Here is a 72,089-nt window from a genome sequence, read left to right on the forward strand (position 1 = left end):
TGTAGTGGGGAGAGAACAAGCAACAGCTCTGCCCACACCAACCTCTGCACCTTGTCTGTGTTGCCCTGATAGCCCAAAGGGGTCTGCACTCTGTATTCCAGTTCTGAATGGAAAAGTGGTAATTCAAAAACAAAAATGAAAATAATTTTGCAACAGCAAGTAATTTCAAAGTGAAAATCAAAGCATTTCATTTTTTTCCAAATTTTTTGACGTTTTGATTTAAGCAATTTAGTAAAATGAGTTCAGTGGCTCAGTGTCACAGTGCTTTTTGATTAAATCTTCTTTTTTTTTTAACCTACTTTGAGTGAAAATGTTACTTCAGATGAAACTGCTAGACTGTGCTGGTAGGTGAAATAACACAGTTGTTACAAGGTACAAAGCAATAAACAAAGATGTTTTAAAATGAGGCACTTAAGACCCTCAGTTTACATTAAAGCATAATTTTATTCATTGTTAATACCGCTTTATGATTAGTCATATTTTCCATCATCGCCATCATTACTTTACCTACTGTGTGGTCACAGTTACGTAAAATTTAATTCATTTTAAGTACTATTTTACACATAGGTTTTGTCCCCTTGCCAAAATCTGAGAGCAGATTAACTTTTCCCTGCTTACAGCAAATACCTACGAGGCTGCTGTGAGCGCCCCTGACACTTTTCATTCTTTAGCTTACATGGAAGTCTGTGTAAGCTAATTATGATGGGGGCCATGTTTCCCTTTTCCTGAGGTAAGGTTAATAGAGAAAGAAGTTTATGCTAGTAAATAATATGATCAGCGTGTGGCAGAAGCCAGGCTCTGGGCAGTTGGCTGCTGTGGCACTGATGCTTTCTTAACGCTGCTGGTGTACAGACCCACAGCAGGTAGCAGTGCAGGTACAGTTTGTTTTAAGGCAGGAGAGTAGCTAGTTTCAGTTATAAGAGCTGGCTTCTTTATCTATGTCTTCTACCACCTAACGCAAATAGTATCTTCTTCATTGCTGTGCTAGTGAGCCACAGTTGTTAAAAAAATATTGGAAAAAAGCCTCATTTGGAGATGTGTTACAATTATTATGTGGTACCAGTGGATCAAACAATTTTTTGTATGAGCTCTCTGGTTTTCAATTATGAGTCAATAGTTTGCAAAATATTTCTGTGTGCACTAAGGCAGGTCACAAGCAGAGTGAGGGAACTCCTGATGTCAAATGAAGGACCAAGTCTGGTTATTTTGAAGAGTCTGGAAGCACAATAACTCTGCAAAGCAGTTTCAAAAACTCCTCTAACATTTCTGGGGAAAATGTGCTCATCTTTTCAGATGCAATTCTCCCTGTCACCTTGAGGGCTCTTTGTCAGTAACGATTCTGCTATATGTAGACTGAGCATCAGACAAGTATCTCACCACATATCTGCAGCTCAAAACTCTGCATCCTGCAGGAAATGGCACAGCTGCCCCATTCAAGGGCTGATAGAGTGGCAGCTCTAATACCTTCATAAGCTTGTTGAACTTGAGAAGTGGGCCCATGGGAACCTCATGAAGTTCAACAAGGCCAAGTGCAAGGTCCTGCACATGGGTCAGGGCAACCTCCAGTATCAGTTCAGGCTGGAGGATGAAGGGATTGAGAGCAGCCCTGCGGAGAAGGACTTGGGGGTACTGGTGGATGAAAAGCTGGACGTGACCAGCGCTCACAGCCCAGAAGGCCAACTGTATCCCAGGCTGCATCAAAAGCAGCATGGCCAGCAGGGTGAGGGAGGTGATTCTGCCCCTCTGTTTAGCTCTCGTGAGACCCCACCTGGAGTACTGTGTCCAGCGCTGAAGTCCTCAGCACACGAACTTGTTGGAGCATGTCTGGAGAGACACAAAAATGAACAGAGGGCTGGAACACTTCTCCTATAGTTGGAGTTGTTCAGCCTGGAGAAGGCTCCAGGAAGACTTTTTTGTGGCTTTTCGATACTTAAAGGGTGCCTACAGGAAAGATGGGGTCAAATTTGTTAGTACGGCCTGTCGTAATAGGACAAGGATTAATGGTTTTAAACCAAAAGAGTGTATATCCTAGATACAGGATAGACTAGATACAAGAAATTTTTCATGATGAGGGTGCGGAAACACTGGAACAGGTTGCCCAGAGAGGTGGTAGATGCCCCATCCCCAGAAACTTTCAAGGTCAGGTTGGAGATGTCCCTGATCACTGTAGGGGGGTTGGAATAGATGACCCTTAAAGGTCCATTCCAACCCAAACTATTCTATGATTCTATGAACTGTGTTAGGAGGGAATAAATGTTAGAATCTGCACAAGTTATTCCCTTGGAACAAGAGGATTTTTCAAAATCAGTATATGATATAACAGGAACTCCTGCCTTTCTCCCTTATGTTCACTTTACAGTATCTCTGTAGGTATGACTTACAGTAGCTCTGACTACTTCCCTTACACGTGGCGTGCCAGCATGTTAGGAGCAGGACAGAATTATATATTGCTGTCAAGTGTTGGTACATCTAAGAAGATCAGCATGAAACCCCACCATTTGTTGATGAACAGAGGGCAGAGCCCCGAATCTCCATTATAGCAATGCAGAATGAAAGACAGCAGCATAAACAAAACCTAAGGACATCAATATCCATTCCTTCATGACAGTATTTTCCAGTAGATTTCTAAAATAAGTAGACTGGACACCAGGGTCACTGCCAAAGGTAGTTTCTTTAACTGGATAGGAACTGGTGTGGTTTTGCATCATTTTGCCAAAAAGGAAGCTGAAGTCTCACCGTTCAAGATGATGTTATTTCACATGGCTGTGTAATCAATACCTGAATTTTGATTATGCAGTAGTGGACCCAAATCATAAGTCACAGCTTCTCCATGCACATCTACAAAGGAAGTGCTAAAAATAAGTAGGATACACACTGCTACGGCAAGTGAGGGAGTCTTTAAACCATGCTGCATCTAAATCTTCCAAAGTAAAGGCCTACAAAATCTCAAAGCCTGTCATGTTCAGGGGATCTTATTACCTCTGTCAACTAAATAAAATCTTAATTTCCAGTTCATATCTGAATTCGCAGGTTTAAAACTAGTAACCACTCATTTCAGAACATAGTATATACAGGTGCTCAGATTGCAAACTCCTGCATTGCACTTGGTGAACAGCCCATGGCCAACAGACAACTTGAATGGGAATATAACACAAAACCACTTGTTGATAGCTGAGGAAAAATGATCAGGTTGAAGTGCTATCAGTAGTCCATAATCTTGAGTAATTTATGGTTCTGTTCTCTGTTGTGTGGGAAATAAAATTCTGGACTCAAGTCACAAAGCCCAGATTTGTTTTACAAGCAGTGAACTTAAATTACTACTAACTTCAATCTCACGTCCTGTTGTCCCATGCCATTCTGACACAGTGGATCCCGTGGACCACACGACTCTGGGAAACTGTGCATTGCACCAGCAATATTTAGTCTTGAACACAAACACAGAATAACAAATGGGTCTTGTTTCTTGTCTATGAGAAAAGGAGATTTTAGATGCAGTAAGACATACAACTCTCCAGCTGACATGTTCTTTGGTGCACAGCTGCTTTTGGCATTTTAGAGAACAGAGGATAAGTGGTATTATATACACCCAAAAAGTATTGTGAAAAGCATGGGAATGCATGTAGGTATTATAAATATTTTAGATCTGTCTCCTCAATTATGCATTTACTGCATATTCTTACTACGAGCTTACTAAAGCCGTGGCTCAACTGTCTTCCCAAGCTTCCCCTCCTCTTCTCCAGCACCCAACCACTACTGCCTTGCCTTCAACTACACTGTGCTCTGTAAATTGAATACATTTGTCCTAGCCTGTAACCACGCGACAGGGCAATCAAAGAAACTCGAAACAGGGTAGTGTGGGTTACCAAAAGGTCCCCAAAGGACATGGGAGCAGCATTGAGCTATGAGGGAAAAAGCAGCATAGGAAACAGGAGAGGCCTTCTATGCCTTTCAGTAGGTGATAGGATGTGCACATACATTATTCCAGTGGAACTACTGACCCCTAATACTTAGGCACAATAACCATGAGAAGCACTTCTTGCCACAGGTAAGAGAGCAGACACTATGGCTTTTATTCCCTACTGTATAGCACCCCTAAAATATAAAGGTAGGCATCTGGTAAGCTCTTCATCTGAGTAAAACTGTATGTACAAGAATTGCACCTTGTTATACATTAGTTTCCTTCCTTCACTAAACAGGCTGAGGCTCTACCCCCTTCTTAATAATTTAACACAGCTACTAAATGAACATCCAACAAGTCAGACATATTTTCTGTGACCAAGCAATACACAAAGTGAGGGGAAAAAAAAGGGAGAAGACTTCACTGAGAAATGAGTTCTCTTGAGATGTGTCACATCTGCAACAAGTCTCCCAAGTAGCAAGTAAAATTTCTGCTTACATTTATACTTGAAAGGAAACACAATCCCCAGTTATGGTCCTGGCTAAGGTAGGTACCTTGAAGTAAGGTAGGGTCTGATGGTAAGGTTGGCAGGACTCAAATGATCCCCAAGACAGAAATAAGAAATGTTTGGTGACACTGAAGAGTCCTTAGTTGGAAAAGTAGCAGTATGCTTCAGCAGAAAGTTTGGGCCTAATTCTGCCATTGTGGCATACCAAGCTCCATCTACAGTTAAGCAAAGAATTCTAAATTAAAGCATTTGGTCCTGAAATACTGTAGTGCTCCTTAAGGTTTTGTGCATCTGAAATAGCAACAGCCTTCAGTTAAGAAGCTATGCAGGTATCGCCTGGTGTCATCTCAGACACATCATTTAGGTTACTCAAGAAATACTTGCTCCAGAGAGATTCTGGTAAGCAAGTAACTCCATTTCTCTAAAATAATTATTCAGAGCTTGCAAAAACTGTACCTCAGCAATTGTTTATACCAGTTCATTTTGTTGTGTAAAGCATTGAGAGCATACTGCCTTTAAAGAACATTTTACAAGTTTTAAGTGAGCTCATGACAAGTTGCTGCTGGTCATAAAACGGCAAAATATCTCTTCTGTCATTCAGCAACACTTGTTTCTCATTCTAAGACTCTGAGATGCAGTGTAAGCTTTACTCAAGTGTTGGCCACAGTTTTTCCCCCATCACATCAATTTAAGATTTAGCTTTCAGCTGTGTAACTATCAGCTCCCTAATGTCTGGATCTTCAGGGAGGGAAAGAAGACCAAAAAACCCAAAACAAAACACAAGGGAAAAAAAAAAAAAGAGAATGAAGGCAAGAGAACTTGCAAGCCTTTAAAACAGATGCTTGGTTGCATCAGTGATCTTAAAAAGAACTATTAAGATTTTGCAAGTATCTTTCAATTTGCAGACTGCCACTGTATCTAAGCACTCAACTTACTACACGTGAAAACTCACACTAGCATAAAAGAGGACTCAGGAGTGTTTATTTCCATTTCTGGGTATTTAAGGCATCAAATAAAATTTCATGTAATTCATATTTTTAGGATGCTAAATGAAACTTGATGGGAAGAATTTAAGATTCAGTCGTTGACCCTGAACATTTATTTGGGTACAGAGATCCATGTCCTTGGAAGATTAGGATCTTTATACTAACAGCGAGTCAAAAAAGTATTTGAGAAGATGAAAAAGTAATAAAATGTTATTGCCACTGTTCCCAACCTTCCCCCACTCAGAAAAAAAATTTAAAGCTTGCTTTTCATGATGAACTTTTAACACAGAGTCTTAAGGATAAACATTAATTATGGAGTGAAAGATGTACTTACTGTTTTTAACTTTGTTTTTTTAAGATATGTCAAAAAGCGAGCTATCATGGCCCCCAGCTCTCCTCCCCCTAAAAAAGCTAGGGTCACTGGGGGGGCAGGGGGGGAGAAAAAGGAGAGTCATTGAGTGAATCAAATTTAAGATTTCTTGCCTTATTGACTTATAGCTTTGTGTTTAACTCAGGAAAAATTAATCTCTTTCAAAATGCACTTAATTATAATCAAATACCCATATCAATGTCTGTCACCACATCAGCACATCTGGCAGCAATGAAGACAAATTAACAATAAGAGTCAGAAAATATGGCAATATGATCAACTAAAGCACGCAAAATCCATTCTCTACACTTAGACCACCAGTGACTAAGGATGGATTAACTTCCTGTCTCTAATACTGGCGCCTAAATTAAAGGGAAATTGCATTGCAATCTGGGTACCAGGTTTCTGGCTACAAACAACAAAAAGCCCTTAGCTCAGCTACACCAGGCAGAGAAACCTTTGCTCTAGCATTAGCCATAATGTCTGTGATGGCCTATTCTAAACAGCTGCTTTTAATTTAGTTTAAAAGAAGTGATTTGGCAACCATGTAAGTTTGCACCTTCAAAGTAGGCAGATTTAAAAAGCCAATGTCCTGTTAATTAACGATTTTGGAGTCTCGCTGTTTTAATGCAGTGAAGATGACAGGATTCACAGCTTTTTAAAATAGTAGGCATCTGTACACAGAGAAACAAAAGAGAGTGTTTTCACTTAGCTACCATTTTATAGTAAGCAATCCTCTTCGTCTGACTTTGTATAGTTAAAGGCATTGGGTTCATTACTGCAAATTTAATCCAGCATGAATTTACAATTGCTCAACTTGACTGAGCAATTGAATAAAGCGCAGATCTCATCCATAACCAGAAAAGGGCTGAGTAAGGAACAGAAACACAAGTTAAACCAAAGAAAACATTATTGAGTACTTGGATTACCTTCTCATGTTAGGTGTAGAAGCCGTTGCAGAAGCAAAAAGGGGAGAAAGGGTATGGGAAAGCAAAGACTCAGGCATGCACTGTGTATCTGGCAAACACTTAATGCTAAGCCACTTAGAAAAGAGTGATGCTACCAGGCAGGTACCTAGTGCCTTTTCTCTTCTTTTACTAAATAGCTTGATATGGATTTATGCATCTACTGTGCATATCCTCCACCAGATGCATGCACACTATTTGCACACAGGCATGGGCAGACTGTTGGTATTACAGCCTCATGTTCAGGAAAACTGAGATCATGTGCACACACATCTGATAGTGGGAATTCACAAAGTGGAAGATTTGCATACTTATTTTGGCACAGCTTCATGCCACCTTACCCATAGCTGTGGCAGGACCACACCCACTCTTAGAAGCTAAATATATTTAACACAGTAAATCTAAAGATACAGGTTTTAGTCAAATAATGGTGCAAACATGACACGGAAGGCACCTACATATGCAATACGATCTACAAACATAATTCACACTTTTCATTCTTCATACACTAATGTTGGTCAGAGACCAGATGGCAGCATATTTTATTAAAAGTAATGTGCAAATAAGATGCATGATACCTGCAAACAGCATGGAGTTTCCATTTGTAAAAAGGTACAAGTAACAGTACAAAATTAGAATGCTTACTACTCATTTCAATAAAATGAAGTCTGACATAGAAATACATATGCTGTATTATTTACACCGTTAATTTACAAAGATATTATTTGCATAAAAGAAAGCTATAAAATAATTAGAAATATAGTATTTTTTATAAGGAATGTTTTCCCTGTATAAAAATGTAGAGCATTTTGGCAATTATGCTTTATCTGAATAAAAATGCATTTGTTTGTTCTGAATTCATAGCATCACGTGGTTTCTTTCTTCCCTTCCTTTCCTTCTTCCCTTTTTAAATAAAATTCCACACTGAGGTAGTAGTATGTCAAAGTATTTCTTTGGTTCCAGAAATCAATGGCAGGTCCAAAAGGAGCTATGTATCCAAATCACAGGATTGGAAAGTAGAAGTCCTAAAGTTTTCAAAGGACTGTTTGTAAGTATAAATGCTATTTTCTCCTCTAGGAACTGTCCTTTCCTTTCCATCTTCGTCTCCCTCTGCATCGAAGTCCAGTGAGGCATGAGGATTATTACGGGAGGTTTTTAGCTGACAATTTGCTGGCTGTCTACAACTTGAAAGAGAGTCCAGCTGAGGCCTCCATAAAGACTTTCCAAATGTCCCTGAAAGACAGTAAGTGAGTAAGTACAGAAACACCAATGCTAACAGCTTTGTGTGTCACTAAGCGCTGCATGTTAGAATGCAAGCCAAGGATCAGCACAGGTAAAAGTTCACAAAAGTGAGATTTTACTTAACTTATTTTACCGCTTAAAAGAAAACATCAATGTGATCACAAGCATAAGGCAAGGTTCTGCCACCTGAGACATTAAAAACATTTCCCAAGTAAATGTATAGCCACCCACAACTTCATTACTTTTGTTTTCATGCCTACTTCCATGCCCATTTTTCTTTGGGGAAGGTGGCAAGGGGGGAGGTGTGCACACAGACCAAACTGCAAACATATCACAAGACACTTTCTAATGCAAAGTCACAACAGTCTCCCTGGTTTGTTCTTCAGTGAACAAATGGCACATGAATAAGTAAAAAACCAAACCCAACATGTATAATAGGGTTATACAACATCCTCCCACTGTTCAATCTGAATGCTAAACCAATCTTTTTCTGGCTAGCATCTCCCATTAATAATAAAGGTCCCACCAGCCAAATTCTCCATTCACACCTGTTCATCTCTGCCCCGAACTGGCTACAACAGGTGTAGGCCAAAGAGAATTTGGCATTTCAGTTGAACCTTCATTAATAATTATCTGGATTCACTAGCCACAAAATAATTACTGTGCCTACCACTCTTCATCATTGGGAAGGTGTTAGCATCAAAACCTCTGCAAGAAGGGCCTTCTCTTTTTTCACTGAAGAGATACAGCCACCACAAGTCATAGTGTCTGTGACACTCAAAAGATTTATTTTCAGAGGACAGTGTGCCACAGGCTGATTTTGAGGAACTCAGTTTTTATCAATAAGTTAACGCTGCAATCATTAATAAATTCTGCAGCCAAAAAGCCATACTTCTAGCTTTGCTTAGTGGCTTGAAGCAAAGGTTTCAATTAAAACTGCAATCTGAGAAGTTACTAAAAATGGATTTGGACAATGTCCATATTTGCATCAATGATTTGCAAAGCAATTTTGCTCCTAACACAACATGAGAGGATGGTCCTCACAGTACCAAAGCTACAAATTAATCCTGTCTTTAAAAAAAAATAAATCCAAGCTGTGAACTTTCTGGCTCATGCATCAACAGTGATGTTAATGCCAGCTGTCTTCATTGTGACTGTAGAGGCAAAAGGAGGGCTGGATCTGATGACAATGATGCTGAAGAAGCAAATCCACAACTAAAGACAAGAAATCTATTAAGACTTCTTCCACAGTCACCATCTCACAGGTCTAACATAGGCGCTTTGAGTGAAGAGTAGTAATGATTATGAAGCATCCAACACACAGTGATGCAACTTGGGTGGGGTAGTAGCTCAAAGAACTGACAAAAGAAGTAGCTCTGCATAGATTTTTAGGGCAGAAACGGGAATACGAGCCCTCGAGGTTGTATTAACTCCTGGGCACTCACATACAGTAGAACTACTTTCTACAGGAGACATGTGGTAAAGCACTATCTGAACAGTCCCACCACAGCAATAGTGGCAGGCAGCCAGGAGGCCATGTGTAGTCCCAGGGCCTCTGCCAGATGTCATGGCATCTGCAATGTTTTATAGTCCAAACATCTGGCTTTAGAAGGGGGAAAACTTCAGAGCTTGTACCTCCCTCCCCACCCCCTGAGAACAAAGAGCCCAGTGATGCACATTCCCCAAGTCCCCTCGCAGAGCCAGCAGAGCCAGGCCTTGGATCAACCATGCTGACACACCAGCCAGGAGACAATCCATGGTACCAGGGCTACACTTGGCGTTCAGATATCAGTGGGATGAAAGCAGTATGTGGGATTATATGTGTTTTAAACCAACCAACCAAATCAACACCCAAAATTTAGGGAGCTTAAAAGGTAAAGCAATGCTTTTCCCCCCTTCCCCCACCTCTCCCTGCAACTTGGATTAAAATTGTAAACCCTGAACTAAGCTTCAGCAACTCTTGTCATACACACCATAAGAAAAGAAGACAAAGGAGGGGTAGAGAGGGCATTTTTTCCACAGTGCTTTCCTTTGAAGGGTAAATAGTTCTGGCTCACCCTGTTACACAATATTTCCTCATACACTGGAGTTCAAGTCTCCCCACCTGCCCTGAGCCTTCCTGGGACCTTGCACACCTTTAGCATGTCAGGCAAAACTTCTGGTATGTCTGAAATTTGTTAAGGTGTATTTAAGTAAGTACCCTAACATTTATGGAAATCTTCTAGTTATATTAAGATAAAAGATAAGAATCACACCATTGCTGAAATTTTTATGTAAGTTTAAGCTATTAAAATCTCCTGGTAAAGTAAATACGCTCATTACACAGTTTTACTGTAATCACTTTTCTGTTCCTGAATGTCAAATATTTGGGACATTGTATCTAATACTACTTAGAAGTCAGGTTTCCCGAGAAGCAGAAGAGGGCTCACAGTTACACCTGGAGGTGAACCACCTCTCTTGACTACCATGTTTGACCTGAGGACTCCTTTGATGTATGTCAATTCTGCTTCTCACCAAGCCCCAAGTTGCTCCCTTTGCAACACAGGATAGGGCCCATCTTCTGGCTAACTCCCAGTAGGATCCAGAGGGCACCCTGAGTGCTGGAGCATCCAACTGTCCTCATGCACTGCAGTGGAGAGAGAGCAACCCTACGTGTACAGTTCAGTTGTGTGAGCCTTAAAAATAGATACTGCAGTATTGCAAGTTACTCAGGGAGGAAGAGGGATAAAGAAAACAAAGAGACAGGAACACATGCAAAACATCAAGGACAACTCTGCCTTTCCTCAGCTACTTCCTGTCTCTCCTCCTTTCTAAAGTATTTATATTGCACATGCTGTATTATCTTACTAAATTCACGGACACTCAGAAAAAGAAACCCACACAAAATTGCACAATTAGTTTTTTCACTGTATGACTATCTAAACACTATTACAGAATTACCTGTTGCAGGAGTGGGAAAGAAAAAGCTATGAAATCAGTTTTGCTTAGTGTCGGAAGCAGGAAACAAGACAGCAAGGATACCAGCAGTTGAATAAAAACCAATAGCTAGAACGTACCCATGAAAGTGCTGTTACTGATAATAGATGAGGGTTCCAAACTTCTGTTTAAATCAAATGTGTCTGAGTTCAGACTTTTGCTTTTTAGTCCAGTTCCTTCATTTTGAGTATAAATGGAGTTAATCAATTTGCTACTTGTAGCCTGCATTCCAATAATGCCAACACACGGGTCAAAGGGATCTTCCAGTGGAGGTGAGTATTGATAGCATTCCTTTTTCTTTAAATATCCCGTCTCATAAGGATCCAGGAATGCTGTTCTTTGGTCAGGGCTGCAACCTAAAGAGAATGAAAAATTGTTTTAATATAGATTCATCATAGCACAAGATCAAATTAGGACTAAAACTTTTTTTCCCCTCCAACTTACTTGCATTGTAGGCTTCAAAGGCCTCAGAGCCATATGTGTTTCCTTTTAAATACGAAGTCCCTGAAGTCCCCAGATAGTGGCATAGGAATGGATCTGCAACACCCTCCAAGTCTGTTTCACTTCCATTATCTAGATGGCAAATGCCTTAAAAATAAAATTGACATGTCAGCATATGGTCTTTTCTTAAGCTCCAGCTTACAGTTTCTTGAGTAAGTTTTGTTCTTTTAAGAACCCTGTCTGTTCAACTAAATTTTGTAGTGCATGTAGAGCTTAAGTTTAACCTAACCTTTTGATAAGAATTCTAATTCTAACAAGTGTTCAATTCATTAGCTTGACAGAGAATGTGTCACACTTTGCCTCATTATACAGTCCCTGGATAAAACAACAAACCCAATCACAGGGATCAGAACCAGGGACCTCCTTCCTCCAACACACTGAAAGCAGGCTCATGCTCTGTCACACAGCCACCCTGTGGAGCACAGAGTGCTAACAAGAAAGTCCTGGGTGGAAGAATCTCAGGGAGTCCGTGGCTGCTTGAACAGCTACACTGACTTTCAGCTCAATGGTTCCTGAAAACTGTGGACATGGTCTGTTGTTCTTGCCCCACAAAGAGGCTGCTGCTCTCACTACCCTACAACTGCAGAACTATCTCACCACTGCTCCATTCCCACCTGCCCCAACTCCTGACTGTATCTTGACTCCAACCCCTTCACAGCAAGGTGGCTTTTCCTCCCTAACCCAGGTATATTCTGGATTCTCAGGGGCCAGATGTATACACATGATGTACTGCAGCTTTTAACTTGCAGTCACCTTAAACCCTTTATTAACTCTGACCTCGATGACTTTTCTAACAGGAAACTTTAATTAGTTATATTATACTAAAGTTACACAGGTATTACCACCCATGCCTACACTGCATTAAAAACATCCTTCAAGCTGTAACAGAGGAAGACATGCTGTTGTAATTCCTTTTGCACACTCTTGTTTGAGAAATGTGATCATCAGTTTAAATGTACCCTTGAGACTAGAGAAAATCTTAATGATTTAAGCAAAGCCATAACGTCATTTGGATGAACTGAACAAAGTTTCTGTTATTATCTTGTTCAAGCAATAGATTTCATATCCTCTCTTAAACTTCAGTGAAGATGTTTCTTTAGTGCTATTTCTATTAGCTAGAAAGACAATAGCCAAACTGCAGCTACTCAACCAACATGGAAAATCTGCTTAACATTTTACACCAACCGTTACTGTCCCTCTGCTGCAAGAAATAGCCTCCCACAGAAGCTGTGAGGAACTGATGATGACTGCCATTTTCAGATAAACCATATCCATCCTGCCTTTCAGCCAGTGTCCCTTGGGATGACAGGTAACTTGGAATGTCAGCAGGCAAATTTGTTTCATCTGTGGGGAAGCAAAACACACAAAAGCCATCAGCATACTTCAGAGTTTGTAGAAGCATTTTTAAACTTGTCAGCAAAGTGCTGAAGTTAACAAGTAGTTCACTCTTCTGACTCTGAGTCAAAGCACACAAATGTTCCTACACTAAAGTCACTGCAAAGCAACCACAAACATTTTTTTTCCTTTCCAAGGCAAACCTTCAGTTTACACACCTGTATTTGTGATGCTGCAATCTTCATTTCTCCTCCTGGTGTGGTAGATGATGACCACCCACACCAAGGAAGTGCCCACCACACAGCAAACCACAGCTATGATCACAATGCCAACTGTGGCCCATCCATCATCATCAAGTGATGGGGCAATGTTTTGAGGAGAATCACAGGTGGGAGTAGGAATTACATTAAGACGGATGTTGCCTCGTTCCGTTCCAAGCGTATTAGACATTTCACAAGTGTATTTCCCGGCATCTTCTACATCTGTATCCACAATAATCAGTAACTGATTGCCTGCAGCAAAAAAATGTCTTTCCGTTACCACAAGAGGGCTGTCATCCTTAGTCCAGTTCAGTCGGGGTGGAGGGCTACCACCAGCAATACACTGCAAGACTGCAGTTTCACCTTTTGTTACAGTTCGATCCAGTAAAGGCCGCAAAAATGATGGTGTTTCTGAAAAGAAAGCATAAGCCTTATATTCTAAATGACCTTGCAAGAATGGGAATATGTCCCTTCACAGCTCAAGAGGAAAAGCTGAATTAAATGCATCAGTAAGGCCTAATGGAGCTTACTCTCATTCTCAGAAAAAACACACTCAAAGAATTTGAATTTAGAGCTTACAGTTTACTTGTCAATTGATCAGACCTAGATGCTCAATTACCTCAGAAGGTAAAAAGGCCACATCATACATGCTCAAGATTGCAGAGAACTCAATTAAAGATGGTTAACAAAACATCACGAAATTGAAAGTTAAAGAAAATCTCCTGTCTCTAAACAAAAATAACAGCCCCTTCCCCCCAGCCCCCTCATATCAGACTTTGTGTACACACTGAGAAACATAACTAGCTTTTATTATTTTGCATCATAGTAGTGATTGTGTGCTGGAGTCCATATTTCTAATCTATAACTATGTATCAATACAAATTGTTTCAAAATATTTTTATTTCTATACAGCTCTTTCATAACATTGCTATTTTTATAATCAGCTGATACTTATTATAATCAGCAATACTGTTCTTCAAAGAGATTATGCCATGAAGGATTGCCAATGTCTTACCTAGTACTGTTAATGTTGCGTTAGCTGAAATGCTTCCAGCGGTGTTTTGAGCTGTACAGCTATAAACGCCTGTGTCCTCGATCTTTACATCAACAATAAAGAATACATCATCTTCAGGCATGACATGCATGCGCCTCTTGCGTGCTGCAGGAAAATCCGTTCCACCATCTTTCTGCCAAGCAATCTGTGGGACAGGATGCCCAACTGCAGCACATTCCAAACGTGCCATTGCTCCAGCTCGAATGGTTAAGTCCATTGGGATCTTTGTAAATGAAGGCAGCACTAAAGAAAAGTTAGTGAAACCAAAATAAATAAATGAAAAGTAATTTTTCTTTTTTGCACAGCATTTTCTTAACACTCTTCTTGGGCCTAAAAATGCTGGAGAAGGACACAACCTAAATTTATCGGTAGCCAAGAGACAGAAAGGGATGAGCTGTGAAGTATGTGAGACCGCCTGGATGAAAATCTCATTTCTGCTAACAGCCTCCTACATGACCTTTCCATAGTACCTTGAAACAGAGTATACACTTACCTCCTGTGAAGAAAAGATTAATGTTTTTCCATTTTATTACATAGATTTTGTCAGATTTACTATGAATTGGGTCTGTTATTTGTTTCTGCCTACACTATGGTGGGCCAGATGTAAAACTGAATGGTGATCTTGGAAGTAGAGATATTTTAAGAAATAATCTCTGCTTATTAAGGGATCTTTTAAAAGACACAGATGATGAAAATGGAAAGAATTATGTTTACATATCTTGATTAAAATCATTCTACTTTAAGTCCACAAGCAAAAAGTAACATACTTACTGTTTACTGTAAGCTTGGCTTTGACAGAGTAGGATGAACCAAAATGATTTGAAATAACACACTGGTATTTCCCTTCGTTACTGAATTCAACATTGCGCAGTCGAAGGATGGTAGTGTACTCCATCACTTCACCGCCCTGTGCCCGGAGGTGTGCATAATTCTCCATTTCAGCATCTTGCAGTAATTCATTGTCTTTCTTCCATGCAAAAGTCATTGGGGAATCACTGCTGCTGGCTGCTGAACATACAAAACTCAAATTGGAGCCTTTGATTGCTGACTGGGTTTCTGGCTGGACAGTGATCTGTGGTTTAGGAAAATCATCTGCACAGAACAGAAAAGGGAGAAAAAGTAACACAGAGTAAGAGGAAAAAAAATATATAAGTGAGCCCTGAGGACTCTTTATAGAAAGAGTTTGTAAGCCTCGTTTTATAGGTTTGAGAGAAGAGTCAGATAAGTATTTATAAAATGGATACACAATGCTTTTGTTTTAAATTTCGTTAGCCTTAGGGCATTTAAAGATGCCATATTTATGAGTTTATTGTGTCAAGTCATCTGTTTTTGAAGAGAAAGCACATTTAAAAGCAGACTGTGTGTACAGTTTGTTCAACAGCAGCACTAAAGAGGAGATAACTACCCCCTGACATCCGTTAGAACTATTCCGAATGTCAGTCATGAAGCCTACCCTTCATCTTTACAACACCTCAGGCTGCTGTGAGTTTTTCTTTATTGAAAACATAGTTCTTCTGCCATCAGAAACTGCAAGTTAAAGTCGAGGGTTTTCCCCAAACCCACAAAAAACAATCATGTACAGAAGTCACTGTTCAGTGATTTGCGGCTGTTTGGTCCATCTTACAAAAACAGCAGTGCTGAAGACCCCTTAAGCAGGGCAGCACACAAGAATTTCAAGATACTAGTTTCTGGAAGTCCCTTTACTATCAGAAAGTTACCTTCAAAGTGCCATTTTGTGAGTTTACAGAATTAGTTGCCTTCTGAAGTATTTATTCTGTCAATTGCGTGTACATTGCATGTACAAAAGGAGTGAGCAATTAAAGTTTTGATTCCCAAAAGCAAAAAGCTTTAGTTTTATTGCCAACTTTCAAGATATTTCCTACCTCCTGACAAAGACACAGGCCCAAACTTCACAGGGACTGCAGGAAAAGCCCTGGGCCCCAAATACTCCTTACTGCAAACCCTACCTGCACTGCAGAGTCAGGTTTTACATAGCCCCTTTGCCTCCTTATATCTCATTTGTTTGCGAAAAACTTACCATGGTCAAAGAATTATTTCCTTGAAGAACCTCCACACTGTGTGTTACAAAAGAAAATGAGATGTGCAGATAGCCTGAACTTGAGCTGCCCACAAGAACACCTGCAAATCTGGAGCTGTGTTCCAGCAACAGGGCAACATGAATTCCCCGCTCCGGGGCTCTAAGCATGGGCCATAAGAATCTCCCAGGCTTTCATGCTTCATACCCATGTCTTAAGTCCTTCATGACAAACTATACCATTTGCAAACTGAGTTGATACTTTCACTGACTTTGCACAGGGATAACAAAGTAAAATATTGTAAATACTTAAATTAGCCTTGTGATAGGACAGGAGAACACACTTCATTCTATTTTAGTTGTACTATCAATGGAATAATAAAATACACTAAAATTTTAATTATTTGGCAGGAATTGCGGATGAAAAGGTCACTCAAGCAGATACTGCAGAATACAGAAGAACACTCAAGGATAAAACTGGCAATGGGTTTTTTCAGAACAGAATAGTTTGGGAGTGTATTTGAATACACATATCACAGAAATGCACTAACAGATATATAAACACATATACATGCACAAATACATAAACACATATACACACAGATGCACACACTCTCTCTGAGAAATGTATTTCTCATTTTAGAAGCCACTTGACTACTATGCAACAGAAAACAAGCTATTCATCACCTATATAGTACTCTTAGCATCACTATGTTAACTTGAAGTAGTTAATACAGGTCAAAAAAGCATCTGTTCTCTTTTTCTTCCACGGTTATCTTTAGTACAGAAATGTCTCATGATTTGTTTCAGCTTGAAAGACATGATTTTAGGAAGCACAAATTACACAGATTTTCTATTTTATTTTAGTTTCACAGATATGGAACCCTTGCCTATCACATGCTTTCCTTTACCAAATTTAGGATGACTCCCTCCTATCTCCTAGCTGTTTTCATAAATGTAACTTGGCTCAATTTGGAGGATTTATACACTCACATAAATTATTTCAGACAGGACTTAACACACTCCTCTTGAAAATTCTATAAAAGCAAAAGTGGCCATTGTAAACGTATAAGGCAAGGTGTGTACAACCAAACGTCTAGTGATGGCACACTTTAAAGATTCAATATACAGTGAAACACTCACTGATTGTTTTAAGAGATTCAAGTTACTTCCACATGACAATTACTTTACGTATTAAACAACAGCTTACTCTTAGTACATCCCTTTTTGCTAACATATCTTTAAAGGGTTTGAAATTAATTAATTTAAAATGGCATTCATCAGCTAAAAGAAAGATCACAATCCCCCGTGGTTTAACAAATAGAGATATATATCCAAATACCCCAACTTAATTTCTTGCCAGAATGAGTTTCTCATAAATAAGGATGTATACTTCATATATATTCCATTAACTATTGAGTAATCTGCAGTTTCCTGCACTATGTCAACTTCTCCTTTACAGAACCTAGATTATGCACCATCTACTCATTAATACATTAAACATTTGACTGCTAATAGGAAGGGAGAAAACAACATTTTTGTACACTGTTTTATATTCTGTGTCTGCTTTCCCACTGAAAAAAGGGTATCACAGAATCATCTAGGTTGGAAAGGACCTTGAAGATCATCTAGTCCAACCGTTGAATGGGTATGATGGCAACAGTAAAAATAAGCAGTCATATTTGCTATGAGAGGTAAGTTATTGAGAAGAAAATATGGTTACTGATTTATCTCCAAAGAAAATAAAGTCTGAATTTTCTTTAGTAAGAAAAATAAAATGTATACAACAAAGATACATGAAACCCAGTTAGCTTTTAATTTCCTGGTATTTTCAAAGTTCCCACTTAATTTATCAGAGTACTCAAACACACATCCTTACTCTGCTTAGCTTCACTTTGCTTTAAACAGAGAATATAACATAGAGGTGATAATGCTACCAAACATACATTAAAAAAATTTCATTTTTAAGGCAGATGCTATCACCTCAAATTTTCAAGTCTTAAAGTAAAAATATTTTACTAGCATTTACTATTTGGCATACTGAAATACAAAATATCAGTAGCGTAACTGTGGTAATCAGATGTTTTAAAATACAGTTTACGTATAGGCAATAACTTTCATGGTCCAAATGATTTTTAAAGTAGACAACAAGCACACATAAAGTAGGTCAGAGCTGAGGCCAGTATGGGTATTTTACCTTCAAATTTTCTCAGCTCTGGAATAATCTCAAGACTGATGAAGTTTGAAAATAATTTACAAATAATCAAAACCAAAAACTGCATCTTAAGTTTGCCAAAATATGTCTCACTTAAAAATGCTTAGTTACCTAAACAATATCCATCTTTTTAAATCTAGAGGCATATGCATTTACCACCACGAACTATTGAGCTTTCCTTTGCACGCTATGGTATGCACTATGTAAGCAAGCTGTATGTGAAGTAAGAGTCAGAAAACTATCACTCCCCATCTTATACAAAGCCACAAGCTTTGAGCATTTACATCATGATTTGGGAACAGAGAAGGAAATGTTAACAAATATTAAATCCTCCCCATTTTATTAGCGAAAACATATCAAAGAAACCACAACAAAAATTAATGCATTCAGTAAAGTTTGTTCTATGGAATGAGAAATAGAGGCTATACTCACCACAGACAAACCCATCCAGGCTGACAGCAAAAATACTTCTCCCTTTTAGCAGCTGAGGATGGGCACAACTGGCATTTACAAAGCTTTGAAAGTTGTTCTCTGACATCCACTGTGGTAGCCATTTTAACTGGCAATCGCACAAGAGACTCGATGTGTTTAAGTGCCTAAGAAAAAAACAATTACATTCAATGCCCATTTGCTTGTTTTTTCCATTTGTAATACAGATTTTTATGAGCACACACCAGTAACAAAACTAATTTTTTAGGCTAAATACATATATCACAAGACATCAATATTATTTAGCTCAGATGTGGTGACACCACTGTCATGACTCCTATATTCAACAAAGCAGACATGTTATCCTGAACATCCAGCTTCTACTACTAAAATGAGCCCAGGCAGCCAGGCATGTTTGTAGTGTCCTGGGTACAAAATGACAGTCAGCAGTAAGACACACAGATTGGGGACGTAGGAGAACAGTCCAAAAGGGAGGTGCTCTGGAAGCTAACATCAAAAAATTCTGAAACAATTTCATTCCCTTATTTCCATCTCAGTCAGAATTTATGTTGGGGAACATATTTAAAAAGGAGAGTGGAGAGACGAAGAATAGTCAAGCATTGAAATAACAACTTCAGAACTGGCTATCAGCTTACCTAACCTATGTAAATAGCTACACTCACAGAGGGGAAAAAAAAATAAGAAAGCAAAGGCATATTCTGTGAAGCATCTAGAATCAGGAGTTGAAGTAGGACGAGTTTTCAGTTTTGGCTGAAAACTCAGAATCACCCTTAAAAAAAATGTACTAAAAACCACAGTCAACAATAAAATTCTTCTCTTCAAATCTTACCTGTTCTTGGAGGAAAAGCAAAAATAATTTATGGATCCAGGGAGAGAAGACAGCTTTAAAGATAAACGGAGACATACCAATTCCGGATTTTTTTCTTGAAGAAAATCAAGACAGTGCCTCTGTGCTCTTTTTTCACACTAACACTGCATGGATAAAACCTAGGGATGTCAGCTCACCAGTTCACATTGAGACGAATCAGATCATCTTTCACTGAAGTTCTAGGGGCATTCTTGTTATTCTTAGGAGGCAGACAAACCACAGCATTTTTTGCTATCCTGATGCAATGGCTATCTGTCATATTTTCAGATTTACTCTCTAGGGGCCTCAGAATAAAATTACTAGATGGGAATTTATTCTAAATAATCTTACTTCTGGGAAAGTACTTTCTAGCATCTGTCGACATCTTCCTCAGACATAACGGATGTCTACCAGGTGTTTCAAGAAAAGTACAGAAAAAAACCCCAGCAAATCTTGAATAGTTATTTCATTGAGGTGTTCAGAGTCTGGTATCTTGTAACATCTTACACCTCCTGAAGCAGTGTTAGCCTGTCATTCTATCACATTTGATCACACTTCAAATCATCTATATCAATCCCTAATTGTCAGCACTGTGCTTCCACTGCTTCTCTTGTGTCAAATCTAGCAATTGCCCTGCAGCTGCCTGAGTGAGTTCAGCAAACTAATCAAGCAATACAACCAGATTGAACTCAAGGAAGAGGAAAGGCAGAAAACCCCTGGCTATGGGTAGAAGGCATGGCTGCTGCTTTCTAGAGCAGCTGCAGCTACACCAGGATATGGGTAACATCAAACTGAACTTCGAATGAACTAAATATTGTCTAGATACAAGAAAGAAATATTTTACACTGTGAACAGTCACACACTGTAACAACCTCCCCAGGGACATGGTGGAATCTCCAGCACTGGAGGTTTTCAAGATACAACTAGACAGGGTGCTAAATAATCTCATCTCGGCTCCCTTTCCCACAGAAGAAAGGTTGGACCAGATGACCTTTTGAGGTCACTTCCAAACTGGGCTGTTTATGATTCTACGAAATGCACAAAGCTCCTCATTACTTTCTCTATGGCACCCAACATGGAGTAATACCATAAGATGAAGTAGAGAGCCAGCTGCTAGGGTTGTACTTGATAGGAGTCTGGAGAACACAAATTAAAAGCTCCAGACAAGCTTCAGGCAGTTTCTACCCATCATGAGAGCAGCATCTTTAGTTTGTTGACAGATTATCCACAGAGCAGCTCAGGACAACAGATCTGACTAGAGAAGGCTGATGTGAATAGAGGAGACATAAGATATACGCAAGAGGAAGAATTAGCTGTGCTCAAAACAAACACAGGGAACCGTGACAGTGTTTTTCTGCATTGATCAACAGAAAAAGAGGGTAACAGGACAAAAAAAACCCCAAAACTCACTAGAAGAAAACACTCTTCCCAGTGACCGCTTCATGACTTTTGAAGATCTCCCCTTTGCTACTACACGATAGAAGGACCCAATTACAAGCACTGACAACCAGGTCTTTACAAAAGAATTACAGCACTGCATTTCACTGGTCGGGTAAGCTTTAGCTCAGTGATAGCACTACTGATCTTATAGCACATTACATCAAAGTCTCCCTTATCTAATACCTATTAGAGATCAGCCAATTTAAAATAAGGACTCTAGACACCAAATGCAGCAGAAAATGAATACCTCCTATCCTACGCTACCTCACTTAAATACAGTCATTACATAGAAAATAAGAAAACCCAAAACATTGACATACCCTTTTTACACGACTTCAGAGAGATTACAGCGGGAGTTTATCACTGCATCAGGCAGTCTTACAAGGCTTTTCTTTATATATTTATACAGATATATATATTTATCAGAGGTGATGTCTTTAGATAGAAACTTACAATTCTCTGAGTTTCTTCATTTGTGAAAACGCATTTCCTTGAACTGACATAATTGCATTGTTACTTAGATCTCTAGAAAAAAAAAAAAAGAAAAATAACATTAGAGGAGGAAAGAGTAATTTATTAAATTGAATGTATTGAAGACTCAAGGAATAGTTAGCTACCTTGGTGATATACAATGGATCCCCCAGCTCAAAACTAAAGAGACAGGATTAAGGAGTTTTATAGCACGCTTAATACATAACACACTCTGCACTAATTCCAAAATTCATATTCAGCGTAACTCCAAAATAACATTCTCAAGATCACAGTAGCAACCAGGATAAATGCATTTCATTCAAAGTCATAAATAAAAATAGGACTAACAAGCTTTACTTCAATTAGTATTAAAATTCATTTTTTCCAATGTTGGGTTATATGTGAATTTTGAGTACTTACAGGTGTTCAAGTGCATCCAAACCAGAAAATGCTTTCTTTGTAATGGATCTAATCCTGTTTCCTTGGAGTATCCTGAAAAATATAAGTACATGATGCACAAGGATGCAATAAAATGAAAGCATTTGAGCTAAACAATTGCAATTTGGGCATTTATTTCTAAACTGTGACTAATATTCACCACTCAACCTTTCCCAACACAGCAAAATGTCTCACCTCTAAAAGATTCATTTCCCTTGAGTCAACGTCTAGATGTTAGAATGCTTTTAGAAGATGCTTCATGTGTACAGTTCAGTGATATGGATTATTCTAAATGTATACACATAAGCATCTTTTTATTTATTTCTTAGATGTGCATTTGAAAATTTCAATGCAACGAAGACACTTCCATTGGATGCTGCATTACTTCATCAAAGACTATCCCTGTCACTATGCCTTTGTCATATAATGCACTTACTACTTCCTATTACGGGAAGCCCTTATTCTTTGAGAAATGTTTCCATAAATAATAGTAATATTTAAAATATGCCAGATTAGTTAGACTTGAAAAATCTGGAATTTCTTTTATAGGAAAGGAACATTTTATAGAGAACAAAATGGTAAGGAAGAAAAAAATCATCTAAGCTATGGAAAATGTAACATCATTAAGTGTTGGACATGTCCCTTGAAACATACATAAGCTAAGCTAATTTTCTTTTAGAGATGTTGAGATACACATATTTTAGCAATACTTACAGCTTCCTAAGTTTATCTAGGCCAGAGAATGCACCATTCATATCTTCAATAGTCCATGATATTTCATTGTTTTTCAGATCCCTGTTTAAGGGGTGAGGGGAAATCAAACCACAAGAGCTATTAAAAAGAACAGGGTACATACTTCTTCAACAGCATCTATTATTTAAAACCATTTCTAAAATAACCTTCTGGTAGGTTGTTTTTTGTTTGTTTGGGGTTTTGTTTGTTTGTTTTTTTAAGAGAAGCTTTTCTTGATTAGCTATTTCATTTCAATTTTTACTGAGAGACTTTGAAGACTGTTAGAGGTACTTTTTCCACTGATAATTAAAAAGATCACAAACCTAACAATTTTAAGAATCGTTAGAAAACAAACCCGCATTCCCCTACAAGGATATTTAGATATAGGACTATTGTACGAGAAGGAACGTCATAGGAAGGGAAGGGATCAACTGTTACCCCTTCAAAACAAAATACACTTGTGCCTTTGTAAGGTCGTAATATTAACACACAGAGAACACAAAGAAATTTATTAATGAAGTGACTCATTTTTACATCCTACAACATCCATAATACTAGCTTAATTATCTGTGAAGCATAAAGAGCTTAGAGATTTGTGAAAAGGACAGTGTGTCAGCAAAGAATCAACAGGGTAGGGCTAGAGGAGAAAAAAAAAAAAAAGACAAAATCTAGGAGGAGAAGTCTAACACTTAATTCCTAGACAGCCCACATCTCTGACTTCCTCTCTTTACGATCTAGATCTCTCTGTATACTTAAAAAAACATAGCATACACCTCTGAATTGCATCTTCGCTAGATGCCCAAAGTGTGAGTATGTGAGCAAACCCCTGAAAGTAGTGTTAGCACCCTTTTCAAAGCCTAAAGAGAAAGGCAACCATTTCATTCATCTGGCTAACAGATGGGTCAATGGTACACAATTGGAAGACTTTAATGAAGTGGAATGTATTTAGATTAGTTTACTTCTTTCTATCCCTTCCTTCAAGAAATGCTACTTCAAAAAATGCTCAAATGCTTAAAGCAATTGCCCATTCACGACAAGCATCAGAATCCATAGTAATACACAGTTTTGAATTTTGTCTTATTTCTACCATGAGGGAAAACGTTGATTCACTTAAGACACAACTATGATCCAAATCCCTAAAGCTGTGAGTAGCAGTGCTGCTTGCTGCCTTCAAATGGAGACATGCCTTTCCCATAATAATGATACTGAAAGTTTGTATCATAATTACCAACTCCATTGTGCACAGCCTTAACTAAAGGGGAAGGCCTCCCTCTCCTAACTATTCCGAAAAAAACCCTACTGTAAGAAAAACGCATGCTACTCTGGGAAAGTTAACAAAATGTTCTTGTATATTTCATAAGGAAAAAGAAAAAAAAATAATCTATAAACACTGAGGGTTTTTCTTAAGGTTTTTGACCTTAAAAATTGGAGTTTGTCAACTTACAAAGTCTGTAGACTGGAAAGTCCCCGGAAGGCACAATCAGCAATGTAATTTACTTTGTTGTTTCCAATGTAGAGTCCAACCAACACACTTAAACCAACGAAGCTCGAATCATCTAACCTTGCTAAGTGATTGAACGCCAAATCTCTGCAAATTCAAGAAAGAAGTATATTTTAATGTTTATGCTGCAGTGCTTATTACTCAGTTCAACCCAGGTGAACTTTCCGGGGCGGGGGGGAAGAAAGTTTTTTTCCTTACAAATACTACACCATTTTTGCTCACACAGCTTGTGTATCATTTCCAACAATTCACAGATTACTGCAGAATGAATTTCTTTTATTTGAAAATGACTGTGTTACAGCTTTAGTACAACTGCCACAGTGAAATGAAGCAGTCACGGTTGGCTTCAAGTTCTTTCAACAAAATATAACTGTCTCACATACAAAAAAGTTGTTGTCACCTTGGAAACTTTGTTATGAGAAATTCACAGATCAGTGGTAAGAAGCTCATGCTTTGGCATGTACCCGGCTTTCAAAACTGGAATAGAATAAAAGCTACTCACAGCTCACTGAGTTTTTGGCAAAACTCCCAGGCATCAGGACTGATCCTGCTGATGGCATTTTGGCCGAGATGGAGTTGCTGCAGCATCAGCAAGCCATAAAGCCAGCCTTTGGTTACCTCTGTTAAGTTGTTATGGTCCAGCTGCCTACAAACACAAACAAACACATATGAACAGATAAAAGACATAAGGTTCAGAAACTCAGCAGCATGCGTGCTTTGCCACATGTCCACATCTGACTTCATGATACTGGCTGGAGAGCTGCAGCCTCTATTTACATTTAGAGTTGTATGCATGCATTCAGAATGTGCTGTCCTACACATTTGGTGAATACTTGCTGCTTTTCAAACCACACTAGAACAATTTAATTCAAAAACATCTTTAAACTTTATCAAGCAATTCTATCCATTTTGTGCTATTCTACTTAATGTGTTATCAGCAGAATCTATCAGCAAAAAGTTGATACTTACAAGACTTCCATGTTGGTCAATCCCCAGAAAGCGCCATCCATGAGCCTAGTAACACCATTTCTCTGCAGTTTTAATGATTTCAAAGCTGGAAGACCTTGGAAAGTAAGCCCATCTATTTTTTTAATTTTGTTGCGATTCAGCTCCCTGCATCAATAAAATTTACAGTTACAGCAGAGTAAGTTTACCTGCATGCCAAAAACATTTCTTCCCTCTCTGGAAACAAACCTTATTTAAATACTTTTCTAGCACATAAAAGATGTAGCAAAAATCAAACATTTTACTGTAATACATTATGTTTAACCATGCTAATACTGTTCTGCCTTTCTGATACTGAAGATAAGTACTTGGTAGTTCCTTGATATTCAGATTTAAAGAATCCTTGTAGACCTAGAATGTCATGGCTAATCCTGTTTGCAAATTCAAAATTTAAAGCAAGTTCCTAGTGTTTATCCAGCAGTAGAGGTGTTAAGGTTAGCTTATAATTGCAATCAATAATCAATCAGAAAGAAAAAGGTAGAAGTTTTAGTTGTGATAACTAGGCAAAATTAAATATCCTGGGTGATCCCTGTCTGTCTTAATCTGGAGCCAAGCATTCATTACACATTCCTCCCTCATTCTCCATAACTAGTTATGAATAGTTCCTTCCCTCTTTCTAAAGCGATCTTGGCATTCACCCTTCTGCCACTACACACACCCCCTGTAGGTCAGAAGCTGCGACCTGTGTGTATCCTGGAAGGGAGTTATAAGGCATAACTAGCTGGAGGTCAAGCTGCAGTGACAGCAGTACTCAATATTTTCTATTTTCCTGCTCTCCATAACGCTTTCTTGGCTTTGGTCCTTTATAAGTCCAAACCCTGTATCAACCCCAAGCAGCTTTCTGACTTTCTGAGCTCAGTGAACAGGGAAGTCTAGCCTCACACAGACACAAAGAACAATGTTAACTGGTTTTAAAACAATGAATTTTAAATAGCCATCATTTGCTAAATTAAATTTATTAGCAACAACTGATATATACTATAAAGAGACAGCATTAGACAATACTAAGGCCCTCATACAACACTTAGTGATCATTTGCCCCTTCCCCATGGGAAGTAAAGGCCTAAGCAATTCTCTCTCCATAGTTACACCACAATTATTTTTCAGAGTCTCAGTCTTGTAAGAATGGTCTGGTGAATCTTGTAAGAATTCAGCTTTCCTCTCTGGCAGGTTGATACAAACCCTACCTGATAACAGATACCCAATAGAGAACCCTTCTCCTCCTCCTGTGTTTAAATGTGCATAAGTAGTGAAGAACTTTCAGTAAGGAGAGCCTTCAGTTCTTCCCCACTCCTCTTCTGAATACTTCTTTCAGGTCATAACACAAATTTTTGGCCTTCATTGCAGATTAGCTACCTAACTTAACTAGGTCAGCCTACCGATTAAACTGCGAGTAAGTAGAACTATTTTTAGACAACAATATCACCAACTTCCAAAATTTCAGTTGAATCTGAAAAACAGAAAGTCTGCTAAGATCATTAACAAAACCTGAGCTTTGCAGGACTGCTCTCACACTTTTCTGCTGAGGCTTGAGTCAAACTCTTCCTGCATTTGTACACAAAAAAGACACAGTCATTGTTTCCAGATGTGTCAAGCATCCTAACACCTCACTGTTCTTATGACCTTTCACTTTCAAGATTAACCTAAGAGAGCTCATATTTTTTAAACTCTTAACTATCTAATATGCAAAATGATTATTCAGGATTTGACAAAGTGCAGGGCCAGCCCATCCTCTTCTCAAATTTCCGCACTCTAAGTTTCAAAACCAAACAAAAAAAGGAAAAATATATTTCTCCAGCCTCATCCATATTAAATAACTTTTCTACTATTTATTCAGTAAAACATTTACAGACAGCATTGTATCAGTGAAGCTGATGGAGGTCTATTTGTTCAAGCATGTTGCTTATTGTCATGCCTTCTGAAAGCAAATTAATTCCCTTCATTTCACCATGAAAGCACAAAAATAAGTAAGAGACTGATGTAGTGAACTACATAAGTTTACTTCACTTAGTATTTTTCCAGTGCTTTCTTACAGGAATACCACTATTACCCTTTCATTAGCCTTTTTTTTCTTTTAATAGGCAAACATGATTTTAAACACAAAGATTATTCACATTTTGCCAATATATGACTAGTTTTGTTCAGTACAAAGCTTCAGTTAGTAAGGGTTGTAGTAATGTTTTCTGTGTCTGTCTCACTCTGCCTCTGGTTAAATTAGAGGCTAAAGTTCAAGCACTGCCAGTGCTTTGGAAAACCTGAAAACAATTAGTCAATTGTAGGTTGCACTTACAGGTGCTGCAGATGGGAAAGTTTAAACATCTTTTGAGGGATTGCTGAGATTTTGTTCCTGTTCAGCTTCAATACTTGAAGTGTGGTAGACAAATTGTCAAAGGTACCAGGCTCCATGGAGGTTATTCGGTTACTGTTAATGTACCTGTTGAAACAATGTCTAGAAGGTTAAATTTACAGTTATTTAATAAATTCTTAATACCAAGTAGTAAAACACAAAGCTCTTGCACTGCCTACTCCTTGACAAATGGAATTTCATTTATCATATTAATTAGAGCTCTTGACAGCTATGTCTATGGTCAAATAGTATTTCATCACCAACATTTTGCTCTACTCTGCAGGAGTGTATTATTGGCAGAAGATAGCATATTGCAACCCCATGACTTTTACTCTGTATAGCTCTGGCATTGCAGTATTACTGAATGAGGATTAAGGTAGATTCAAAATGGTCCACCAAACTCCATGTAACTCAAGGCTAGCGCAGCCAGGAACTTAATTTCATTTTGTTACATAATTATTTCTCTCAAGAAACACATCTATTTGTTTCAACTCAGATAATGACCTTCACTTTTTATAAACTAAAACATCTCATTGTTACAACTCATGTATTCAAGTTAGTACAGGTTAAACTCAACAGGTGAAAGCAGAAGTAAGTATTTAATGCATGTCTAATTGAAAGAAGTTTTAGTACCTTAACAAACAGCTGCCAATCTAAGTTTTCAAACAAGTTTTTTGAAAGTAATCTGAAAGAAAAAAATACTAAGTTTTACTTACAGATACTTGAGTGGTAACAATGGAAATGATGATATTTTTAGCTCTGATATGTTGTTGTTGCTCAAGTCCAAAGTTTCTAGACTCTGAAACGGCTTCAGATGTTCAGGGAAGATGTTGGCAATCTTGTTACTGGTCCTGAAATTTAAGGACAGTAGTCAAAAGACTGTCATTTCCAGAGTAAACACTTGTTAGCTACACATGATTGACAGAAGTTAGTTCTTAATTCCCCCACTTGAAAATAATTTCTCGTCAAAGAAAACCAATAAAGTATGTTCTCTAGGCATCTCAAATCACAAATTGGAATGTTCTAAATAAATGCATTCATCAATATGTCTTAAAACATACTCCCAGCAAACAAGATTTAAAAAGTTGCATTATAATCCAATTACTGCAATTCATGGCTTTTAAAACAAGATGTAGAACTCTATGACCATCTATTTCTGAACAGTAGAAATATCTGTTATTTGCATTGAACAGTATGTCACAGCATTGTAATGAAATGAGATTAGAGATGTTTTCTATTTTAACCAAATTAGCATCATAGTAGCTAGACATAGTGTTTTGTTTTTTTGAAAACTCCTACAGCATGAAAATCAGACTGAATTTCCAGAAAAACAGTTAGATTAGAAAAGATGGATGACAGTGTGCCCCCTCAGAAAGACATTCTATAATTTTCAAGTTAGACCTAGTATTTCATCCTATAGATTTTTCTAGTGAGTTAGCAAAGAATAAAATTTCTGTTTATTAAAGCTCCTTACAGAGCTTCTGGACCTCACGTCTGACCAAACTTCATCTAAGCATCACAACCAATTCCACAACAAAAACTCTGCTACTCTTTAAAGACGTGGGCATCCTCGTTCACTACAAGGAACACCCTTTCTGTTACTTCCAATTAAATGTACTTTTCCCAGCAATCATATTTCACGTTCATACCCAGCAACTTACTAGTTTTTCCATCCCAGTTGCATAATATACAGAATCATACACGCACATCAGCAACATTAATAGGGTTACTCATTTGGGGCTAATGGTACATAGGGGAAAACAGATCACAACCAATTAAATGAATATAACCCAAAATGATCCTTGTTACCTTGGGAAGTTCAAGTCAGTTCTGGCTGTGGTACATTCTGTACCTAGTATGAAGAATGATCAAAATTAGGAGCTCTCCCCAGCTCCTAGAGACTGCAGGCGAGGCAATTTCAGTAAAACTATCAACAAGAATGTTGATTCTGGAAGGTGTTTGCCTTTATTGGAAATACTTGCTCTGAATCAAATAGTAAGCCATACCTTTAGGATAGCATGGACAAACCTCACATATTCAAGGGGTGTGGGGGGATTACTGCTCAAGACAAAAAAGTCCTTACTCAAAAACTGAACCAGAAGTTAGATTAATGGGCCTTCTGACCACATGTGGGAATGGGTAAGTGATCCTGCAGCCCCTCCAACGCTGCGCTTGTATCGTATTTCATTCCTCAGGCTGTCTGGTAGAGGTACACTGCATTTTTTTAACTCTTAGCTGAAAGTATTTATAATAAATGGAAACAAATTACTTTAATAAAAAACAACAACAAACACCACCACCATGTGTCAGTTCCACTGGCCAAAAAAGACTGAGTTAGATAACAGGTCATAGAGCCTTGCCTTTATGCATTAGTTTGTTTATAAGGTAATTACTAACAAGGTATTAAAACTGCCAATTACTTGAGTGACGAATAAAATTTTCCTTGCAGTAAAAGTGTGCTCCAGCAGAAGCCAGCAATTTCCTGAACTGCACGCCTCCTAAATTGCAGTGTGAAAGTGTTCAGTTATAGAGACGGCTTGCACAGTGCTGTCTTTGTCAGCATTGCTCCATAAAACAGAAATTCCTCACAACTGGCAGGATAATAGCCCCTGTATTACAAAGTTTAGTTGGACCTAATGGAACCGAATAAAACTCTTACACAGCCTTCAGATTAGCACTTAAACTAACTGGTAAATTACCTGACACAGACCAGGTTACAACAAAAACAAACAAACAAAAAACCCCAGCTTGTTTGTTTCAGGGAACATTTTTCTTTTTTGGAGATGGTGAGGTCATATTGTGGGGAGCAAGCAACTTCTTTTGTTCAGTGAAACAGACCTAAGCATCAAAGTCCTAGTCCATCTCACAATGAAAAACAAACCAGCCCTCACTGTCCCCTCCTGCTTACTTATATTTGTAGAAGCTACTCAAATGTGACATAACTGAATGGTTCACTCCTTACTGCTCCAACCTCCTAGTTCAGTTTTCTCTTCAAAAAAATTTAAGTGCCATAATTCAGACAGGGAAAGAGATTATCCAGGGCTGAACATACCCAAATAGTTCTACTTTAAGGCCCAACTTTAGTTAAAGAGAAACTTCAATTCTAATTTGATTTTTCCTCACAATCATCACTGAAGGAAAAGAATTGAAGACAACGTATTGGCTTCCTCATAACTGCCAAATCACCATCAAAATCAGTCAAGAAGGACATGTTTGAAAATGCAAGCCTATCTAATTGTCAAGGCAGAAACAAACAGTATCCTCTGTGTCGGCACAATGACATACAAGTTTGTTCACTGTGAAAAAAAAATAAAACCAAAAAAACCCCAACTTTCCAGAAAAGTACTGTTATTACTGTGCTCAGACAAAAGGAGCTGCACATTGGTTTCACAGACCCTGAAGGGGAGATCAGAGCAAGAGATCCCCTGCAACAAGAGAACCAGTGCATCAAGTTCTCACAGAAGCAGACCTGCAGCGATGTGATCACAATTTCTTCACATGCAAGGAACAGCAACACGCAACACACTGCAGCTTCCTTACAACTTCTCCTGTTACAACTAAAGCAGGCACACTGAGGAACACAGATAAAACCACCAAAAATAACTCCATGAATTTGAACATGCCTTTTGCAATTTGAGTGCTTACACCCTGACTTGAAGCAAAAAAAAAACCCCTCAACAATCCAAGAGTGCATGCAGACTGATTTAATTATTTTTACATAAGCCTCTGTGAATACCAGCTTAAAACAGAGTATCAGTTTTTCATTACGGGTAAGAGAAACCTTAGCTTTCCCTCTCAGCATTCATGACTAACCACACCACTAGGCCAAAACATCTATAACAGCCCTATCAATCATAATCTCAAGATTCTTTCTATATAAATAACAGCTACAACATATCTGACATATTGACTTGTATTTTCCTTGCCTCTGGGGAAATATAATGCAGGACAGCAACTTCCGTATCCATTTTGTTAAAGATCTAGTTAACACCATTTAGACATAATAGTTCTTATGTGCTGAAAAACAAGAACAATTTTTAAAGATCTGAGATTGTATGACTAAGTATCCTTTGATAAAGATTGTCAATTTGTAACATTTTCTACCTAAGTATCTATGCAAGCTTCATTACTCTGAACCTGTAACATGGAAACTCCAACTCAGAAACAGTTTAAGACCTGAAGTCCTATCTTTTGTTTCTATTCAAAATCTCAGCACAAAAAAATAATGTTGTACTTCCTCCTTCAGCATAACTCTTTCTTCCAGGTAGATCTTGATCTGCTGTGTTTTGGGAACCTCTTAGTCTTATCTTACACTATGATCCTGACAAGGAGCATGTGTAGACCGGAGGTGGCACAACCTGGTAAAAAACAAGTTGTCTAGAAGGACAGTTTTGGAGAGCTGTGTCTATGCAGGCTGTTCTCCAAAGCTGTTAAATGTAAATAACTGTTTTAACATCTGTGTGATTCTGGACTAATACGGTATCTCCTGCCTTTCAACTAAGCCCTGAGAGGCAGAATATATTGAATTTGCCTCACAAACAGGCGAATGAAACCTTAGCAGTTTCTTGGTAGAGACTACAGAGATATGTGTGCTGGGTTTGTGTGTGTGGCAGGGGTTTTTGGTAGCTGGGGAAGGGGCTACAGAGGGGGTTCCTGTGAGAAGCTTCTCGAAGCTCCCCCAGCTCCAAGCTGGACCCATCTCTGGCCAAGGTTGAGCCAATTAGCAATGGTGGCCACACATCTGTGATAACATATTTAAGAAGGGGAACCTGGAAGGAGTAGGGGTTGTGAGGGAGGCACCTGTGCAAACACCGAGGTCAGTGGAAAAAATAAGGAGGAGGGCAGGAGGTGCGTCAGAGCAGAGACTCCCCTGCAGCCTGTGGTGAGAGGGCAGGCTGTGCCCCTGCAGCTCATGGAGGTCCACGGTGGAGCAGATGCTGACCTGCAGCCCACAGAGGACCCCACACCAGAGCAGGTGGCTCCACCCGAAGAACACCAGGACTCTGAGGGAAGCCCATGCCATAGCAGTCCATCACTGAGAGGACTGCGAGCCACGGCAAAGACCCATGCTGGAGCAGCTCAGGAAGAACTGCAGTCCATGGGAAGAATTCATGTCAGAGAAAGTTCATGGAGGACCGTCTCTGGACAGGAGCAGGGTAAGAGTGCAAGGAGTCCTCCCCCTGAGGAGGAACGAGCAGCAGAAACAACGAGTGATGAGCTGACCATACCTCCTATTCCCTGCCTCCTGCGCTGCTGGGGGAAGGAGGTAGAGAAATCGGGAGCAAAGCTGAGCCAGGAAAGAAGGGAGGGGTGGGGGAAAGGTGCTTTTAAGATATGGTTATACTTCTCACTGTCCTACTCTGTTTGTTAAATGAAATGGTGGTGGTATTTAAATTGAATTGATCTTCTTTTTCTTCCCCTAACAACTCTGTCCTTTGCCCATGAATGTAATGGGTGAGTCATCCCTCCCTGTCCTTATCTCGATTACTGAGGCTTTTGTTTTATTTTCTCCTTCCCATTCCTGAGGGGGAAGGAGTGAGCAAGTGGCTGCGTGGTGCTTAGTTGCCCTCTGAGCTCAAACCAGGACAACATATAAAGAGAAAAAAGCACTCTGCTAGGGCCAGATATATCTTTCTGAGCAGTGCTGAAGCCAAGACACAGGGTTCATAGGTGTTTACTTTGACCATCTTGTGTTTACATGGCTTCCAGATTAGAGCTGGCTTGGAGGCAGCCATATCTGAGCACAGGCAAAGCAGGTGTGACTGTCCATATCTGAGCACGTACCAGGTAGTCTCCATTACGTGCCTCTACAGCTCACAGACTCCTTTTTCACATTTTCTCAAATCTTTGTGGTTGCTTCACCTGTTCTTCCCTCCACTCACCCACTGACATCATATGACTTCTGGCATATCATCTATTGTTTCTTGCACTTCTGCTCCTGCCCTCCCAAACTCCTTTGGACTTTTGGAACTCTTGTAGGAAACAATGATGTCAAGACACTGAGTGGAAGAAAATTTAAGCAAAAAAAAAAAAAGATAGTAAAGTTGAAAGATCAAGACTGTAATAAACTTCCTCAGAAACTGATAGAAGATACATGCTTTATGGCTTTTAGGATAAGGCTGGACAACTTTAAGAAGCACATATCAAAAGAAAGTCAGTAACTCCTACAAGAAAAAAGAGAGAAAAAAGATTTTTTTCTTCAATTTCTACTCATTTGACTACTGAAATTAGCCAGGCTGTAATGAACAATTACATCACTTAAAATAGTGTAATTATGATTTTAAGATGAATGCTACACTTAAAAAAAATCCCCTGATATGAATGGGACTGTGCTTTTCTCACCATTAAACACCCAACTGCACTGAATTAAGAATATCCGTTTTTTTGAACCTTTGCAACTGTTAGATACAGAAATATTTCAAGTGAAACTGTTTTTCTCCAGGACGAGGACACCAGAAATAGAGCCAGGTTTCTGGTTCACTTCCAGTCCTACTGGTAGGTCTATGAGTCTGACACCTCCTTCACACACAGGCTTCTCACCTTCCTTACGGCAAGGAGTGGTTCTTTCTTTTGAAGGTCTCCTTCAATCCATGATCCATGACTGTCATTGCTCTTTCAAGCCTGATGTCAGCAAGTCTCTGCTCTTATTTTTTGTGCTTTTTGTGGTGTTCAGGCATAAAGAAAAGGAAAACTCAGAACTCTGTAGGCTACTGATACCCTGTCCAAAACTTAAGACCAAAGGTTTTTTGATTCCCAAACCAAACAAACTGGGAAAAGGGGAAAAGAAAGATGCAGAATGAAACAACTCTGGGATCAGAGATGTTTTCATCATCAAAAAGACAACAGAGGCAAATCCAAACTTTCAAACACATGATACTTCCACAGCAATTCTCTCCTGACTCCACTCATAGTACCAATATGTAATTAATTAAACTTTTCCTCTGAACTCTCTTCGTGATATAGAATTTTCACAGAATTTCACAGAATCATCTAGGTTGGAAAGGACCTTGAAGATCATCTAGTCCAACCGTTAACCTAGCATTGACCATTCTCAACTACACCATATCCCTCAGTGCTATGTCAACCCGACTCTTGAACACCTCCAGGGATGGGGACTCCACCACCTCCCTAGGCAGCCCATTCCAACGCCTAACAACCCGTTCTGTAAAGAAATGCTTCCTAATATCCAGTCTAAACCTTCCCTGGTGCAACTTGAGGCCATTCCCTCTTGTCCTATCGCTTGTTACTTCGTTAAAGAGACTCATCCCCAGCTCTCTGCAACCTCCGTTCACGTAGTTGTAGAGGGCGATGAGGTCTCCCCTCAGCCTCCGCTTCTCCAGATTAAACAACCCCAGTTCCCTCAGCCGCTTCTTGTACGACATGTGCTCCAGACCCTTCACCAGCTTCGTTGCCCTTCTCTTGACATGCTCGAGTAATTCAATGTCCTTTTTGCAGTGAGGGGCCCAAAACTGAACACAGTAATCGAGGTGCGGCCTCACCAGCGTAGAGTACAGGGGTAAGATCACTTCCCTGTCCCTGCTGCCCACACTATTTCTGATACAAGCCAGGATGCCATTGGCCTTCTTGGCCACCTGGGCACACTGCTGGCTCATGTTCAGCCAGCTGTCAATCAACACCCCCAGGTCCCTCTCTGACTGGCAGCTCTCCAGCCACTCCTCCCCAAGCCTGTAGCCCTGCTGGGGGTTGTTGGGGCCCAAGTGCAGAACCCGGCATTTGGCCTTATTGAAACTCCTACAGTTGGCCTGAGCCCATCACTCCAACCTGTCCAGATCTCTCTGCAGAGCCTCCCTACCCTCAAGCAGATCAACACTCCCACCCAACATAGTGTCGTCTGCAAATTTACTGAGGGTGCACTCGATCCCCTTGTCTAGATCATCAATAAAGATGTTAAACAGGAGTGGCCCCAAAACCGAGCCCTGGGGGACACCACTCGTGACCGGCCGCCAACCGGATTTAACTCCGTTCACCACAACTCTTTGGGCCCGGCCATCCAGCCAGTTTTTTACCCAGCAAAGCGTGCGATCATCCAAGCCGTGAGCAGTCAGTTTCGCCAGGAGAATGCTGTGGGAAACGGTGTCAAAGGCCTTAATGAAGTCAAGGTAGACAACATCCACAGCCTTTCCCTCATCCAATAAGCAGGTCGCCCTGTCGTAGAAGGAGATCAGGTTTGTCAAGCAGGACCTGCCTTTCATAAACCCATGCTGACTGGGCCTGATCATCTGGTTGTCCCGCACGTGTTGTATGATGGTACTCAGGATGATCTGCTCCATCAGCTTCCTGGGCACCGAAGTCAAGCTGACAGGCCTGTAATTTCCTGGATCATCCTTCCAACCCTTCTTATAGATGGGCGTCACATTGGCCAGTTTTCAATCTGTCGGGACCTCCCCGCTCAGCCAGCTCCTTCAGCACCCTCGGGTGTATCCCATCCAGTCCCATAGACTTGTGTGTGTCTATGTGATGCAGTAGGTCACTGACTGTCTCCTCCTGGATTGTGGGGGGGTCGTTCTCCCAGTCTCTGTCTTCTGGCTGAGGAGGCTGGATTCCCTCAATACAGCCAGTCTTGCTATTAAAGACTGAGGCAAAGAAGGCATTAAGCACCTCAGACTTCTCCTCATCACTTGGTACCATGTTTCCTCCTGCATCTAGCAGGGGATGGAGGCTCTCCCTGGTCTTTCTTTTGCTGTTGACATACTTACAGAAACATTTCTTGTTATCCTTGATTGCTGAAGCCCGATTAATTTCTAGCTGGGCTTTAGACCTCCTGATTTCTGCCCTGCATAGCCTCACAGCCTCTTTGTAATCATTGTGAGTGACTAGCCCCTTCTTCCAAAGGCTGTAAGCTTTCCTTTTCTCCCTGAGTTGCAGCCAAAGCTCCCTGTTCAGCCAGGGTGGTCTTCTCTGTCACCAGCTTCTCTTACAGCACCTGGGGACCGCCTGCTCCTGAGACATTAAGACTTCCTTCTTAAAGAGCGCCCAGCCTTCCTGGACGTCTATACCCTTCAGGATCGTCTCCCAAGGGATCCTGTCAAGCAGGTGCCTAAACAAGACAAAGTCAGCCCTTTGGAAGTCCAGGATGTCAGTTCTGCTTAGCCCTCTCCTGGCGTCTCTAAGAATAGATAACTTTATTATTTCATGATCGCTGTGCCCTAGTCGGCCTCCAACCGCCACATCATCCACCAGTCCTCCTCTGTTCACAAAGAGGAGATCCAGCAGGGCACCTTCTCTGGTCGGTTCACTCACCAGCTGCATCAGGAAGTTGTCTCCCACACATTCCAGGAATCCCCGGGACTGGTCCCGCTCTGCTGTGTTGTATTTCCAGCAGATGTCTGGGAAGTTAAAGTCTCCCACAAGAACAAGGGCAAGCAATCGTGAGATTTCTCCTAAGTGCCTATAGAATATTTTATCCACCTCTCTGTCCTGGTTGGGTGGCCTATAGTAGACTCCTACTACAACATCTGCCCTGTTGGCCTTCCCCCTGATTCTAACGCAAAGACACTCCACCCTGTCTTCACTACACTTGTACTCAAAGCAATCATAACAGACCCTAACATACAGTGTTACCCCACTGCCTCTCCTTCCTTGCCTGTCCCTCCTAAAGAGCTTGTAGCCATCAACTGGCGCACTCCAGTCATGGGACACATCCCACCATGTTTCTGTAATAGCCACGACATCATAATTTTCCTGGAGTTTGTTTCCCATTCCACTTTCTGGCCTTTACAAAATAATCACAAGTTATTTAGAATGTGATAGACAAGTGAATGTGTAAGCTCAACACTTTACAACAGTAAACAAAAGCAATGCAGACATAACTGTTTCAGCATGAGTTGACAACAGGAATAACAACCCACTGCAGACTCGGTGTACTCTGTGACTGTTGGTTAATGTTAAAATCTTGGACAATTGTAAGTATAGCCTAGATTAAACCCAGAATACTGCCCTCCAGTATTATAAATCATCTTTCTAATCTGATGTATGGACTCGTTAAGTAAAAACATCTATCCTTTACTGTTACAGAGCCAACCCCAACTTTTGGAGCATGCAGACCGCACACCCTTCTAGATCTACTCCTAATCTTAACTGTTAATACAAGTTGAGGGATGTTCTCCTAACCACTTCTATTTCACTTAAGGCACCGAGCCATTACATTTCACTGCTCTATTGCAATAACCACCTACCACTTCTCTAAGATATAACCCCAAGACTTAGGCCTGACCTCTTAACTTCGTTCTGACTTCCCTCATTCTCCATACTGTATGCCCTACAACTTGGTACCTCTTCCTTTGTAAAATTTCCTACCATTCTTCCATTTTGTCACACAGGAACAGTGTTCTCTATTTTTCTGATCCATTATTATCCTTTTTAATCCATCTTTAACACTGTTGATTAGAAAATCATGCCAGTTTTTCCCACTGCAAATAGCTCATAAAATTTGGATTCTTTTCCATTCTCACTGAAAAAGCATTCATCCAGGCTCACACTACTTCATTTTTTTGCTACAACAAACTCTGGGTTTCCACATACTTCTTCCCCTTCCCATCATTCAGCCTAAATTGCTGCCATAAAAGTCTAGTTTCCATGTCTGCAAGTCTGACTAAGACAGGTTCCTTTTCAAATTCTTTCATCTACTTCCTCTTAGTCTCCACACCAAATGTCAAAGACTGCAAGAACTGATTCCAGTAAGTTTCTTCACTCTAGCTTTTTGCTCGCAACTTCAGCTCAAGTCACACATGGTTTACCACCACTCTCATTTTTGGGACTTCCTCCAAGTAGCCTTATGCCTGAAGCCCAGTCTGGCATTCCTCTATCCTTTCTTTCAATCCTTCTTCAAAACAAACTCTTCCAGGCAGCATCCAAATCTTAATCCTTCCCATAATAAAGTGGTAGCTGAAGAGATGACAAGGATGTAAAATATTTGACCAACATTTTCTTAATATTGGGAGCCAGACTTCAGTTTAGTATGCCAGCTTTATAAACACACAATACCACTTTCTCTGGCAAGCATAGAAGTGAAAGGCATCCACTCCTACTGAATGTAAGCTTTCATTTTCAGGAGTTACGTCTAAACTTCTTTCTTGTGACTGTAGCTTTCTAAATGCGAACTGAGACAGCATTCTCCTGGATTTTACACACAGCTTCCACTGCCAGCCTACTGTGAGATGACAAAGAGGCAGATTTCTCATACCTACCCCTATTCCAAATAATCTTGAAAACAAGGATTATGAAAAAAACTTCTATCTTTACAGAAGGCCCTTCACAGGAACTTCCCTCAGTAAGATACTGCCACACAGTGCAAACTATCACTCTTATTTCCACATTGCCAGCTGGTACAAATTTATAATCTATTTCGCATGTTTGCTTCAATTAGTTGAATTTTACTCGCAATATGACTATCTGAAGCAATGATCTGGTATGTCCATTATCACAAAACATATTTAAATATACTTTTCCACATTTTAAAGAGAAATGGACACACAATACTAAAAGAAAATCCCTTCTAAACAGTATAAGGGATTAATCACCACATTTCTTCAGTAACTACATTTGTGCATAAAGTTACATAGGCATTTAAGCTATATGTTGGTTATTCAAAGCCAGGATGTGACAGTGCATGCTCAAATTTTGGAAGAGTATTTTTTTGGCAACAAAGATACTTTTTTTTTAACCAAGAATGAAAATCAGTGACCAGTATATGCTGTGTTATTCCCCCACAAATGAAGAAGGTAAGACTATGTTATTCTTCCTGGTAAGGAGAATGGAAGCAAGCACGAAGCTGTCTAAAATACAAATGAATTTACAAATCTTTAGTCACAAGCTCACATCTTGTTTAGCAAAGATCTATGATAAGCCACATCAACTAAAGAGTTAGTTTACTTAAAATTAAGAGCTATAAAGAAAAATATGTAATCTGAAAAAGGACTTAAGTTAGGTAGCATGAACAATCCCATGCACCCTGAAATCCCTATAAGTAAAGATACTGACAATGCAGTATCATAAGCTCCACACACTAGAGGTTTGTATCACATCCGAGTTAGCTTTATCTCTACTGCCTGATACTTTACCAATCTCAAGAAACAACCACATTGTAACCAGCTCTTTCATCAAAGGAATTTTATTCGAATTGGAGCAAAGTGTGCTATCCACTGAAGAAATTTTACTGATGACTGAAATCAGGATTAATGAGCAACTAAGCAAGGGAGCAGGACACAAAGCTAAACCTGGGCTCTTCTGATAACTTAATTTTAACATTTCAGACCTTATTTACAAAGACTAGCATACACAAAAACTTGCAAGATCTTCTTCTCCAGTAAATTCCCTGCTACAGCTGTGTGGGTTAGATGAGCAACAAGTAGAACCTCCCATTCAGAGCACAGACTACTGTCCGGACCTGAAAAAACGTTTTAGGCATTCCGTGAGGTTTTTTTTGTTTTCAGCGATCAAAATTTTTTTTTTTTTTTAAACAAATTATTATTGACGGCTTAGGTAATTTTGATATTATTTTTTCCTTTGAAGAGAACGTCTCTGTATTTTTCAGTATATCAATTCACTTCTAGCTTTTAGGTTTGCTTGTCAGAAGTCTTTGATGAACACCAAAGGCCTGAGATTAATAATCAAGTAATCACAACCAAGTAATCAGAGTAATTTTATAGTGGCCGAAGAAAGCTGTATTTAAAGCTGAAACAATTTTGCTTACTATGAAAACTTGTGACCTCTACATTTAGCAAGACTGGCTACTTTACAGTTCTTTGGTCCTGTTTTTATCTCCTGATCCATCTTTTTTGTTAATACTTTTTGTTCATTTACCTTTTTAAACATTCAGGACACAATATATGTGTCTTCAAAGATGATGCATTTAAACTCCCTATATACTGACAGAAAGACATTACAAAATGAAGGCTGTAGAAAGCCTTCAGAAAAGTGACTTGCGGATTCAGTCCATCAGCTAACAAACCAGTGGGCACATTTCAAGACACCTCCTCAATACTGGCAACATTTTTCATCATTTCAGAACTCAAAAGTGAATGGCCATGTGATTCCTTGTTTTAACTGCTTTAAAGGCTTCCCTTACAGATGGGGTTGGAGGGTCTCCTCAGCACAGCAAAGGAAAACCTGTACCATGATGCATGTTCTATATATCTCTTATGAACAGATTTCACATTCTGTAAAAAGTGGGAACCTAATAAAAACCACATATTAATGTAAAACATTACTGAACTGTGAATCATCCATGCTCCTTTTACTTCTGCACCATGAACTTTGTATCTTCCACTCTGGCTTTAGGAAGACCAAATATTTGTGTTCTGGACTAGCATGATCAGCTTTTACAGCATAAGCTACAAGGATATTTCCATCTAAATCATCTGCACCATATGTACTAGTGTTTCTAAATGAGATAATTTCTATTCAATAAAATGTAAAATCACAAGTGTATTTAAAACACTCCATCGTTTAAAGCCAGACTAACATCAGAATTTCACTATACATACTAGAGACTTTGGCATGTACAGCTTTTCTAGTTCCTACAGACAGCAATATGATTACTGTATAACATATCCTGGATGTGAGTAATAAGAAACGTGCTTTTTTAATATTAATTCTAGTTCTACACACACATTTTGATAAGAACAGTAAAATTCAGCTGGGGAGGAAGGATACTTTAATACTCAAAACTGTTCTGTCTCTTTAAAGTCACTGCTGCCTTCCACAGTACTCAAGGATACAGTGCATGGATGATGTTGGATGGTGTCTACAATTATGCATTTTTAAAATTCTGCAAGTAGCATGGGTTTCTTATTTAAACTGTATATCCTTAAACAAAACCTTAAATTATGTTGCAGCATTTGCAAATCAGTGTCTTCCTTACAAAGCACTAATCACACTAGAAGTAATTAACATTTTCCACACAGTTTTAAAGTAAAACCCCTATGCAAACAGTAGTTGGTAGTTAAACACCACACAGGACTTCTATACAAGGCTACTGTACTTATATTACTTGGTTTCAATCTATTTCTGGATTCAATCTAGGTACAAAACTTTACAGTAATGACAGACCTAAAAGCCAATACTACTTTTCTTCTCATGTATTAACATTACAGGTTCTAGCAGATTTTCAGGATAAATAGGACAGGACTGGTACATCTTGGATAAGAAATGCCATTAGCATGGGAACCAAATTCAGAACCTTTGCTTGCTCTCCAGGAACAAGGACATTAGTTCCCATTTCTCTACCTTACACAAAAGCGATCCACCTATCTAGAAACAACAAAAAGTAACTTGGTCATTCTCCCAGAAGTGAAGAATTTTCTACAACTATTTAAAGCAATTCTACATTAATTTAACTGTTTTTACAAGCACTTCAGGAATGCAAGTTAGGAAACATCTAACATATTTTACTTCTAGGGATAGGTAAATACACCTACATTACTGCGTGCAGCATCTGTACATTATATATTTGTGGTAAACAGTTGTTAAATCCAGTATTCCCCCCAAAAGCTTATGTTGTCCACTACTTGGGGGAACCTGGCCTCCTGACTAGAGCTACTGTGCTGACTGGAGAGCTGGCAATCTCTGCCAAATGGCTGCATTGATAGACTGCTCTTTTCCTGCCTTCTCTCACAGAAGACAGAGAGAAGGGCTGGGTGGCAGATCAAAAAAAGAACACCCTGCAATTTCAATTTCAAGTAATTGACTTAAATGGTCAAACATGCTGAAAGATGCAATCAGACCTTTGCAAGTAACATCACTGTAAGACAGGCATGCCCAAGTACATTGGCTAGACAATTCAAAGAGAACCTAACTTCAGACATGTAGAAGTTAGTTTAAAATACACATCTTACATGGACTGCAGTAGGAAAGTCATCTGAATTATCTTTGGGAAGACAAATCACTTCAGAGAGCGCCTTTTCTTCTCCACTCACCCTGAGGAGGATCTACAGTTAGGAACTCATACTTACTATGTCAAACTGTCAAGAATTTAGGGTAGGGAAGATAAATCCTACTCTTTGCTCTGACCAGAACGTATTATATCTGTTAGTACCAGGCAAGCCATCACAGCTTCACAACCCGAGGCCTCCTGACCAGATTTAGCCTGAAGTACCACCCATTCAATTCACAGCAGTTTCCAGGTTCCCAGGAGGCTCAGAAGCTCTCCTATGTCATGTGGCAAGATACATACTCATCACATGAATAAAATCATAGATGCATCTCCAGCCATGTAATTAGAGTGTGCCTGCATGTGCTTGTATACTCCTTCACACATACATAAGGTCTTCCCAGGGTGGTGGGGGTGTGTGCCTGCCTCATACTTTTCTCTCCCATGGTGTTCAACTCTCAACTGGCATCCATAAAAACAGAATGTTGGCATTGTTGTTTCACATTATAGACAGACCATGAGCGTGAGACTGGGAACATCTACTGCTCTGAGTATGTTTACCCTGCATAATTTAACAGTATGTAAATATCTAAGCTAGATAAGTATCAATTAGATAACTAGAAATGAGGTAGCTCCAGAAATGAAAACTACACTAACACGATAATCCACCCATGCTTGTTTATACTATTCAAAGAACTTAGACATACAGTGCTGTATGGAGATACCTGCACTATTATTCATAGACATACCAGCAGTGTAATTTCCTTTGCAGGGTAAGAAAATTCTTGCAGAATAGGTAAAATTCTAAGGCTCCACAGCTGAGTGACAAGCACTAAGAAGTCAAAAAAAATTCTTGCAAGAAGATAGTTTCTTCAACAAATAAGATTTTAGCAAGAAAGAAAGGCACTACTTCCACAGCATTCCTTGAAGACTCCTTGGAAAAAACGACTGGCTTTTCAACTGACAGTATTGAACCAACATATATGTATCTCATAAGCAATGTAATCAAATCAAGTTTCAGATTTTTTCTGCTATTATTTGAAAGTCAGAACGACTCAACAAGGAAACAGTGGTTTGTTTTGGAAAGGTTCCACAAGCTCCTTTCATATGAAAGTTTAAAATCCTGCAGAAAGTCATCAGATGTTTCAAGTACAGTTATTCTTTGAAGAGTTGTTTTAAAAATTATATTCTAATTGTTCCATATGTGTTTTCTTCACATGACTTAGATATATTAACTCGGTTTGATTCAACCCCTCCAAATAAACATCCAACACAGAAAAAATAAGTGAACGTATTTTTTCACTTCTAAAAAAAAAAAGTATCATTAGATTGAATATTTGTCCATTTACAGTAACACTATATTACATATAGTTTTATGCCAGACAACTGCTGTATATTTATTCCTCTTTATTTATATTATTTTCTGTAAAATGAGATTTAACACCTTTACATAAATAACTTCCAACCTGTAAGAAAAGAAGGCTCAGGGGAGACCTTATCATTCTCTACAACTACCTGAAAGGAGGCTGCAGCGAGGTGGGTGTCAGTCTCTTCTCCTAAGTAACAAGTGACAGGACAAGAGGAAACGGCCTCAAGTCGCACCAGGGGAGCTTTAGATGGGGTATTAGGAAAAATTTCTTCACCAAAAGGGTTGTCAAGCATTGGAACAGGCTGCCCTGGAAAGTGGGGGAGTCACCATCCCTGGAGGTAGTTAAAAAATGTGTAGATGTGGCACTTAGGGACATGGTTTAGTGGTGGACTTGGCAGTGTTAGGTTAACTGTTGGACTTGATGTTCTTAAAGGTCTCTTCCAACCTAAATGATTCTATTATTGTATTCTATGTTTTAAAGAGAAACCTTTGCAAAAGAAACAAGATGCTTTATTTTTGAACTATGCAGTAACACTCTCTAATTTTATGTTCTATGTAGATCTGTTTTGATATGGAACAAACAATTGTCTTAACTATTATACATTGACATTCGTAAGTTAATGTAAAACCTTTAAAGTACTTAGTGAATTATTTCTACTATAGTAATCTTAAGGAATCTCTGTTGTGGTCATAGAATAGGTATTAAATCTCAGCTGGAGCACACTGACATTCAGTAATCTCCCGACACCACACAGAAGTAATAGAAATTAGAACAAGAACAAGCTAGCACCTAACCAGACCAACTTTAACTGCATTAGTAGTACGATAACAGCTTTTAGAAATACTTACTTTTTTTCTCCTTTTAAGTGCCAGTATATATAGTGCAGAGCACAGATCTAACAAAGGTTTTTCCATGTTTGACCACCTGAGTAAATGAACCAAGATAGTGACCTAAGGATATGGAACAACTAACCCAGAAGGGACTGATTTTCATTTATTGTCTCAAAGGAATACAAAAATCTTTCCACAGCTGCAGAAGGATGATTTTAGGTTCATCCCAACTAGTTAAGTTTCCATGAGAAGGACTGGAGGAGATGCTAAGACAAATTCTCTACTTTGTGTTCATCAGAAGTGAGGCAGGAGGAAATAAACCACTTTATCATGTTAATATTTCCAACCTTGTGGTAAAAAGAACCTTACCAAGGTGGCTATCAAAAAAAAAAAAAAAAAGAAAAAAAAATCTATAGTTGAATTAGGTGCTTAAACTACAGAATGCTATGCCAGTGTAAAAATAATGTCAACACTAATGCAAAATAGAAGATATTCTTAAATTAAACAGTTATTTGTCAGGCACCATCTGCTTTTTCTTTCATTCTTTTCCGACTCTGATCTGTAAGAAACCACATCAGTATCAAATGTCACTTAGTTCTTATTCAAACAGAGTAGTCCAGACACAGCGGCTGCACCAGCTGACTTAGCTGACCTGGACCTAGAGTAAAAACAAACCCCTATAAATCACCAGATGCAAGCAATTGAATAGTGATCAGTTTAATTAACTGAACAGCTTTCCAAAGTTTACTGTATTGTTTTAACCCTTCAGGCTTCTTCAAGAATGGTAACTTGCAATTTGTATTCAAGGGCAGGATTTGACCAGAGGGCTACACATTACTAGCTTTAGATTCCCATTGATAAAACACAAATCCCACACATGAAAAACGTGTCTCTTCTTTTTTCCAATTAACAGTATGATAGCAACTATTTTTGTTAGGAGTTCCTTCAACATTTTAGAGAAATTAGATCACAGGGAAAAAAAAAAAAATCAAACTGATTTTAAGTGAAAACCTCTGGAATAAAATTTCCTTTAAAATCAGCTGGTTTGGTTAGGAGCCCTATATGACTTTTACAACTTTATGCTTTTATTACAGATGCCACATCAAGTAACCTACTAATTTCTCTCAAACAAAACAACGAACATAATTGTGTGTCACAATTATATGTATTAATGCAGCCATAAAAAAAAAAACCATGCCACACATTAGAATGGGCTCAAAAAGACATTCTGAAGATAGTGGCAAAACATCTTCTAACCTAGATACTTGTCCTGAAGCTGCATCTCGAGGGGATTTCCCCACGTTGCCCACTGAAATTAACGGAATTTTGCCATGATTTAACGCAAGTGGGATTTCAGCCAAGATGCATAATGATAGAGTATAACTCTTGTTTTAAAGTCTGCATTGTACAAGTTTGTGTAACGTTTACTATGTTTGTACAGTGCCTAGCACAACAGGGCTGAGGCTTCTGGGCACTACCACAACATAAATTAATTCTAATGCAGTCTTTGTATCTGAAGGAAACATAAAAACTACAAGGATTAAACTCAATTATACACATTTTAAACAACGTGCTAAACAATATGACATAATCAACTTCTTAACCACAAGCTGTTCTATTTCCAATTATTTCACTTTAATCTCTGTAATGCATGTATTTCCGTGAACCCTGCAGAGTTAGTTCCACTAACTAGGGACAAAAGTAGGATCTACTTACAAAGACAGAAGAGTTATATTGGCAGAGACTGGTCCCAGATCTGGAATGATCTCCAGTTCATTGTTGTTCAACTTCCTATTAGTATTAAAAAAGGGAGAGTCAGCTTTGATGTTAATCAAAAAGTATGTACATTGGACTTGCTAAATTGCAGAACAGTGTCACACCAGAATTCAAAAATAATTCCAGTTTCGCTTAACATAAAATATTAGAACAGCAAACATCTTTGTTGTTCAACCTATTATCCCTAGAGAAATAGCTATACAATTAGCATACACAAACACTGGTTGGGTTTTTTGGGTGTGTTTTTTTTTTCTTTTCTTTAATTAAGACAAATTAACTTACACTTCCTGAAGACTATGAAGGTGATCCAAGAGACTGGTCTTGATTGAAGATAATTTGTTGTGACTTAAGTCCCTATGAGGTTACAAAAATAAAGAGCCTGTCAGTTTTGCGATAAAATATGGGGTAAAGCAATACAGTGGAAATCCAAATTATGTTATCATTTGTTTCCAAGTACATAAAAAGGGTTTTTTTTTATATTAGTAAAATTAGAATAGAAACCCATTTGAGTATACAAGGTATAAACAAGTGTAAATGCCAGCAGTGTCAAAGAATTTCCTATACCTCTGAACAATTTAGAACTGTTCACTGGGATGTGTGCAAGACCCATAAAAAAAATCCTAAGGTTTTGGCTCATATACACCACCAACAACTCTTTTCCCCCATCTCTTCACAACAAAGTATCTGGCTAAAGCAACCTCTTGGTTACAAGGAAAATTCGCAAACCAATACTCATAGTCTCATTCTTTGAGTCAACCATATTTGTAACATTTACTCTTCTCGCTTCTCTGAAGCAACACACAGATGGTAAATACACGATGAGGACTGTCCATAAACGTCAGTTCTATTTTTATGCTTTCACACAATTCAGGACTCCATTCCTACATAACCAAATTTAATGGGGATCTTAAACAAGCAATATCAGAAGAAAACACATAGAACGGCCTAATTCTATTGAGTTTTAAGATGTCTATACACTAGTCACATTAATACTGCACTTAATCGCATTTGAAGTAGCTTGAGCACTCAGCTCTGTACTGCCACTCTGTACTGAAGATCCCAAATATATACTGATGCAGTTTATAAGAAATCTTGTTAGCACCTTTGCAGTGTTTACTACACACAAGCCAGGGTACTAAGAACGCCACACATTTTCTTGATTACTGTCAAGAAATTATTTTCCCCACAGACACCATGCATCTTTACTATACGTCCTCTTAAACATTTGACACCATAGAATCCTAAGAAACTTTTGCTGTAGCCTCAAAAGTACTTAAAATATCACAGAAATAAAAGAATAACCATACAATAGAAGTCAGAGAAGCTAATTACAGAAACTCAGACTCACACATCTGTAGAGATCTGCACAAGTGGTACAGACTCACAACTGTTCTTTTAACCGTGTTGAAAAAACCCTGTTGAAAACCTCCCCCTTCTTAGTCACTCACCCACCACAACACGCACCTTCCTGCCCCCATACTACAGCCTGTCACTACCTCGCCTGCACCAATTCAGCCATCTCCGAAGTGCTCGCTGGACATTGTAACACTGAGTTTATCCAAGTCAGCAAACAAAAATGGCACTATTTTTAAGGAGTTCTTAAACTCACTCCAGTGACAGTCTGCAATGCAGACACAAAGAATTGCATCAGCACGCTTCAGCAGTGAGCTGCTGTAGCATCAGGTAAAGGCAAATAAATTTCTCACCCTTCATGACACTTTTACCCATGCTAATTAAGCACTGAACCCAACATGCCTGGGGTCATCACCAAGCCATGTGGGCATGAAGTGTTTTTCAGGTGGAATCTACGGGGGGAACTCCAGGATTCCTTACTTTTTCTGGGTAACATGACTCAGTACAGTCACCTATACTGAGCATGCCAAACACAGGCCTGACTGTCATGGATGGGCCTACTCTACATCTACAGTTCTGGAAGCGAAGAAACCCGATGATCAGCATATCCTTGCTGCACATAGACCAGAATCGGCTTAAATCAAGCCAGGGACAGGGTCTGTGCTAGGTGTTCCGCTCTGTGACTAAGCCCTGGACAACTGCAGATACAGAGAACTCTGCTTTCTCTGCACCCACTATTGCATATCCTCAGACACAGGTGTAATGCTGCAACCCAGCCAGGCACCTAAGTTTCTTCAACAGCACAGGGGACAGTAAAACCATGTTTTAGACTCTCCCAACTGTTTGGGACTTTATCCAGTGCTTGTTCCAATGTTGCCAGGACAATTCTATCATCCTTTTTGTCCTCCCCTGGAGTCAGTGGTTAAAAAAAATAATAAAATCAAACATTAAAAGTAATCTCAGGCACATACAGGCATTACAAGAGGTACCACCAGTACCTGGCTACGAGGTGTGCTCTGAGCCAGCCAACTGGATCACGCCCAGCAGGCTGCAGAGCTGCAGCACCAGTGCCTGGCTCACAGCCATGGGCAGGGAGGAGATCTGCGCTGTTTCCCAAGCCAGGGCTGCACACGAGTGTTCACAGGGCAGACCCACAGGTGCTAAAGGCATTTTCCAGCCCAAAAAAGGGGTGTTGAGGACTGGCAGAGAGCCATCTAGAGAAGGGGAACACCTTCCACCACCTTCAGGTGGCCACGGAGAGGATGTTTTCAGAGACTCGTCTCTGGGCTCAAGCACCTAATATATACCTGCGCCTTCTTCCAGGTGTCTAAACCCCTACAGATTTTCCTCTTAAAAATGGAAAACCAATACAGTGTTAACATTTTTAAAAACCCACAAATGTTGGTTTCATCATTATGATTTTGAGTTCTCCTGTAAATGAGGTTAACCACACTTGAGTTAGAGGACTGCACCTTTCACTGCTTAAAAATCTAGTACAAACATTCATCTGGCCATAGACTGAAGAAAAAAATCTCTGTTTAACATCTGAAGACATTAGCTGCATAGATCTGAAATTCTCGTACTGCATTCTTAAATTCTGAAAAAAATATGCTTTACAAAGATCTAGATGGGAATCTAACTTGGTCCTTTAAAGCAGACAGAGTAGAGACAATTTTTACCCTTAAACTTAATTCAGTATTTGGCTTTGGTCTGTAGGGATTATAAGAACTATGCAAATAAACAGCCAAAATTCAGTGAAGTTATGGCTGTTAGTGCCTAATATGTTACTGTTCTTCATGCTTCAGACGAGACTTGGGAATCAGTAATTATTTCAACAAAGAGCTTTCAACATTAGTGCTAAAAACCTGCATTTCTTCATTTCGTCTAAAAACCCTGCAAAAGGTTTATTTAAAACATGTTTGCCTAAAGGACCTACCAGACAGTAACAGACATGAGTAGATTTGTTCTGCTGGAGTTGTAACACGTTAAAAAAAAAATATATATCTGGCAGAGTCCTTAAACTATAAAAATCCTGCAATTACAACCACTGCTGTGCATGATCACCACACTGGAGCCAGACACTTTCACTCGTAGCTCAAGCTCACATCCATCTGGAGTCTATCAAGGCAACCCTGAGCGTAACAACTTACATTAGGTTTCAAGCTATGTTTTTTGTGTTTGTTGTTTAACACTAAAGATACCCTCATATATTCCACATAGCACCCACTTTAAAAAATACATACATACAAATTCCTCATTCCTGGTTTACTTACAGCAGGTTGTCAAACACAAGTTGAAAAAAAATCCCAAAGCAAAACAAAAAAAATCCCAAAGCAAAACAAAAAAACCCAACCTCCAGACAATACTGATTCGCCCGTTTCACACGGATCCATACATGCTTGTCTACCAATTGTTGGATAAAATAAAAATTATAAGCATTTTACTAAACATTATTTCAGTACTAGTGGCAAGAGAAACTTCAGGAAAAAAGCCTTGCAAGTTACATTTTTAAGTCAGAGTGGTTGGAAGTGAACCAAGATTTAAAATATTTGTCTTTTAGCAATATTCTAAGTGAAGTTTAAGCCTACAGAAGTTCCTGAAACTTAGATTTTTATCTGTTAAAAATGCCTCAGATCCATTGCTTCTATCATCCCCGGTGCAAAGCTACATTTCAGTCCAACGCATTTCTCAACGTATCTTAAAACACATATGATGAAAAGGTTTGAAAACAAATCAGTATTTTTCCCCTCATAGAAATGGAACTGATAATGTTGAAACACTAAGATTATTACTATGCATTTTCCATTTCTGAATTTTCCTTGTCTGTTAAAATCACATTACAGGTGGGGAGAAAATCTCCTCTGTGATTACTTTTGCTACTAGAATTTCAAAAGCCATGAAAGACATAACAGTGAATGCACTCTGAAACTTCAGAAACCAGATTTATATTAAGAAATTATTTATAACAATAAAAAGTATATATACCTGTTCTTCACCTCAGATTTCTAATAAAAGTGATTGAACATTTAAGTAGATTGCCTCCACTTGAAAAAGCATGCCATAGTTTCTGAGGCCCTTTAAGAACCCCATTTTATGAAAGAGACTATTTTCAATATTCCATTACGTTTGTATGACCATCTTTCATAACTCACGAGTATGTGTTAGAAAGCTGAAACATAACTCTGAACATCAATGTTTGTGTGATAAAAAATTGAAAGGAAGGCCTAATGAATAAAGGGAGAGGGCGAGTGTTTCTTCACACATTTTATAAATATAACTTTTAGACTCTTAATTTACAACACTTAGTCACAATTATCATCTTCTTCCTTAGAGAACTCAGAAACCTGAGCCCCAAGTCAAATTTTAAAATGCAAATCCAGCAACAGCTTCTTAATCAGTCCCACTGGGGCCTATAGAGCTGCTAATTCAGCAGAAATCAGGAGAGCTGAAAAACAAAAAGCCAGGCTGTAGCTGTTTTAAGACACTGATCCAAAGTGACTCATAAATCAGCTTGCTATGTTCAAGTTTTAGTCTGGAAAATATTGAAAAACAGCTGTGAAAACCATACAGCCCTTTTTTCTGGCAATTCTGGTAGAGAACTAGAGGATTTATAAAATGTAAATACTAAAGACGTAATACAAACACAAGTGAAAACCATCTTTCAGACTTTCCCTCCTGCCCCACCAACAGTTTTAGCATTCCTCGGTGAACCTGGCGAGGAGTATGGCAGTGCCACCAGGAGTTTGCATGCACGGAGGACACTGGCCAATGCTCAACACTCTTCCTCCCTCCCTCCCTCCACCTCTGCTACACCAGCTCTAACAAAACCACATTCTTGCAAGTGCGGGACACATATCCTGGAAGTAAATGGAAACCTAACTTCAAAACTGTTTGTACACAAAACCATTACATATGTTTATCAGTTTTCAGTACACTGTTACCTTCCACGAAGGCAGGGTTACAGAAGATGGTATTTTTGGCTAAAATCACAGTAAAGCTGGCAATTATAGTCCGTTTACACCCCATTTTGCGAAGCCACTTCCGTAGAAAGCAGTAGCCTCATGCCACCAAAAAGAAGGGGGCAAAAAAAAAAAAAAATAAGCCTGAGTTATTTCCCGCCTTGTCCACTCTGAGGTCACACAGCCTTTCCACATTAGACACTCTCATTTTATTTCACTGAGAGATTTGAACACAAAAGGCATGAAAGAGTGGAACAGAGCTTCAAAAAACCAACCTCCTCTGACCCACTCTCCATCTGGACAAGTAGATGGATGGGCAGAGGAAGGTGCAGAGCCTAAAGCGGGCCTAGACCTCTCTGGCACAAGAGCTTTCACTCTCCTGCTTGGGAGATCTTGCGTGCATATACTGAGAACATGGTGTAATAGCTCTTGTTTTCTAAAGAGGATTGGAAAGCTTGCAATTAACTACTAGCCTTTGGCTATACCTGCTATGGACTGCCATGGAAAACACAGTAAACATATACCAATAAAATTCATAAACCATCTTTTACAATTTGTAAATGCACAGTTTGTTGCAACAATAATCCAGGCTAGTCAAACTTTTTTTGCATATGCAAAACTGGAACGCATTATAATCTTAGAGACTGCGCAATCCCAGCCCCAAGTAGTGGGGTAGCTGGAAGTAACCGATGAGGCAGCACTCTTCCTTGTTCTCTTATTAAGAGGGGAAGGAAGAAAGCCCGGGGTACTTCTAAGGCATTTGACACAAACAAAAGAAATATTTACACAAAAGGGGCCAGATCACATGGTTTGGTGACACCTACAAAGATGTAGGTACTCCTGTGAGTTTAAGAGCAAGTGACACAGCTGTCCAATGAGTAACCACAGCAGGGTTTCTTACAACAGACCAAAGCTTATTTATACAAGTGGAACTTATTTTCTCACACTTTTAAAGGAATGTGAACTTACATAAGGACAATTTACACTACCAAGGGAATTCTAATTAGAAAAACCTCTCTTGTTCTAACAAAAAATCCCTGCAATGTGTTTTATTCTCTCTCAGTAACGTAAGTGGAAAAGACAAATTTGGATTACTGCTAATGCAAAATGCTTTTTAAAGCAACTCTAAAAATGAAAGTTCTGTGATTCGTCCCCTTGGGGTTTTTTTTAGCATGCTGAAACACCTGAATTTTAACTTAACTGTGCTAAAGTAAGCTAAGCTAAGAAATTAAGCTGTGAAGCTTACCTTAGTATCAAAAAAGCCTTAGGTTTTGTCAGAAAACTTATGTCAGCGTACTGAAATAGTTCAAAAGTACAGGAGGGCTGAAATTTAATAGGAAGCAAAACCAGTTGTTGAATGTAAAGCAGATCCGGTATTTGATTCGTATGCTTCAATCACATAAACCAAAAGGAAAAAAAAAAAAAAAGTTTCTTTCCCCTCACACTTTCCTACGCCACTCCTGGAAATATTCAACTCCCATAGCCATTCCTATGCTCAGTTCCATATGGTGTCAATAGAGCCATCCACATTTCATGAGTAAAGCAGCATGACCTCCAGACGAGGCAATTGAACAGAATTAGCCACAACTAATTGAAAGTCTTCCTGTTTACTTTAAAGTCCTTATCTCAATCTGCTTTGGAAATGTAATAGAAAATTAATACGACTAATATAGAAAATCTTTGAGTGACAAGAAATGAAAACCAAATGTGAAGAGTCCCTCAGCTATTCTCAGGCTTTTAGAAAGCTCCCGTAATTTATACTTTGTCCATAAAAGTTTGTCACTGAAAGTAAATTTTCTACAGATTGCATTTCAGTACGCGTTACTGCGGGTTCAGTGAATCCGTGCCACCAGACCGAGCGGGGCAAGCTCCCGTGTTAGTACAATCATTAAAGCCAAAACCATCAGGGAATGCAGATGAAGAACTACACAAATAAAACCGAGACCAGTTTTCCCAACGCACAAATCAATATTAACTTGATGATTACTGCACGTTTTCCAAGAAAGTCACCAGAACTTTTTTCCTCCCCACTCTCAAACCACCGAGAAGCGCTCCCGGGCCCGGTTTCAGCCCAGGCGCCTATCGCCACCGCCGCCCGGGGGACGCTGTCCCGCCGCTGCCCCCGCTGACAGCTCGGCCGCCGGCCCCAGGCGCTGCCCCGCCCGCACGTCGCACCTCGCTGCCAGCACCTCCCGTTTCGCTCCCTCCACGAACCCCGCGCTGCCCTCCCCAAAGCCCGCCCGCCCGCGGACGCGACCGCGGCCCCCGCCGCGCACCTCGGCCCCCAGGGGCAGAAGATGGCGGACGGGCGCGGGGACGACACCCCCAGCCCCCCGCCCCCCCATCGGCGGTGCCCGCCGCCCCGATACTCACAGCTGAACCGCCCCCCGCGGCAGCCGCTCGGGCAGCCGGCTCAGCTCCAGGCGGCTGCAGGCGACGAGGTGCCCGGCGCAGCGGCAAGGCGCGGGGCAGCGGGCGGCGGCGGCGCGGCCCCCCAGCAGCAGCGGCGGCGGCAGCAGCAGCGGCAGCAGCACCAGAAGGGCGGCGGGCGCCCCGCGGGGCCGGCGGGGCATGGCGGGCTCGCAGCCTGCCCGCGCTCCCGTCCCTGGCGCTCCCTCCCTGACAGAGCCGGGCGCGGCGCGACCTCCCGCCTCTCAGCGCGGGTGGCGGCTCCCGCTCATGCCCCGGAGCCGCCGCCAAGGGGGAAAGGCGGTGGGATGGGGGGGCGGGAGGCGCAGAATAAAAGTAAAAGGAGAAGCGGGACAGGGGTGCGCCGCGCCGCCGGCCGCCAGCCACTCCGCAAACTTTCCGCCGCCTCAGACCGCCTCCGCGCGGCCGGGGGAGCCCCGAGCGCGGCCCGCCCCGCCGCAGCCCCCTCCCCCTGCCATGTGACAGCCGCAACCCCCGCCCGCCCCGCCGCGGCCGGGGGCGCCCGGCCCGGCCCCGCGGGGATGGCGGGGCGGGCGTGTAGGATGGCGAGCAGGGGCGCGGGTGGGCTGGCGTCGCGCCCCGCTGCTGCCAGGCGGTGGCGGCGGGACCACCGGCACCCCGGGCCCACTGCCCGCCCCGGGGGGACTAGCTGACGACGGGCCTCGCAGCACGGTTGGGCGCACGTGTGGGCCCTCGCTGCCTTCCGCGGCCGCTCTGGGGGCGGGCGGGAGCGGGCAGCGGGCCCTGGGTGCCCTGCGCGTCGCCCGCCGCGGAAGGGTGCCGAGGGTGCCGAGGCCCTGCCCGCGCAGGATTTCCCTTCGCCGTCGCGCCGGTTAGTCGGGGCAATCCAGAAGCTGCTCCAGAGGCCCCAACAGGTTCCCAGCCAAGCCTGGGGTCACCGGCATGTAAAAGGTGAGGTGAGGTTAACTCCTGCCTTCCGGGTCCTGCGCGGCTAGTCCAGACACCGTAATTAAGCCCATTATGTTCCCCACAGGATCCCAGCTCCAGAGGTTCAGGAAAGTGGGCAGGGCATACAGATTCCACATCTCTGAGGTAATCTATGTAATTTAAGTAAATACCTATTGTTCAGCTTCCATATGTAAGCCCAGACCCTGCCATGGATTCAATTACTGTAGGCTTCACACACCCCTGCTCGGCAGCAGCCGACATCACACTGCTCACGGACACTCTGCTTTCTCTCCCACCTTTATACGGTTCACCTGGAAGATTGTACACATCTTAAGACACCGAAGGAACCAGAGGCCTCAAAAGCCTGACAGCTCTGATACCAAGATTTGTAAGGCTGAAACTTTGTCGCTATTTTTATTGTTCCCATGTGTATCTCAGGACACAGGTTAAATTAAAGAAACAAAACCACATTTTTGTCAGGAATCATGAATTTGCAAGCCAAGCAGGCAAGCCCTGAACAACTACAAACATGCATGTGCTACTGTCAACATGGCTGTTCCAGGTGCATAGGGTGTGCAGAGCTGTGCAGTGTTTTGTCAGCTTGTGCTCCATTGACCACTGCTGCTCCTTAAGGAAATGACTGCAGGAAAACAAACAAACACTGCAGGAACACACATTTTTTCTACACATCAAAGCAAGCAAAGAAAGAAACAAGAATACAGGATAAAAATTAATTAGTATATATTTATAAGTTACTTCATATTTGTTGTAAATGAAAACTGACTTGGCAGCATTGGCGTGTCATAGCTGTTCAGTTTCTTTGCAGCCGCCTTCTTTTCAAAAATGTTAGGGTGACATTAGATCAAGAAAGTTTGTGAAACACTGAGCTGTCCTAAACAGCCAGTAGGACAGTGCCAAATTCAGATTGTCAAAGCTATCCATCATTAGCCTGTACCTGTTCCCATTGAAGTCAGTGGGAAAACTTCCTTCTGTTTCAAAAATGCCAGCATTTGTTCTAGCTGTCCAGTTGTTTCCCACCCTTGTACCAAGATACGGAGACACTTGAACACGCTGTGTTTAGGTAAAATATGCTATACTTGCTACTTTTGAGAAGTAATCAAAAATTCAAGGGGAAGACCTTCATGTTTATGTTGCTCCAGAGAATTATGGAGCACCTTACTAAAATTAAAATGGATTTAAAGTAACTAAGCCTTGTACTACAGTTCCCAGGGTGCACAGCAAAGGGCCTCTTATTTGGGAAAAGTGAGCTTGTCTTATCAGGAGTGTTGGCAAGGGCTATGATTCACTAGTAAGTGGCATCAGGGTCATTCAACTGTCCAAGGGAAAGAAAAAAGAGAAACAAAGCATTTTGAACTTATTTTATCATAGCAGTCAATAATATACATCATGCGTATGCGAACTATGGAACAAGAGAATCCGAGAAAAGAAAGCTGAAAAAAAAAGAAGAGATGAAATTGTTGAAAAGGGCAAGGGCTTCTGTTTTTGTCATTTTGAAAACCACTGATGCAGTCATGGAATACTGTGCCCTTAGAAAAACCTACTGCATATTTAGTGCCAATAACATATGAAGCTCTTCTAAATTAAGCAAGGTAAATCAATTCAGAAAATTAATCCATTTGTCTTTGCGGCTTCTTTTCTCAGAATACTCAATAAAACACTTTAAAACTGATTATATTATGAATTCTAAAATGTTTATATGCTGTACTTCAGAGTCCATGACAGAAAGTCTTTCTTCCCACAGGGAGATTTGCTCTCTTCAGAAGTCTCAGGGATCGATTCTGCACCTGATATGAATGCTGCAAGCGCTGGCAGCCCCCAAGCCCAGGGGTCTCTTCATCATTACTTTTAGGTTTAGGCTGCACCATGACTCTATATAGGCAAAGACAAATGTCTTCTTCACAGGTTTGGCTGGACTATATCTTAGACTGGATATTAGGAAGTATTTCTTTACAGAATGGGTTGTTAGGCGTTGGAACGGGCTGCCCAGGGAGGTGGTGGAGTCCCCATCCCTGGAGGTGTTTAAGAGTCGGATTGACATAGCGCTTAGGGATATGGTGTAGTTGGGAACTGTCAATGTTAGGTCAATGGTTGGACTGGATGATCTTCAAGGTCTTTTCCAACCTAGACGATTCTGTGATTCTGTGATATCTGCCCTAAGTAAGCTGATATAAAAATGAGAGGTCTCCCTCTACCCTGTTATCTCCACATGTAGCAAGGCATTTCGGCCGACTCTTGTTTGGCATCAGCATTACTGATTTGACTGAAACACCATAAAAAATAATAACACTCCCTCAGCTTTAGTTCTGAGTTGGAATAATTCCATAGTCCTGTTTTCCGTGTAGCTGCACAAGGAAGAGGATTTACTTGTGGTGGTTACAGAAAGACGGGCCCTTTCCATGGCAGCCTGAATATAGGTCAGCCTGAAGGGATGATGTTGAGGAAGGGGAAACACGGCTGCAGAGAAAAACTCTTGTAAAACTAGACCCCTCAAGCTCTCTCTTTGGCTAATGAGATTTGTTTCCTCTAGGACACTACCGAGCATAGTAGTCTGGGTGAGTTGGGGGTGGAGGAAAGGAGGTTGCATAGTGAACTGTAGACTCTTCATTGGGATGTTATGGGTTGACTCTCATGTTGTTTTTCAGTCCCTGACTATTTTAAATCAGATAAACATGGGTTTACAGATTCAAGTCCAAACATATGTTGTTTAAAATATGTTTAAAATATGCATTCGCTTCAGGCAAAAGACACACCCAGAAGTTAAGTATGATTCTTTTTACATATCATTAATGCATTGAAATCAGGCATTGCTTTCAAGTAACCTACCTCCAGAAAAGGGCGACCTTAAATCAGGCTGGTTTTAGCAGATTATTAAAAGCAATTTACCTATTGCTAAATTAAGCAAAACCAGATTAAGATGCTACACATTTTCTGTACTGAGTTAAAATTAGAACATCTTTTATAACATTAGTAACTTTAACAGGTTAATTAATCTAAATTCATTTCTTTTAGCCAGTTTTCAAAAGAGTCTCAAGCCACCTCAAGAGACAATTACATATAGTTTGTGTATTTATATGTAGTTAAATCTGCAGGATTTGTGTCAGAAGGTGTGAACAGTTACATCTACTAAATGATTATGTCCATTGAGGCCAGCCTGGGAATTTAGAGTCTCCCCATGTACTCCTGGATCACCAGGTAATCCAAATCTGTGTCTAGTATTCATTTCAGATTTTCTACTTTTCATGGGTAAATAAAGTGATTTAGGTAGTGTTCAGCAGCAAAATGTTGAAGCAAAGCAGAACAACATTGCTTATGCTCTGACACATCTCAGTTCTAATAGAGTGTGATAGAAATCAGTGGCCCACATTCCTATCAGTAAATGGCCCTGTAGTAGTATTGGCAGAGTTAATGTCCTGTCTATTTATTCCAGAACTTTCCCAGTTCCATTTTATTTCTAGTCAAAGACAATGTGTAGGACTATCTGGGAGAAGGAAATAAAGAGTTCATCCTCTCAAAATCATCACTCCGTATTGCAGGTTCCTCAATCCATTTAAAAACAAAAATAATCTTAAAGCTAACAAAACTTTTTCTAAAGCCACAGCTGAAGAGAGAGATGAACCAGTGAGACCCATCCTGCTTAAAAAACAAAAGTGGAGCAGGACATACTTTTTGCAGAGGCTGCTTGCATTCACAAAATAGCTTGCAATAGGCAATAGAAGGTTTTGCCTCAGGTACCTGTCTGGAAATTACTAGAGGGACCCACGAAAACTCCTTCCTGGATGCAAAATACCCTTTTTTGCTTCTTCACTCTGTGTGTATAAACAAGAATCTCATCTAATATCATGGAATATTTTTAATGGCAATTACTCTAAATGCAAAGGTTTCCCACCCTCCGTTTCTTCTGCCAATTGATCCTACTTTTAGTTTATAATAGCACTAAGACTTAATGACCATTTATTTCAACTTCTGTGATTAACCATTGCAATTTCACTTGCATTTGAGGAAAATAATAAAATGTTCTTAAATAAATTCCTCATAATTGTGAATCTCCTACTAGTGTGTCATAAGCGCACAGGTGCATACAGAAATCCCAAGGTGCATACAGAAATTTATTTTTGGTAGTAATTATACTTGACTTTATGTGATCCAACACTGAAACCATGAAAACCAAATTATGCATAATCTCAGTGCACTGATTACAACCAGCAAAACCATATGAACTCTTTCTGAAAACTTTGCCTAGGGCAGAAAATGTTCAGCTTTTATAGAATTCATCCAAACGGTGAGTGTTTGCCTCCATTACAAATAAACTTAAACATCCTAAGGCAATCTACATTAGTGACGATTGTTAATGTCTTCAAGCCATGTCCTGCATGGGGCTAAGTGGGAAGTTAAGTGCATGATTGGAAGGACAATTAAACAATCAACATCTACAATGCTGTAACTTCAAAGAGGAAGGAAGTTAGTTTTATGTCATTAAGGAACACTCAAGTTGAAATGTTGTCAATTTGAATAAAAATAAGTAGATGTAATTTCAGGATGGTGCTACTGTAATAAAACACCTACCAGGGCTGTTCTACTCGTTGTTTTAGTTTGTTGGGGTTTTGTGAAATAATCTTTAAAATAAGTAAACGTTTTGTGGTAAGAAAGATCAAGAAGTGGCCAAAAAGGGAATCCCAAAAGAGATGCTTTGTCAGACCTGGCAGTGGCTCTCCCAGACAGTAACATCTCCAGCTCTTCCATCCTCCCCTCCCTTGGGGTGGGGGGGTTTCTACACCTGAAGCAGGAACACATGTTCCCTTCTGCAACTGGGATGGAAGTCTCTGCCAGAGGAGAGGCATGGGTGCTTGAAGGCTATATCTGCTTACGTCATCACGGGCAGATTTGGTAAGGTTTTTGTCAGTATTTGTGGTCCCCAATGTTAAGTACTCACTGTGTTTAGGTGTGTAGCTGTCATTGAAGTCAACGGCTAAAAGAATTTCACAGTAAGAAATCAGTGGGATTCTTCTTTGAAGAATTTAGGTCTTGATTATTTTGGGGGGAAGCGGGGAACAAGCTGCAGCTGGGACTCATCTTGTGTAATTTTAGCAATTTGGAAGTTTGGTATCTATTCTAAAGCAGTTGTCTTGGCTTCTTCCTTAGTCAGTGGAGAAAGACACATCCAGAGCGTGATTACTATCTTTCTAAAATAAGCAGTTAAGGCATTTGGAATGAATCAGCATCTGGAGGGTTTTCTCCTTCTCCATTGACTAGAAAGAACTTGTGACTAGTTCAGACTAGACCATGGATTGTCAGATGATTCCCACTCTGTGCCCTCAAACATACACATTAAATAGCTAAATAGGCTCATATGTAAGCATATTTCTCAATCTTTTTCTGTTATAGGTACCTTAAATGTCATTGTAACGGTAATAAGCAAAATTTCTCACAAATATGAATTGTAGTTTTTAATTTTATTATACCTCTGTAGTAGTTTGCTTTGTTGTCTGCTGATGTAACAAGTTGTATTAAGGATTTATTAGCATTAAATCTTACAAGATTTAGTAAAATAGAGGGGAAGTGCTATGCTTAAGTGAAGCATCATGTACAAATATGAAATGAGGACCCTGTGGAAAAGGATCTAGTAGTGCATCACAAACTAAATAAGAATGGGTCAACAATGAAACATCAAAGAAGGCATTTTGGGGTATATCAGTTGGAGTTTTCTATGAGAGAGAAAGAAATAATGTTCTGATGAGGGCTGAGATGAAGTACTATATCCCATTCAGGGGTCAGATATAAAAGGAGAGAGTTGAGACAGATGGAGTGGAGTGGAGTGGAGTGGAGTGGAGTGGAAGGAGAGGGCTACAGAAAGCTAATAAGAAGCTCCGCAATTTAACAGCTCTCACAAAATGAATACCCAGTGTCGCAGCGCAGCAAGCAGCACTTGAGATTTTGCACAGAGCCATCCCATTGCCATCATTGGGAAACCAGTGAGTCATAGCAGGCTGTAGTGTCATCTGGACTTGCTCCCCCTTTTCTGCTGTCTGCTGCCTGTTGCTCTCACAGTTATTATATAAAACAAAATAAGCAAGCACTGTCCTGGTAAGAAGTTGGCCAAGCACACATTGCACCACTTCCACAGCTGCTCAAATGGTTACTTGCAATGGACTTGTTTGCCAATAAGGTCTGACTTTCTGAGCGGGAGCATCAAAGAGCAGGCTGGATCAGAGAGCAGCAAACACAGCCTGCTGATCTGGGTGGGCTGGGTGCCAGCTATAGCCCAGCAGGAGTTGCAGCAAACACCAGCACTGTGCACCAGCTGGCCAGACTGGTGAATAATGGTCTGCAACATGCTCTTTGCATTGATCTTGTTAATATGGAATTGGGAGAAACTGAAAGGGATACTGGTATGGATCCTGTTCATGGCTCTGACATTTTGTGAGAATCTTATACAAGCAAAACTTTTTATGGCCTCTTTTACATCTCTCACATTTAGGCAACACGGTTTGGGAAACCTCTGAAATGCAGATGTCACCTTCCAAACAGCCCTGTTAGCTGCCAGCTAACACTAGGGAGCTGAGCTTTTGTGCACTTCCTAATGGCCATGGCACTTCTCTTGGCCCTCAGTGACTTTGTCAAGTGGGTTTTCTGCTAGGGTAAGCTAAGAGAACCGTCAGCACAGATTTCTGTGAATGTTTTCTGTTGTGAAGTTTTTCTTTTGTTGTTTTCCCTCCCAGGTTTGCAGCCTAGTTATCTCCTCTTAGTCATTGCTCGCTTTCACTGGCCTCTCCATCCTCTCCAATCTATCAAAGACAATATTTAGCAGTGCGGAGAGCTGCACATGTTGAATCTTGAAATACTTTTCTGGTTGTGTGCTGTCATCTCCAAACAAAAGTCTTCCAGTTCAGGGACTCTCTTTGCAGTTGTGTTCTCTATTGCTGTTGCAGCTTATGGAGAGGAAATAAATAGGATAAAAGGCTGCAATGCTTTAGTGTTGCTACAAGGCAAATAGCTCAGTGTACAGTTCTCTTTGGACTGTACTGCCCTTAGAAGTAGAAAAAACAACCTTCTAGAGAGACACCAACAAAAATGTGAGCATCCTACCACATCCTAGGTGGGTAAGAAGGCACAGTACCACAATGTGGGTTATTAGGTGCCTTGGCCCACATGTACAGTGTAAAAATCAAAGCAGTAGTACCACAGGCATGATCAGGCTGGGCACAAGTCCAGTAGCAGTGATTAAGAAACCATGGCTTTCATTGAATTGCAGACACTCAATAACTGAGTTATCCTTTGAGTGATTTATAATCAGAAAAGTCTCCATAAGGTTGGCTAAGCTACTCTACAGTATGAATTTCCCAATTTTGTGGAAAATAAAAAAAGCTAGAAACTAAAGTAAACAGAAAGAGGTTTACTGATCATTTTAAACTTTGAGAAAATTACATCTTATTTCAATCATAATGAAAAAAAAATCCACCACTAATACACCATGTTATCCACACTAATATTTTTCATTCTGTTTTTTTGTTTAAAAAAACCTGCTAATGAAAAACACAAAATTACTTTCCTAGAATTCTGATAAAATCATACACACACTCACCAAGTACCACATGTGAGTAATATTTCAGTTATCCCACTGATGTCACTGAGATGGAATTAAAAGTGCTGAAATTTTCAATGATGGATATTTCACTGCAGCTGTGAGCAATGTTTTCCTCAGAGACTGTAATCCTCCCGGGGCAATGTTAAACCCTTGGACTTGCATCTTATTAGTAAAATAATACAATTTTAAAATAGTATCAAAAGAGATCTAGCCAACAAATTTAGCCTTGTGTGTATTTCTGTTCATATATAAATTAATCTCTTAAATTATAAATAATGTGCTTTTCATACATATATATGGCTGTGTGTCATAAAAAATAAACCATAAAGTATGTTAAAATAAAATCAACAAGAAGAGGGCATTCAGAGTTGAAACTAAAACCATAATCTCTTATATGGCTTTTGAATCTGTGTCATTGTCTAAAAAATGGCAACAATTAAATACAAAGTGGTAGGATTTTTTAAAATTTTTAAGTGTAGCTGCCTGACTTCTTTTGCATTTTAAATCTCTTAAACTTACTCTAATGCTTTCCAAATACTTCATTCTCTAATTTATGTTCTTAAACAGATGTTTTTAAATTAGGTATATATTTAATTATAAAATATGTTGGAGCAGCTCACACAAGTGAATAATTCTACCAAAGAAGCTACTACTGACTACTTTGCAAACACAAACAACCCTCTATTGTTGCCATCATTATTTAGTGTCATACACTGATCTCCAGAGCTGTAATGGACTATTGCAAAAAGCCCTGATTCAGAAGAAGGTTTGGACACAAAACAGAAAGACTAGTGGGGTGGATCATGAGAATCCTCCCTGACCAGAGCCCCTTCATGAACTAGGATCTGAGTGTGCAGACTTCTGGCGAAGCAGACCTGACTGAAGTTGTTGGGAAAGTAATTACAGCTGCAAGCATTCAGTAAGCATGTGTGGCCCAATGCCGTCTCTAGCACTACTCTGTCAGCAAATCAGATGTGCCTGAAGAGCCTTTAGCCTGTGGCCTGAGGACCTTTCCATACCCATGGACAACTTCAAGTGGGGAAGAGTGGAGTGCAGAGTATCCCTGTGAACGGTTCCTCATACCATTTTCGCAAGCAGCGGTGGCTTCAGATTTTCCCATCCACATTGCTGCCTGCTCAGACCTGCCCTTACCACCCTTTCCACAGTGTGAGCACAGCTGCTTGTGGTGCCTTACAGGAAGCCAGATTGTGATTTTTTTTCTTGGAATTATTTTTAACCTGGCTCTGTTTATTCATTTGGTTTGTCATTTGGCCCCACAAATGATGCCAGGTGCCATGATATGAACCAGGGAACAAGCGGAAAGGCATTAGGGGTCCTGGGTGCAACTTAAGCTGTTGTTACCACAGAAAACAACGTATCAGTAAATTGTGGCCTGAAGAATCTCATTTAATGTGGTGGTAAATTCAGGTTTTGGGCACTGAGTCTGAGATTAGAAACATCACAGTCCCTTGAACTTAGAAAACCTCACTTGGCTTCTTCAAATGCCTTCAATATTTTTCCATAGATATCCTTGTTCTTGAAACTGCTGTCTCAAATGTTGCCTCCCTCTGGTGAAGGGAACTTTAATCTGGATCAGAATGGATCTATCTGTAGCTCAAACAAAGCTAGTATAAAATCTTAAAGATAGCATTAAACATCATACTGTCCAGTTTGGCAGAATGAAATTGCATATTCACACCTGATCTGGCTCCAATGTGCACTTCCATTTACTCCAGTAATGCGCAGGTCTGATATTAACGATTATGGAACCTGCAGCACAAGAAAACAAGCTCATTTTCATAAGCCTGGCAGATACTCATATTGCCAGTAAAAAATGCATAGGGGCTCAAAAATTGAAAAATAGTTGAAAGCAAACCAGACAGCATGCATCAGTGCTACTTTAAGTTCTTCTTCCATTCCTGGTGCTGTAAAAGCTTGTCTAAAGCCACAAAGTTTGCATGTATGCTACAGTTATTTAATGCACATTTTTTATCCTGGTTTCTTGATTTGGATTACGTGCAGTTAATGCTCAGGCCCCTATTTTTATATTGTACATGTAAATTCATATATACACACTTCTGTATCTATATATGCACACAAATATATTTTATATATATTTCAACTTTCCGCACACATGATTGTTAATGTCATGTACTGCATGCTTTTTTGTCAGGAGGAGTACAGTAGGTTCCAAGCACAAATAGTGTAGCCTTTTACTGAGACTATCCATGGCAGCCTCAGGCTCAACCACCTGGCAGGAAAACCTGCAAATCCTGCTGCACCCCACAGTTTTCTATGACTTGTAGTGCTGATAGAAATATCCTCTCTGCTGAGGCGTTGGAAGTTCCCAGATGAAGAACCTTTGCTTCAGTCTTTCGAACTCACAAATTGTTATACAACTGCAATTTTCAGTCTCTTTGATGCTAAACTTGGAATATGTGTTTTTGCCACACATACAATAAATAAACATCAAGTAAGGGGGATAGCACTGGGGTTATAAATAAAACACAATGGGTGTTTTATTGCATGACTTTAAAGAGGTTGGCATGTCTCCTCATGAAAGAAAAGGCTGGTCATTACTCCCCATCAGAAAGATGCTGTTCTGTCCCATAGTTAATAGTACAGTGCTATGTCATAGAGTCTAACAATGACCTTAAACACTGTCCTGCAGCTGCCATGGATTTGGTGAATTGTCCTGGGAACATATTTGTCCATTCTAGGAAATGAAGTAGAGCACTCAATACACCGCATCACGAAATCTGATTTATTTGTGGTTTGGTTTTTTGTTGTTTTGTTTGTTTGTTTGTTTGTTTTTAAATTGATCTGTCACAGATCAGATTTTTAGCTGGAAACTTCAGGAAAGACCAACAAAGGGTCTGGAGAGATACTGGAGAAAAATGTCCTGTAGGATGTCAAGGCTTGTATTCCTTGTTTTCATTTGTGGTCTCAAAGAATGGGCAAAAAGGGGTTTATGTATATTTATAACTGGCAAAGACTATAAACACAGCAGAGGACAGCAAATAATAAATGCAACCTGGAGATATTAGAAATAGAGACGAGATAATTTAGGCCTCCGTTCTGCAAACAGTTATACACATGCTTAATTTTAGGAGTATGAGTGGTCCTGTAATTCCAGCAGACTACTCCCATATCTAAAATCACACAAAGATATGAGTGGTGTTTTCTGAAGCAGATTAATTGTACAAAAAGTTAAATCAATACATATAGTGAATTGTAGTCTGAAGTTTAGATTGCAACAAAAGAGAATACTTAGAAGGCAAGAAAATTAACACAAAAGTAGGTGTACAGGTGAAAGATCAGGGAAGTACATTTCTGAGCTTACTATGCAGCACAGACAAAAGACTCAATCCGGTTGCACCCAACGGGACATTTGACATTTTCCTTTCATTAAATTCACATGAAGATGTGCGCGAGACAAGCCACTTAAAAGCTAAGAAGCCTTTGCAAATGATTATGTTTATCTGTAAGAAAGAAGCATGTGACATTGAATAATAATTATAACTGGCCTTTTAAAAAGGTATTTATTTGCTCTTTATTGCTTTTTGAGGTTGCCTTAGACTGGGAGATGTAAGAAACTTTCAGGAGCCATTTCCACTGCACGGTGCTAATTAGAGCTCGAAGGAATCTTTTAGCACGGACTTTCGCAAAGTGCGGGGCAGTCTGAGCGGCTGAATGCCCTCAGTAACTTGCCGTTCAGGGGCACCAGGGAGCGGGGGGGGGGGTGCCGGGGACCCGAGCGCAGGGATCGAGCGGCCCCGGCCGGGCGCGGGGGTCTCGCCGAGGGGCGACAGGCTCCGGCTGCGCCCCCGCTGAACCCCGCGGGGTGGCCGCTGCCTGCTCCTGGGAGAAGAAGAAAACCCCTCATTAAAGTGTTCAGCCAGACAGTATAGATAGGCGATAAACGTGTTACTAAGCACTTTTTCCGTTCTGAAAATAATTATATTTGTACAATTAAACACACTTCAGGTATTAATCACTTTTGATTTTTAAAACACCATTACCGTATAGCAGCGAGTAACTACATTCCCTTTACTTGGAAAGACTTACTCAAGGACCTTCACTATTTAAAAGCTGATTAATCAGCATATTAAAGGCCACTAATCCTTCTAGAAAGCCCCTTGGTAATTACTTTTTCAGGCCATTACTGGCAGCTTCAAGTTTGTTTATTCCTCTGAGCTCGGCACACCAAAAAGCTTTCAGTATGGCGAAATATTTGCACCTTTTCGTGTTAACTGAAAGAGGTAATAAAGATGTGTTTTAACCAAACAAACGAGAGACCTGTTGTGAAGTCTCAAGAGGTTTATTGCTTAAGAAAGAAAAAAAAAATCTTTTAACACTTCTCTTTAGATGTTATTTCACCTTTAAGTTAATTAAAGATGACTAAAAAATACTGAAAGGAAACAGAATTGAGGAAATTAGACCCAGAAAAATTTTGAAGTCAATGGGATGGTTGTCACTGTTAGGATTTTTAAAAACTGTAAAATTGTAAAAAACTTTTTTCTTCTTAAGGAATAGAGCAAAATAGAATAAAACCAGATACATTTACGTACTGAAGGGAGGCATGATAAAACCAATTGCACTTGAGGACTGCAAGGGCTTGACCCTAGTGGGTTTAAAGGGAACCTCTAGTAAGAATTATTGAGGGAAAAGATTATTATGAAAAACAATCCTGTATCTGGTTGTGCTGGTAGTAAATTGCCAAGGAATGTATTAATCAAGTGTTTTACTTTCCACCATTCTACCACTAAAAGGGGAGGACCTTGTTTAGGGGAACAAGGTTTTGCATTTTAACAATGAGAAAAGAACACACAAACTTTTGGTAATAGACTCTTATACAAAAGAAACACCAATTCAAATGCAGCAATGGATACCAGTTAAGGAACTTGCTGTGCTTCAGTTCAAACTAGTTTATTTCCTTGTTTCATGACCAAATATCCTATTGATCAGACAGAAGATCATGCCCGGGAAACAAATAGGAGACAGATCATAAACCCCTCAGCCTGGAGGATGAATTGCAAATATGCAGATGCCCATTTGCTTCACAAAGGTTTTGTGAATGCTCAGACTTTTGAAAGGATGGAACTCATAGCAAGACTAAGGCCCATGTGCTTTAGAGCCACTGATTTCATAGGAAACTTGTCAAAGCTGAACAAAAAAAATACAATTCTTCCATCAAACTTATTTTTTGCCTTCTTAGTGAAATAAGCAATAAAGTAACTTCCTTTGCTGTTTCTGAGCTGAAATTCAGTAACTGAAGCACTAGGACATATTTTTTTTCAAACTAAACAAGACCCATTCTCCATTGCCTGCAGAATAAATGTGGTAATTTTCAAACCAAGGCAAGACAAATGTGTAAAATAGCTTAAAAAAGGGCTTTGTAATGCATGCAAACCTAATTACAGATAGTCTATTGCCTCTCCAAAATAAACACATAATAAAATAATAAGTAATAAATATGTAGTAATTACTTCATACCTGTGTATAATAAATCACGTATTTCAGTGCAGTGACTGATGGCGCTCTCTGGGAATCATGTAGCCTGTGGAGGTGTAAATTAATTTCTGGAATAATTTTGTCAAATTTCAATAACAAGAGAAGGTTGTGCTTTGTTTGTGTTTCGATTAAGTAGGTATTTTGTGATTCCTTGATTCACAGGAACAAGGAAAGCTAGGGTCAAGCTTAGAACCTGTTCCTCACTGTGCCCGCGTAGCCCCTGAAGCATGGCCATGCAAGCTGGCTGCCACATGCTAAGCCCCCCAGCAGCTCTGAGTTGCAGCCAGTTATCTGTGTCTCAGGCTTTGAAACAGGCATTAACTCTTCCTTGGATTTCCAAGGGAAAATATATGGGGTCAGCAGGGGAAGCTCCTGTGGCTAGCAGATGGAGCTCCCTCTCCTTCTGCTTTCCTTCTCTAAAACTTTGTGTTATTCAAAGGCAGGAGCTTCCACAGAGTGAAGAGATGTAAGGTCATGGAGAGACTATTGATATCTGTGGACAGATCCAATAGGTCTCAGTTCTTTCCCTTACATAAGCAAAAAAGCCTGTTTTAGCCTCAGGCAAAATGGATGTTACAAGTTGATCAAAATTTTATGTACAGAAAAGTAAAATCTGTGTTTGCAAAATAATTTTGAAAGGGAACTACTGATGTCCTCCTCCTCCTTCCCTTCCTCACTACCTCCCTCTTTCTCTCCCCCAAAAACCTAAAAAAAAAAAAAGCACATACTTAAAAGTGATGTATAGAACAAAGTCACCCTCAGAAAAAAAAGGCAACGAGAGTTTATTTCTGCTTTAAGATAAGCAAGGACACTGTTTCACATATATTCTCTAGATTACGAATCTGGTAAATTCAGCTTCCCTTCAGTCACATAAGAATGGCCTCAGCACAGAGTCCTAGCATGTAAGTCAAAACTCAGTTTTCAACTCTGCTATTGACTTCAAATACACCTTTGAATAAGTGACTTAGGCCCACAGAAGCAATCAGCTACTATAAATTAAAATTAAATTCCTAATCCCAAGACTACTGTTATCAAAATCCTGCCTAGGTTTTGATTGCTGGAGTTCTCTAGCGCTCACTGCACACTGCCTAGAGTGGCGTGCTAAGAACAGTTACTTATTCTGCAAGCAGTTAATTCACCAAGCAAGGATTCAGAGATTCTTAAAGAATATAGATACTTGTAGACAACCATCTGCAGCCAACATTTGAAAAACTTGTGATGACTTTCTTAACCATTTCCCTGTATCTGTCAGCACTCCATTGATTTCCTCATTTGGTTGCTGTAAATCTATTTCAATGTAATGCAAACACTAATACATATATAAATACTTTACTCTGTTTTAGTAAGGGATGCTCTCACACTATTTGTTTCCACCTCTGGAAGAAGAAGGAAAAGTGCTAGCTGCCTCCAACATGACCATCAGAATTGTCTTGAGGATTTCATGGAATGACCCAGAGAAAATCCTCCCTTAGCACTAATGCAGAGTATGAGGTCTGGATTGGAGGTGTTTCCAAGATGCTGTTTTTGAAGAATGCACATCTTAATACCAATCCTTTTTCAGAGAAAATACAAACAGTCCTCACTGCACACTGTTTGTAACTCATCCCCACTGAATTAGTATGAGCTCAGCATATACTTCTTTGAACAGGTTTGCCATAAGGGAACCTCTCTCCACAGTTTAAGAAGAAACTAATGAACAGTTCTGGGCCTTATCCCTCCATTTGAGTTGTACATACAAGTTCCTTTAGAAACTATTACCTGTTCTCTGTGAAAGCCTTTCTTGACTTGCTGGGGCCAGACACTAGCAGTATACAGATGTTCTAGGAAGCCATCCTTTTCCTTCATGCCATCATGGTTTTACAAGTCTTCTTTTACAGTGTTGGGTGTCACTGATCATTGAGAATCTTGTTAAATTCAGATCCTGGCCTTGGCCTAACTACATAAGAGAAGACTGATCACTGATAACTCCCCATTGCTTCTTGCCTTCTGCAGGGCAATCTGTCATGCGTCTCCCATGTTGTCTGTTCCAGTGCAGCTCAGGATTTTACGTTCTCCTATTCCTTGGGGGCTGTACCCTGATCTGCTGACCTGAGTACATTGGCCTTGGATCTTTGGATCATTATTGTCCCCTATCATTTACTGCTTTTTTGTACTGTCATTCATTCTTCTGCTAGTGTGAAACAAAACCATTGTTCTTTGATGCATCCTTCTCTGAGGTCCCTCCTTGTATGGTTGATAACTACTGTGACGCTCTATGATGTCTTGCAACTCTGTCTTCATTTACTTTCAAAGCACCTATTAGATGGTAATTTGTGCTTAAGTTCCCAACTGACACTCACTGATTTGTGTTCTACCGCGGGGCATGGAGGTCTGTTGTCTCAACAAGTCAGGTTCGCTATACATCTTTAAAAGATCAAAAGAGAGACTCTGCCTGAATTTCTGTGTAAGCTGAGAATCAGTGCACACAAGTAGAAATGATGATAGGGAAGTGCGAAGAATCAATAAGAAACTCTTGGTTAGTGTGGTGTTATGGTCTCAACACAATCAGAGCAACCACTTGACAGGCTTTATAAGCATCACAGGCATTTTTGCCTGTGACCTTAGTTTTGCTCTCCATTCAGCTCACTTCCTAGAAAATGGAGCACTAATCTGTTGATATCTTGTAATTTCTGTAACTTTTAATAATGAAAATATCAATTACAGATCTCCTGGTTCTGTTGATTGCTGGGCTATGAATATTTTTTCATAGATCTGCGTGGGCTACTGATTTAGCATTTCTGCTTGTGAAGCAGCTGTTCCCCCAGCTCATTTCAGACATATCTCTTTCTCCACGTGTGATGAATGCATTTGTGCTGGTTTCCAAATCCTCTGGAACTACTGCTTTATCCCTGCCTTTTTAAACAAAACTACATCTTGCAGCTCTGTCTATAATAGGGACTAACTTCCTGAGGCGTTTGCTCCTTGAGACATTGCTAGCTCTGGAATATGAACTTCTCTACCATCTGTCATTCTCAACACTCTCAAAAGAGAAACAAAGGTATTACATTTTGCATATATTTTCTGTTTTATAGAGCTGGAAGAATACTTGTCTCCAGAAGGCATGCTTTGATGTGTATCTCTGTCATTAGTTACGCTTTCAGTGAGTTGTACCTTATCCTTGCAACATAATGCTAGCTCTCAGTAACATGAATTGTTCTTAGTCTTGCCACATGCAGCGTTTTCTTTGTGATGGTTACTGGTGATGAGACATCCCATTAACTCATCGCTTTCCAGAGAGCATGACCATGGGTTTTCATGCGGTGCTAATGCTGCTCCTGGCAGTGCAGTTCTAGCTGTCCTGTAGGGATTGTATACATTGGGACTAATGCTTTGCTTATGTTCTGTTCTTGAGTGTCTGTCTGCTTTTACACTGCATAATTAATTGCCTGAAGGGATACATTGATTTCTCATAGGTAATTGCAGTATCTGGAAAGATACATCACCACAGTCTGGTTTTGGTTTGTTGTTTTTTTTTTTGTTTTTTTTTTTTTTTTTTTTTGTGTTTTGTTTTTTTTAATTTTTTATTTTGGGCACTGCACTCAAGGCTTTCTGTGTCTCACTGTCTAACTGGAATCTGAACATAATTTTTCCCCAGTTTGCTTTCAGCCTGGTATTTCTACCTTAGCACCTGTGTAGGCATCTGCTGAAGCTTGATGCTGTGATCATGGGTTGCTTCTCTCCAGACCTCTCTCCTCCAGTAATGAGAGTGTTCCCAGCTGTTGTCTTGATTCATGGGAGTCCCCTTGATGCCTGCTTCAGTTTACAGTGAACACCTTCTGGGGTTGGGATGATGCCTGTTGGCATTCATACCAAGTGTTACCTGCCAAAAAGTGTGGAAAA

General features: G+C 40.0%; 1 protein-coding gene across 1 annotated transcript; it reads right to left on the reverse strand.

Annotated features, from left to right (window-relative positions):
- Positions 1-7,245: 7,245 nt before the first annotated feature.
- On the reverse strand, positions 7,246-54,327 carry LRIG3 (leucine rich repeats and immunoglobulin like domains 3). The gene is made up of 19 exons (XM_074869362.1): positions 54,128-54,327; positions 46,725-46,796; positions 46,383-46,457; positions 28,293-28,427; positions 27,520-27,663; positions 25,194-25,337; positions 24,727-24,870; positions 24,168-24,311; positions 22,706-22,786; positions 21,974-22,045; positions 21,536-21,607; positions 18,778-18,941; positions 14,867-15,187; positions 14,057-14,338; positions 13,000-13,452; positions 12,632-12,790; positions 11,390-11,533; positions 11,026-11,301; positions 7,246-7,960 (listed from the first exon to the last, which is right to left on the reverse strand). Exons 1-19 carry the CDS (start codon positions 54,325-54,327, stop codon positions 7,716-7,718), a joined length of 3,327 nt encoding a protein of 1,108 aa, XP_074725463.1. The 3' UTR covers positions 7,246-7,715.
- Between the last annotated feature and the right edge of the window lie 17,762 nt (positions 54,328-72,089).

The sequence above is a fragment of the Strix uralensis genome, chromosome 5, assembly GCF_047716275.1.
Source record: "Strix uralensis isolate ZFMK-TIS-50842 chromosome 5, bStrUra1, whole genome shotgun sequence".
Classification (NCBI taxonomy): Eukaryota; Metazoa; Chordata; class Aves; order Strigiformes; family Strigidae; genus Strix; species Strix uralensis.

Coding starts and splice junctions, on each gene's coding strand:
- LRIG3 (XM_074869362.1), bottom strand. CDS start 54,327: ATGCCCCGCCGGCCCCGCGGGGCGCCCGCCGCCCTTCTGGTGCTGCTG. Junction 46,458..46,724: donor CTTCATAGTCTTCAGGAAGT/GTAAGTTAATTT, acceptor TAATACTAATAG/GAAGTTGAACAACAATGAAC. Junction 13,453..14,056: donor CGCAACATTAACAGTACTAG/GTAAGACATTGG, acceptor CTTTCTTTTCAG/AAACACCATCATTTTTGCGG.